This window comes from Oncorhynchus mykiss, chromosome 10 (assembly GCF_057628025.1).
Source record: "Oncorhynchus mykiss isolate SJ-2025 chromosome 10, ASM5762802v1, whole genome shotgun sequence".
Lineage (NCBI taxonomy): Eukaryota > Metazoa > Chordata > Actinopteri > Salmoniformes > Salmonidae > Oncorhynchus > Oncorhynchus mykiss.
In genome coordinates this window covers 2,882,437-2,954,525 of record NC_143031.1, presented here as the reverse complement: position 1 = coordinate 2,954,525, position 72,089 = coordinate 2,882,437, and the positions used below count along the sequence as shown (strand labels likewise).

Below are 72,089 nucleotides of genomic sequence, written 5' to 3'. Positions count from 1 at the left end.
AGGGAGCCCTGTAGACTGGAGGGATTGAGGGAGCCCTGTAGACTGGAGGAATTGAGGGAGCCCTGTAGACTGGAGGGATTGAGGGAGCCCTGTAGACTGGTGGGATTGAGGGAGCCCTGCAGACTGGAGGGATTGAGGGAGCCCTGCAAACTGGTGGGATTGAGGGAGCCCTGCAAACTGGTGGGATTGAGGGAGCCCTGTAGACTGGTGGGATTGAGGGAGCCCTGCAGACTGGAGGGATTGAGGGAGCCCTGCAGTTGGAATGGTAGCAGTTGAAATATCTGGCCTCGCGTACCAAACCTGCCCGTGCGCCTGGGACAACGGGTCCCTGCACAGCGGGTCAACGGGTCCCTGCCAATGGGAGAAGTCGCGCGTCCCTGCCTAAAAGGCAAATGATCCCCACCGATCAACGCTGCTGTGTCACTGGGGAGCCACAAGAGTCAACGGTAATCCCTCCCGGCAATCCTTCCAACGTGGCCTGAACCAGAACCACTGCCCGGAAACATGTATAGGAGGGTCCGAGGCCACTGGCGGGCCAGAAGGTCTGTTCCCATCCAAGCGCATTGCTAGCTAGCACCCAGCGCTGGAACAGCCATATCAATTATAGTCCCAGGGTAACGAACCCTACCATAGAAGACCTCATCCCCAGTAGGTCACATCAATTATAATCCCAGGGGAACGAACCCTACCATAGAAGACCTCATCCCCAGTCGGTCACATCAATTATAGTCCCAGGAGAACGAACCCTACCATAGAAGACCTCATCCCCAGTAGGTCACATCAATTATAGTCCCAGGGGAACGAACCCTACCATAGAAGACCTCATCCCCAGTCGGTCACATCAATTATAGTCCCAGGAGAACGAACCCTACCATAGAAGACCTCATCCCCAGTCGGTCACATCAATTATAGTCCCAGGAGAACGAACCCTACCATAGAAGACCTCATCCCCAGTAGGTCACATCAATTATAGTCCCAGGGGAACGAACCCTACCATAGAAGACATTCCCAGTAGACCCAGGAACTGTCAAAAACATAATGAGTGCACCAACCAGAATTGGGTCAAGCAGAGCTGGAACCCAGACACCTCTCAGAGGATAGAATGTTACCATGTGAATACCCTCCTTATTCCTGGCCATGTGAATACCCTCCTTAATCCTGACCATGTGAATACCCTCCTTAATCCTGGCCATGTGAATACCCTCCTTAATCCTGGCCATGTGAATACCCTCCTTATTCCTGACCATGTTACCATGTGAATACCCTCCTTAATCCTGACCATGTGAATATCCTCCTTAATCCTGGCCATGTGAATACCCTCCTTATTCCTGATCATGTTACCATGTGAATACCCTCCTTAATCCTGACCATGTGAATACCCTCCTTAATCCTGGCCATGTGAATACCCTCCTTACTCCTGACCATGTGAATACCCTCCTTAATCCTGACCATGTGAATACCCTCCTTATTCCTGACCATGTTACCATGTGAATACCCTCCTTATTCCTGACCATGTGAATACCCTCCTTATTCCTGACCATGTGAATACCCTCCTTATTCCTGACCATGTTACCATGTGAATACCCTCCTTATTCCTGACCATGTTACCATGTGAATACCCTCCTTATTCCTGACCATGTTACCATGTGAATACCCTCCTTAATCCTGACCATGTGAATACCCTCCTTAATCCTGGCCATGTGAATACCCTCCTTATTCCTGACCATGTTACCATGTGAATACCCTCCTTAATCCTGACCATGTGAATACCCTCCTTATTCCTGACCATGTGAATACCCTCCTTATTCCTGACCATGTTACCATGTGAATACCCTCCTTATTCCTGACCATGTGAATACCCTCCTTAATCCTGACCATGTGAATACCCTCCTTATTCCTGACCATGTGAATACCCTCCTTATTCCTGACCATGTGAATACCCTCCTTATTCCTGACCATGTTACCATGTGAATACCCTCCTTATTCCTGACCATGTGAATACCCTCCTTATTCCTGACCATGTGAATACCCTCCTTATTCCTGACCATGTGAATACCCTCCTTATTCCTGACCATGTGAATACCCTCCTTATTCCTGACCATGTTACCATGTGAATACCCTCCTTATTCCTGGCCATGTTACCATGTGAATACCCTCCTTATTCCTGACCATGTTACCATGTGAATACCCTCCTTATTCCTGACCATGTTACCATGTGAATACCCTCCTTATTCCTTACCCAGGAACATCATGAGCGTGGTCTTGGCGAAGGCCACCAGGGTCATACCCGCCATGATACTCAGTATCCCTATGAGAATGATGACGATGTTGGGCACGCCGCAGCGAGAGAACACCGTCACACCCACGAAGCTGGTTAGGAACATCGTCATGGACAGCGCAGAGCCGTAGCCAATTAGGATCTCGTTCCAGCACAGCGGCTGGTTGAGCTCGTACAGTGTGATCATGGAGTGCCCGCCCATGTTGGCGAAGGAGAAGGAGCCGAAGAGGAGCAGGAGAAGCATCAGAAGGACGTTACGCCTCCTGCTGGCCGCTGCAAACAGTTGGTAGACCCCGTAGGCCAGCTGATGCATGGCGGTGCGACGCAGGGAGCCGTCCAGGGGGGCGTCTAGGGGTCGTTGAAGCGTCTCCTCCAGGATGAAGACAGCGTAGAGCAGGTTGAAACACAGGAACAGAGCAGAGGTGAAGAAGGGCCAGTTGAAGCCTGCTGCTCGAAGGAAGTATCCCGTAGAGAGAGAGGCCACTCCAGACAGCAGGCCGATCACCATGTCTATCCCGGCCATACGCAGGGTCTTCTGCTGTCCGTCCTCACACAGGTCAGCGATGTAGGAGAAACAGCCACCCAGGAACGTCCCCGAGCCCCCGAACAGGGCGCTGACGAACGACGAGACGATGAGGAGGTAGAGGTTAAGCTCGAAGAAGGAGACTGCCAGGAAGGACAGCGCGTAGAACAGAGAACCAATCAGAGGCAGGATGATGGTGATCTTGCGTCCGCGCTGGTCGCTGTATGCAACGAGGATGAAGGTGACGGCCAGAGAGGGGATAATGGAGATGAGCTCGTTGTAGAGGGAGAAGAGAGACGACGCCTTCTGCACCTCCTGGTGTAAACAGAAAACAACAAGGTAAACAAACACATAACCAACAACGACAAGGGAGGTGTTATGGAGAAGAGGGTGGAGTCATTAACGTTACCTCTGCTGAAAACACAATCAGTTAAACATGAGGTGTAATGGATAATGTCTCTGATGTATAGGGGGAAACACAATCAGTTAAATACGAGGTGTAATGGATAATGTCTCTGATGTATGGGGGGAAACACAATCAGTTAAACACGAGGTGTAATGGATAATGTCTCTGATGTATGGGGGGAAACACAATCAGTTAAACACGAGGTGTAATGGATAATGTCTCTGATGGATGGGGGAAAACACAATCAGTTAAACACGAGGTGTAATGGATAATGTCTCTGATGTATGGGGGAAAGCACAATCAGTTAAACACAGAAGGAACTGTAACATATTGAAGGCAGACAGTTCCACACAGAACACACTCATCACAGGCAAACAGCTCCACACACCCTTCACAGGCAGACAGCTCCACACACCCTTCACAGGCAGACAGCTCCACACACCCTTCACAGGCAGACAGCTCCACACACTCTTCACAGGCAGACAGCTCCACACACTCTTCACAGGCAGACAGCTCCACACACTCTTCACAGGCAGACAGCTCCACACACTCTTCACAGGCAGACAGCTCCACACACTCTTCACAGGCAGACAGCTCCACACACTCTTCACAGGCAGACAGCTCCACACACTCTTCACAGGCAGACAGCTCCACACACTCTTCACAGGCAAACAGCTCCACACACCCTTCACAGGCAGACAACTCCACACACGCTTCACAGGCAGACAGCTCCACACACTCTTCACAGGCAGACAGCTCCACACACACAGACAGCTCCACACACTCTTCATCCACAGAGCTTGACTGCAGCCTGTTATATGGCCATGATGAAAAAGAGGAAGTACACAAAGTGAAAAGGAGAAATGTGGCTCTGCTCTGCTCTGTTCAAGGCCAGTATGACAGCTCTACATGGAAATAGAATGTTATTTATGTCAATCTAGGTTTCAAGCCGGAGGAAGTTAACCCTTGTCTAAACCCACAACAGGTGTAGGCTACAGGTGGTTCTTGCCTTTCAAAAATTGAGAACAAGCAGGCATCTCCTGAACAGGTAATTAATCAGTCTCCTGTCAACCAGCTACTGTAACTGGTGAGACGTGACCTCCTAGTTGGTTACAAAATAAAAATGGAAATTTCATCAGCCGTTGATTGTCAAGCAGATAACAGTCTGTCTCACGGTAATTGACTGTTAATGAACTCATGTATCTCCTGGCTTCCACACAGCCCACAGGCCACTGATGCAGCAGCCCACAGGCCACTGATGCAGCAGCCCACAGGCCACTGATGCAGCAGCCCACAGGCCACTGATGCAGCAGCCCACAGGCCACTGAGGCAGCAGCCCACAGGCCACTGATGCAGCAGCCCACAGGCCACTGATGCAGCAGCCCACAGGCCACTGATGCAGCAGCCCACAGGCCACTGAGGCAGCAGCCCACAGGCCACTGATGCAGCAGCCCACAGGCCACTGATGCAGCAGCCCACAGGCCACTGAGGCAGCAGCCCACAGGCCACTGAGGCAGCAGCCCACAGGACACTGAGGCAGCAGCCCACAGGCCACTGAGGCAGCAGCCCACAGGCCACTGATGCAGCAGCCCACAGGCCACTGATGCAGCAGCCCACAGGCCACTGATGCAGCAGCCCACAGGCCACTGAGGCAGCAGCCCACAGGCCACTGAGGCAGCAGCCCACAGGCCACTGAGGCAGCAGCCCACAGGCCACTGAGGCAGCAGCCCACAGGCCACTGAGGCAGCAGCCCACAGGCCACTGAGGCAGCAGCCCACAGGCCACTGATGCAGCAGCCCACAGGCCACTGATGCAGCAGCCCACAGGCCACTGAGGCAGCAGCCCACAGGCCACTGAGGCAGCAGCCCACAGGCCACTGAGGCAGCAGCCCACAGGCCACTGATGCAGCAGCCCACAGGCCACTGAGGCAGCAGCCCACAGGCCACTGATGCAGCAGCCCACAGGCCACTGATGCAGCAGCCCACAGGCCACTGAGGCAGCAGCCCACAGGCCACTGAGGCAGCAGCCCACAGGCCACTGATGCAGCAGCCCACAGGCCACTGATGCAGCAGCCCACAGGCCACTGATGCAGCAGCCCACAGGCCACTGAGGCAGCAGCCCACAGGCCACTGATGCAGCAGCCCACAGGCCACTGAGGCAGTCCTTTGGAACATCTACATTTTAAAAAGTCTAGTAAATCCATGTAATATAGTCTACACCATCACAATAAATCCATGTAATATAGTCTACCTACACCATCACAATAAATCCATGTAATATAGTCTACACCTTCACAATAAATCTATGTAATATAGTCTACACCATCACAATAAATCCATGTAATATAGTCTACACCATCACAATAAATCCATGTAATATAGTCTACACCATCACAATAAATCCATGTAATATAGTCTACACCATCACAATAAATCCATGTAATATAGTCTACACCATCACAATAAATCCATGTAATATAGTCTACACCATCACAATAAATCCATGTAATATAGTCTACACCATCACAATAAATCCATGTAATATAGTCTACACCATCACAATAAATCCATGTAATATAGTCTACACCATCACAATAAATCCATGTAATATAGTCTACACCATCACAATAAATCCATGTAATATAGTCTACACCATCACAATAAATCCATGTAATATAGTCTACACCATCACAATAAATCCATGTAATATAGTCTACACCATCACAATAAATCCATGTAATATAGTCTACACCATCACAATAAATCCATGTAATATAGTCTACCTACACCGTCACAATAAATCCATGTAATATAGTCTACACCATCACAATAAATCCATGTAATATAGTCTACACCATCACAATAAATCCATGTAATATAGTCTACACCATCACAATAAATCCATGTAATATAGTCTACACCATCACAATAAATCCATGTAATATAGTCTACCTACACCGTCACAATAAATCCATGTAATATAGTCTACACCATCACAATAAATCCATGTAATATAGTCTACACCATCACAATAAATCCATGTAATATAGTCTACCTACACCGTCACAATAAATCCATGTAATATAGTCTACCTACACCATCACAATAAATCCATGTAATATAGTCTACCTACACCATCACAATAAATCCATGTAATATAGTCTACACCATCACAATAAATCCATGTAATATAGTCTACACCTTCACAATAAATCCATGTAATATAGTCTACACCATCACAATAAATCCATGTAATATAGTCTACACCTTCACAATAAATCCATGTAATATAGTCTACACCATCACAATAAATCCATGTAATATAGTCTACACCTTCACAATAAATCCATGTAATATAGTCTACACCATCACAATAAATCCATGTAATATAGTCTACACCATCACAATAAATCCATGTAATATAGTCTACCTACACCATCACAATAAATCCATGTAATATAGTCTACACCATCACAATAAATCCATGTAATATAGTCTACACCATCACAATAAATCCATGTAATATAGTCTACACCTTCACAATAAATCCATGTAATATAGTCTACACCATCACAATAAATCCATGTAATATAGTCTACACCATCACAATAAATCCATGTAATATAGTCTACCTACACCGTCACAATAAATCCATGTAATATAGTCTACCTACACCATCACAATAAATCCATGTAATATAGTCTACCTACACCATCACAATAAATCCATGTAATATAGTCTACCTACACCATCACAATAAATCCATGTAATATAGTCTACCTACACCATCACAATAAATCCATGTAATATAGTCTACACCATCACAATAAATCCATGTAATATAGTCTACCTACACCATCACAATAAATCCATGTAATATAGTCTACCTACACCATCACAATAAATCCATGTAATATAGTCTACACCATCACAATAAATCCATGTAATATAGTCTACACCATCACAATAAATCCATGTAATCTAGTCTACACCATCACAATAAATCCATGTAATATAGTCTACACCATCACAATAAATCCATGTAATATAGTCTACCTACACCATCACAATAAATCCATGTAATATAGTCTACACCATCACAATAAATCCATGTAATATAGTCTACCTACACCATCACAATAAATCCATGTAATATAGTCTACACCATCACAATACATCCATGTAATATAGTCTACCTACACCATCACAATAAATCCATGTAATATAGTCTACACCATCACAATAAATCCATGTAATATAGTCTACACCTTCACAATAAATCCATGTAATATAGTCTACACCATCACAATAAATCCATGTAATATAGTCTACACCATCACAATAAATCCATGTAATATAGTCTACCTACACCGTCACAATAAATCCATGTAATATAGTCTACCTACACCATCACAATAAATCCATGTAATATAGTCTACCTACACCATCACAATAAATCCATGTAATATAGTCTACCTACACCATCACAATAAATCCATGTAATATAGTCTACCTACACCATCACAATAAATCCATGTAATATAGTCTACACCATCACAATAAATCCATGTAATATAGTCTACCTACACCATCACAATAAATCCATGTAATATAGTCTACCTACACCATCACAATAAATCCATGTAATATAGTCTACACCATCACAATAAATCCATGTAATATAGTCTACACCATCACAATAAATCCATGTAATCTAGTCTACACCATCACAATAAATCCATGTAATATAGTCTACACCATCACAATAAATCCATGTAATATAGTCTACCTACACCATCACAATAAATCCATGTAATATAGTCTACACCATCACAATAAATCCATGTAATATAGTCTACCTACACCATCACAATAAATCCATGTAATATAGTCTACACCATCACAATACATCCATGTAATGTAGTCTACCTACACCATCACAATAAATCCATGTAATCTAGTCTACACCATCACAATAAATCCATGTAATATAGTCTACACCATCACAATAAATCCATGTAATATAGTCTACACCATCACAATAAATCCATGTAATATAGTCTACCTACACCATCACAATAAATCCATGTAATATAGTCTACCTACACCTTCACAATAAATCCATGTAATATAGTCTACACCTTCACAATAAATCCATGTAATATAGTCTACACCATCACAATACATCCATGTGATATAGTCTACCTACACCAACACAATAAATCCATGTAATATAGTCTACACCATCACAATAAATCCATGTAATATAGTCTACACCATCACAATAAATCCATGTAATATAGTCTACCTACACCATCACAATAAATCCATGTAATATAGTCTACCTACACCATCACAATAAATCCATGTATTATAGTCTACACCATCACAATAACTCCATGTAATATAGTCTACACCATCACAATAAATCCATGTAATATAGTCTACACCATCACAATACATCCATGTAATATAGTCTACCTACACCAACACAATAAATCCATGTAATATAGTCTACACCATCACAATAAATCCATGTATTATAGTCTACACCATCACAATAAATCCATGTAATATAGTCTACCTACACCATCACAATAAATCCATGTAATATAGTCTACACCATCACAATAAATCCATGTAATATAGTCTACACCATCACAATAAATCCATGTAATATAGTCTACACCATCACAATACATCCATGTGATATAGTCTACCTACACCAACACAATAAATCCATGTAATATAGTCTACCTACACCTTCAAAATAAATCCATGTAATATAGTCTACCTACACCATCACAATAAATCCATGTAATATAGTCTACCTACACCATCACAATAAATCCATGTAATATAGTCTACCTACACCATCACAATAAATCCATGTATTATAGTCTACACCATCACAATAACTCCATGTAATATAGTCTACACCATCACAATAAATCCATGTAATATAGTCTACACCATCACAATACATCCATGTGATATAGTCTACCTACACCAACACAATAAATCCATGTAATATAGTCTACACCATCACAATAAATCCATGTAATATAGTCTACACCATCACAATAAATCCATGTAATATAGTCTACCTACACCATCACAATAAATCCATGTAATATAGTCTACCTACACCATCACAATAAATCCATGTATTATAGTCTACACCATCACAATAACTCCATGTAATATAGTCTACACCATCACAATAAATCCATGTAATATAGTCTACACCATCACAATACATCCATGTAATATAGTCTACCTACACCATCACAATAAATCCATGTAATATAGTCTACACCTTCACAATAAATCCATGTAATATAGTCTACACCATCACAATAAATCCATGTAATATAGTCTACACCATCACAATAAATCCATGTAATATAGTCTACCTACACCGTCACAATAAATCCATGTAATATAGTCTACCTACACCATCACAATAAATCCATGTAATATAGTCTACCTACACCATCACAATAAATCCATGTAATATAGTCTACCTACACCATCACAATAAATCCATGTAATATAGTCTACCTACACCATCACAATAAATCCATGTAATATAGTCTACACCATCACAATAAATCCATGTAATATAGTCTACCTACACCATCACAATAAATCCATGTAATATAGTCTACCTACACCATCACAATAAATCCATGTAATATAGTCTACACCATCACAATAAATCCATGTAATATAGTCTACACCATCACAATAAATCCATGTAATCTAGTCTACACCATCACAATAAATCCATGTAATATAGTCTACACCATCACAATAAATCCATGTAATATAGTCTACCTACACCATCACAATAAATCCATGTAATATAGTCTACACCATCACAATAAATCCATGTAATATAGTCTACCTACACCATCACAATAAATCCATGTAATATAGTCTACACCATCACAATACATCCATGTAATGTAGTCTACCTACACCATCACAATAAATCCATGTAATCTAGTCTACACCATCACAATAAATCCATGTAATATAGTCTACACCATCACAATAAATCCATGTAATATAGTCTACACCATCACAATAAATCCATGTAATATAGTCTACCTACACCATCACAATAAATCCATGTAATATAGTCTACCTACACCTTCACAATAAATCCATGTAATATAGTCTACACCTTCACAATAAATCCATGTAATATAGTCTACACCATCACAATACATCCATGTGATATAGTCTACCTACACCAACACAATAAATCCATGTAATATAGTCTACACCATCACAATAAATCCATGTAATATAGTCTACACCATCACAATAAATCCATGTAATATAGTCTACCTACACCATCACAATAAATCCATGTAATATAGTCTACCTACACCATCACAATAAATCCATGTATTATAGTCTACACCATCACAATAACTCCATGTAATATAGTCTACACCATCACAATAAATCCATGTAATATAGTCTACACCATCACAATACATCCATGTAATATAGTCTACCTACACCAACACAATAAATCCATGTAATATAGTCTACACCATCACAATAAATCCATGTATTATAGTCTACACCATCACAATAAATCCATGTAATATAGTCTACCTACACCATCACAATAAATCCATGTAATATAGTCTACACCATCACAATAAATCCATGTAATATAGTCTACACCATCACAATAAATCCATGTAATATAGTCTACACCATCACAATACATCCATGTGATATAGTCTACCTACACCAACACAATAAATCCATGTAATATAGTCTACCTACACCTTCAAAATAAATCCATGTAATATAGTCTACCTACACCATCACAATAAATCCATGTAATATAGTCTACCTACACCATCACAATAAATCCATGTAATATAGTCTACCTACACCATCACAATAAATCCATGTATTATAGTCTACACCATCACAATAACTCCATGTAATATAGTCTACACCATCACAATAAATCCATGTAATATAGTCTACACCATCACAATACATCCATGTGATATAGTCTACCTACACCAACACAATAAATCCATGTAATATAGTCTACACCATCACAATAAATCCATGTAATATAGTCTACACCATCACAATAAATCCATGTAATATAGTCTACCTACACCATCACAATAAATCCATGTAATATAGTCTACCTACACCATCACAATAAATCCATGTATTATAGTCTACACCATCACAATAACTCCATGTAATATAGTCTACACCATCACAATAAATCCATGTAATATAGTCTACACCATCACAATACATCCATGTAATATAGTCTACCTACACCATCACAATAAATCCATGTAATATAGTCTACACCATCACAATAAATCCATGTAATATAGTCTACACCATCACAATAAATCCATGTATTATAGTCTACACCATCACAATAAATCCATGTAATATAGTCTACACCATCACAATAAATCCATGTAATATAGTCTACACCATCACAATAAATCCATGTAATATAGTCTACCTACACCGTCACAATAAATCCATGTAATATAGTCTACCTACACCATCACAATAAATCCATGTAATATAGTCTACCTACACCATCACAATAAATCCATGTAATATAGTCTACCTACACCATCACAATAAATCCATGTAATATAGTCTACCTACACCATCACAATAAATCCATGTAATATAGTCTACACCATCACAATAAATCCATGTAATATAGTCTACCTACACCATCACAATAAATCCATGTAATATAGTCTACCTACACCATCACAATAAATCCATGTAATATAGTCTACACCATCACAATAAATCCATGTAATATAGTCTACACCATCACAATAAATCCATGTAATCTAGTCTACACCATCACAATAAATCCATGTAATATAGTCTACACCATCACAATAAATCCATGTAATATAGTCTACCTACACCATCACAATAAATCCATGTAATATAGTCTACACCATCACAATAAATCCATGTAATATAGTCTACCTACACCATCACAATAAATCCATGTAATATAGTCTACACCATCACAATACATCCATGTAATATAGTCTACCTACACCATCACAATAAATCCATGTAATCTAGTCTACACCATCACAATAAATCCATGTAATATAGTCTACACCATCACAATAAATCCATGTAATATAGTCTACACCATCACAATAAATCCATGTAATATAGTCTACCTACACCTTCACAATAAATCCATGTAATCTAGTCTACACCATCACAATAAATCCATGTAATATAGTCTACCTACACCATCACAATAAATCCATGTAATATAGTCTACCTACACCATCACAATAAATCCATGTAATATAGTCTACCTACACCATCACAATAAATCCATGTAATATAGTCTACCTACACCTTCAAAATAAATCCATGTAATATAGTCTACCTACACCATCACAATAAATCCATGTAATATAGTCTACACCTTCACAATAAATCCATGTAATATAGTCTACACCATCACAATACATCCATGTAATATAGTCTACACCATCACAATAAATCCATTGTAATATAGTCTACCTACACCAACACAATAAATCCATGTAATATAGTCTACACCATCACAATAAATCCATGTATTATAGTCTACACCATCACAATAAATCCATGTAATATAGTCTACCTACACCATCACAATAAATCCATGTAATATAGTCTACACCATCACAATAAATCCATGTAATATAGTCTACACCATCACAATAAATCCATGTAATATAGTCTACACCATCACAATACATCCATGTGATATAGTCTACCTACACCAACACAATAAATCCATGTAATATAGTCTACCTACACCTTCAAAATAAATCCATGTAATATAGTCTACCTACACCATCACAATAAATCCATGTAATATAGTCTACACCTTCACAATAAATCCATGTAATATAGTCTACACCTTCACAATAAATCCATGTAATATAGTCTACACCATCACAATACATCCATGTGATATAGTCTACCTACACCAACACAATAAATCCATGTAATATAGTCTACACCATCACAATAAATCCATGTAATATAGTCTACACCATCACAATAAATCCATGTAATATAGTCTACCTACACCATCACAATAAATCCATGTAATATAGTCTACCTACACCATCACAATAAATCCATGTATTATAGTCTACACCATCACAATAACTCCATGTAATATAGTCTACACCATCACAATAAATCCATGTAATATAGTCTACACCATCACAATACATCCATGTAATATAGTCTACCTACACCAACACAATAAATCCATGTAATATAGTCTACACCATCACAATAAATCCATGTATTATAGTCTACACCACATATGTCAGAGTCAAGGCCCGCGGGCCACATCCGGCCCGCAAGAAGGTTTTTTACGGCCCCTGGGATGATCTTGATTTATTATTAGAACCGGCCCGCAGCAAGCCGGCAGCCCGCAGATCTTTTACACGCACCAATACTACATTTCCCACAATGCAAAGGTGACGCACCGAGCAGTAGGCTGCTTCATTTCAATATTTATTGGCACAGCAGTCGTCAGCATCACAGTAAAATTAACTTTCAGATACCCATCAAAAATGGCAAAACGGAAGGTGGATACTGAGAACCGGGGGTTTCAAACAAGGTGGGAGTCGGAGTATATGTTCACGAAGGTAGCTGGAAAACCTGTGTGTCTTCTGTGTGGAGAAAGTGTGGCGGTACTGAAAGAGTATAATCTGAGACGACATTATGAAACGAAACACGCGGACAAAAACAAGAATATGGACATGGAACAAAGGCTACAAAAGGCAGAGGAATTAAAACGAGGCCTCAAATCTCGACAGGCTCTGTTCAAAAAAGCCAAATCACAAGGCCAGGCTGCTGTCAAGGCCAGTTTTATTTTGGCAGAAGAGATCGCTAAATCAGCCCGGCCATTTACGGAGGGGGATTTCATCAAAAACTGCATGATTAAAGTTTGTGACGAAGTTTGCCCAGAAAAAAGGCAACTCTTTTTAAATGTGAGTCTGAGCAGAAACACCATTGCCGAGAGAGTAGACCAGTTGTCCATCAATCTAAAAGAGCAGCTTGTGAAAAAGGGAAAAGATTTTATTGCATATTCCTTGGCTGTGGATGAGAGCACCGACATTTCTGACATTGCCCAGTTGTCAATTTTCATCCGCGGAGTGGACTCCAACCTAAGCGTGACAGAGGAGTTTTTGGCTTTACGTCCTATGCATGGCACAACTACGGGGCATGATTTGTATGAAGAGGTGTCAAGATGTGTAAATGAGATGGAGCTGCCTTGGGAAAAACTCGTGGGTTTGACAACCGACGGAGCACCTGCGATGTGTGGACACAGGAGCGGACTGGTGGCGAAGATACGGGAAAAGATGCAAGAGGAAAACGCGACAGGTGAGCTGACAGCTTATCATTGTATCATACACCAGGAAGCGTTGTGCGGTAAAGCCTTGAAAATGGAGCATGTAATGAGCATCATCACGCGCACAGTTAACTTTATCAGAGCCAAAGGTTTGAATCACCGCCAGTTCAAGGCATTTCTGACGGAGTTAGAAACGGAGCATGGTGATTTGCCTTATCACACAGAGGTGCGATGGCTAAGCCAGGGAAAGGTGCTTCAAAGATGTTTCGAGCTTCGTGAGGAGATTTGTCTGTTCTTGGACAGCAAAGGGAAAGACACAACACAACTCCGAGACGAAATGTTTCTGTGTGAAATGGCTTTTCTGTGTGACATTACGAGTCATCTGAATGCAATAAACTTGCAGCTGCAGGGTCGGGATCGTGTCATCTCTGATATGTACAGTACAGTGAAGGCATTTAAAACCAAACTGACTCTGTGGGAGACGCAGATGCGGAAAGAAAATTTGAGCCACTTTCCCAGCTGCCAGACCATGAAAGAGAAGCTCTCTACCAGTGCGTTCCCGAGCACACAGTTGGCTGATAAAATAGGTATGCTTGCCGCTGACTTTCGACGCCGATTTGCTGACTTTGAAGCACAAAAAAGCAGGTTGGAACTGCTCGGTAACCCATTTGCTGTTGACGTGGAAAGCTCACCACCAAACCTCCAAATGGAGTTGATTGACCTCCAATGCAATGATGCACTGAGGGCAAAATATGCGGCAGTGGGTGCTGCGGAGTTCGCCCGTTTCCTCCCCGGCACAATGCCCCAGCTGCGCATCCAGGCTGCTCAAACGTTGTCTATGTTTGGCAGCACATACCTGTGTGAACAACTGTTTTCTTTGATGAACCTGAACAAAACATCACACAGAAGTCGACTTACTGCTGAACACCTCCACTCAATTCTGAGGATTTCTTCAGCTCAGAGCCTTACCCCGAACATTGATGAACTTGTGGAAAAGATGGGACACCACCAAGTATCACCCTCAACCTCAAACAAGTGAACATTACTGTGCAATCACATATTTAGAGTTTTTACTCAGTTCAAGTTTAAAAGTAAAAATTTAATATTTGTTTTCACTGCATGTTACTTCTCCTTAAACAAAGTGTTGTTTTTGATTAATAGATTTTTGCACTTTATTTTTTTGTATTTCAATCCAATTATATTTTAAAAATATTTCAGTTGAGTGGATGATAGAAAATTGCTATTATTGTTTTTTCTTTGAAGTAAATTTAGCCCACTTTTGCTAAAATAGAAAATATAGTCTACTGATGGTGCCTTGAATACCGGTTTCTTTCATTTAATGTTCATGTTATGGGGATATTTATATAAAGGAAATTTGTCTTTTGTGTCTGTTGAAAATTAAAGATTACTGACAGAGCCATAAGAAAATATTGCTTTATTTATCTGATCATATTGTAATATATTTGTTAGGTTTTCAGTAGGTTCAATTAGGTTCACTAGACTATATGCGTCATTTAACATTTTTTCAATGAACATTCGAACAGTCCGGCCCTCGTCTTGTAGCTGATTTTTTTATTTGGCCCTCCGTCCATTTGACTTTGACACCCCTGGTCTACACCATCACAATAAATCCATGTAATATAGTCTACCTACACCATCACAATAAATCCATGTAATATAGTCTACACCATCACAATAAATCCATGTAATATAGTCTACACCATCACAATAAATCCATGTAATCTAGTCTACACCATCACAATAAATCCATGTAATATAGTCTACACCATCACAATAAATCCATGTAATATAGTCTACACCATCACAATAAATCCATGTAATATAGTCTACCTACACCGTCACAATAAATCCATGTAATATAGTCTACCTACACCATCACAATAAATCCATGTAATATAGTCTACCTACACCATCACAATAAATCCATGTAATATAGTCTACCTACACCATCACAATAAATCCATGTATTATAGTCTACACCATCACAATAACTCCATGTAATATAGTCTACACCATCACAATAAATCCATGTAATATAGTCTACACCATCACAATACATCCATGTAATATAGTCTACCTACACCATCACAATAAACCCATGTAATATAGTCTACACCAACACAATAAATCCATGTAATATAGTCTACACCATCACAATAAATCCATGTAATATAGTCTACCTACACCATCACAATAAATCCATGTAATATAGTCTACACCTTCACAATAAATCCATGTAATATAGTCTACCTACACCATCACAATAAATCCATGTAATATAGTCTACACCATCACAATAAATCCATGTAATATAGTCTACACCATCACAATAAATCCATGTAATATAGTCTACACCATCACAATAAATCCATGTAATATAGTATACACCATCACAATAAATCCATGTAATATAGTCTACCTACACCATCACAATAAATCCATGTAATATAGTCTACACCATCACAATAAATCCATGTAATATAGTCTACACCATCACAATAAATCCATGTAATATAGTCTACACCATCACAATAAATCCATGTAATATAGTCTACACCTTCACAATAAATCCATGTAATGTAGTCTACCTACACCATCACAATAAATCCATTGTTTATTTTAGACAGGTCTAAAGAAACATGATATGAAGAAAATGTAGTCAATTTCAGAAGAACAGAACAGCATACTCTGAGTTGTCCTTATGTTAGGTCCTGTCCTTATGTTAGGGTCCTGTCCTTATGTTAGGGTCCTGTCCTTATGTTAGATCCTGTCCTCATGTTAGGGTCCTGTCCTTATGTTAGGGTCCTGTCCTTATGTTAGGGTCCTGTCCTTATGTTAGGGTCCTGTCCTTATGTTAGGGTCCTGTCCTTATGTTAGGGTCCTGTCCTTATGTTAGGGTCCTGTCCTCATGTTAGGTCCTGTCCTCATGTTAGGTCCTGTCCTCATGTTAGGTCCTGTCCTCATGTTAGGTCCTGTCCTCATGTTAGGTCCTGTCCTCATGTTAGGTCCTGTCCTCATGTTAGGTCCTGTCCTCATGTTAGGTCCTGTCCTCATGTTAGGTCCTGTCCTCATGTTAGGTCCTGTCCTCATGTTAGGTCCTGTCCTCATGTTAGGTCCTGATCTGGCTACATCATATGGCTGTGGGCTCCACCAGTTCATATAGCAGACAAAAATTACTTAGAATTCCATGGCATTATTTTATATTATTTAATAGTATGAAGAATACAATTGAACATAGATCAATAACATAGAAAGGATATTTTCCCTCAAACGATGAGGTTATTCTGTGTTGAGGGGTTAACAAAGAAACAGGTCCTCCTACCTGCTTCATTTAGATTATTAATGTGACTAGTTGTTCTACAAACGTTGGGTTATACGTTTGATTTAATACATTGTACGGCTGCATGATGAGACTAATGATGATTTGACTAAAGTCACCTGAAAAAGGCATGAGCTCTGCTTTGTTTGTTTTGCGCCGGCTGTACACACTTCATCATTCTCTCATTCACAATCACTTGATAATTCCTTGAATTTCACGGCAGCATCCCATTTGTGGCTGTAATGAAATCCCTAAAAAAAAATCAATGCCTTTTGAGGCCAGCCTTCTCCGTGAGTGCTGCCTGCGCCGAAGCATCGCTCACTCACACAGCTCTCCATCACGCGATTGTGATGGAGAGCTATTCATTAAAAATCCTACAATGTGATTTTCTGGATTTTTTTCTCATTTTGTCTGTCATAGTTGAATTGTACCTAGGATGAAAATTACAGGCCTCTCATCTTTTTAAGTGGGAGAACTTGCACAATTGGTGGCAGACTAAATACTTTTTTGCCCCACTGTATATGTTGGTTAGGTCTATAACTCCTATATGTAGTTGTGTTGGTTAGGTCTATAACCCCTATATGTAGTTGTATTGGTTAGGTCTATAACCCCTATATGTAGTTGTGTAGGTTAGGTCTATAACCCCTATATGTTGGTTAGGTCTATAACCCCTATATGTAGTTGTGTTGGTTAGGTCTATAACCCCTATATGTAGTTGTATTGGTTAGGTCTATAACCCCTATATGTAGTTGTGTAGGTTAGGTCTATAACCCCTATATGTTGGTTAGGTCTATAACCCCTATATGTAGTTGTGTTGGTTAGGTCTATAACCCCTATATGTAGTTGTATTGGTTAGGTCTATAACCCCTATATGTAGTTGTGTAGGTTAGGTCTATAACCCCTATATGTTGGTTAGGTCTATAACCCCTATATGTAGTTGTGTAGGTTAGGTCTATAACCCCTATATGTTGGTTAGGTCTATAACCCCTATATGTAGTTGTGTTGGTTAGGTCTATAACCCCTATATGTAGTTGTGTTGGTTAGGTCTATAACCCCTATATGTAGTTGTATTGGTTAGGTCTATAACCCCTATATGTAGTTGTATTGGTTAGGTCTATAACCCCTATATGTAGTTGTGTTGGTTAGGTCTATAACCCCTATATGTAGTTGTGTTGGTTAGGTCTATAACCCCTATATGTAGTTGTGTTGGTTAGGTCTATAACCCCTATATGTTGGTTAGGTCTATAACCCCTATATGTAGTTGTGTTGGTTAGGTCTATAACCCCTATATGTAGTTGTGTTTGTTAGGTCTATAACCCCTATATGTAGTTGTGTTTGTTAGGTCTATAACCCCTATATGTTGGTTAGGTCTATAACCCCTATATGTAGTTGTGTTGGTGAGGGTTTATACAGTAACTGACCTCATGGTGGAGACAGGGTAGGTTGTGTTGTCAGAGACAGGGTAGGTTGTGTTGTCAGAGACAGGGTAGGTTGTGTTGTCAGAGACAGGGTAGGTTGTGTTGGTTAGGTCTATAACCCCTATATGTAGTTGTGTTGGTTAGGTCTATAACCCCTATATGTAGTTGTGTTGGTTAGGTCTATAACCCCTATATGTAGTTGTGTTGGTTAGGTCTATAACCCCTATATGTAGTTGTGTTGGTTAGGTCTATAACCCCTATATGTAGTTGTGTTGGTTAGGTCTATAACCCCTATATGTAGTTGTGTTGGTTAGGTCTATAACCCATATATGTAGTTGTATTGGTTAGGTCTATAACCCCTATATGTAGTTGTGTTGGTTAGGTCTATAACCCCTATATGTAGTTGTGTTGGTTAGGTCTATAACCCCTATATGTTGGTTAGGTCTATAACCCCTATATGTAGTTGTGTTGGTTAGGTCTATAACTCCTATATGTTGGTTAGGTCTATAACCCCTATATGTAGTTGTGTTGGTTAGGTATATAACCCCTATATGTAGTTGTGTTTGTTAGGTCTATAACCCCTATATGTAGTTGTGTTGGTTAGGTCTATAACCCCTATATGTAGTTGTGTTTGTTAGGTCTATAACCCCTATATGTAGTTGTGTTTGTTAGGTCTATAACCCCTATATGTTGGTTAGGTCTATAACCCCTATATGTAGTTGTGTTGGTGAGGGTTTATACAGTAACTGACCTCATGGTGGAGACAGGGTAGGTTGTGTTGTCAGAGACAGGGTAGGTTGTGTTGTCAGAGACAGGGTAGGTTGTGTTGTCAGAGACAGGGTAGGTTGTGTTGTCAGAGACAGGGTAGGTTGTGTTGTCAGAGACAGGGTAGGTTGTGTTGTCAGAGACAGGGTAGGTTGTGTTGTCATCAGAACCAGGATAGGTTGTGTTGTCATCAGAACCAGGGTAGGTTGTGTTGTCAGAGACAGGGTAGGTTGTGTTGTCGGAGACAGGGTAGGTTGTGTTGTCGGAGACAGGGTAGGTTGTGTTGTCGGAGACAGGGTAGGTTGTGTTGTCAGAGACAGGGTAGGTTGTGTTGTCGGAGAGACAGGGTAGGTTTCTACAGTAACTAACCTCATGGTGGCTGCTGGTGTTGGAGGGATCGCAGCGTGATGTGTTGTCAGAGACAGGGTAGGTTGTGTTGTCAGAGACAGGGTAGGTTATGTTGTCAGAGACAGGGTAGGTTGTGTTGTCAGATCCAGGGTAGGTTGTGTTGTCAGATCCAGGGTAGGTTGTGTTGTCAGAGACAGGGTAGGTTATGTTGTCAGAGACAGGGTAGGTTGTGTTGTCAGATCCAGGGTAGGTTGTGTTGTCAGATCCAGGGTAGGATGTGTTGTCAGAGACAGGGTAGGTTATGTTGTCAGAGACAGGGTAGGTTGTGTTGTCAGAGACAGGGTAGGTTGTGTTGTCAGAGACAGGGTAGGTTGTGTTGTCAGAGACAGGGTAGGTTGTGTTGTCAGAGACAGGGTAGGTTGTGTCGTCAGAGACAGGGTAGGTTGTGTCGTCAGAGACAGGGTAGGTTTCTACAGTAACTAACCTCATTGTGGCTGCTGGTGTTGGAGGGATCGCAGCGTGATGTGTTGTCAGAGACAGGGTAGGTGTTGTTGGTTATATCCTGCCATAGCCTCCTGTAGACATACTGCGGTACCAGAGGATAGACCAGGAAAGTGGCGAAAGCATAGAAGGCTACCAGTGGCTCTATCAGCAATAACCCCTTCATTCTTACCAGGGGAGATTGGACACAAAGACAGATCCCTGTAAGACAAGGTAGAAGAGTTCAGTGGACACACAGATCCTTGAGAGGACAAACAGACAGATTCCTGGAAGACAAGGTAGGAGAGTTCAGTGGACACACAGATCCTTGAGAGGACAAAGAGACAGATCCCTCAATGATCTGATCTGTCTAGCTATCCACTGAACTCTCCTGTCTTGTCTTCCAGGGGAGTGGACAGAGATCCCTGGGAGGGTAGTGGACAGAGGTCCCTGGGAGTGGACAGAGATCCCTGGGAGTGGAGTGGACAGAGATCTCTGGGATTGGAGTGGACAGAGATCCCTGGGAGTGGACAGAGATCCCTGGGAGTGGACAGAGATCCCTGGGAGTGGACAGAGATCCCTGGGAGGAGAGTGGACAGAGATCCCTGGGAGGAGAGTGGACAGAGATCCCTGGGAGGGAAGTGGACAGAGATCCCTGGGAGGTTAGTGGACAGAGATCCCTGGGAGGGGAGTGGACAGAGATCCCTGGGAGGGGAGTGGACAGAGATCTCTGGGAGGGGAGTGGACAGAGATCTCTGGGAGGGAAGTGGACAGAGATCTCTGGGAGGGAAGTGGACAGAGATCTCTGGGAGGGAAGTGGACAGAGATCCCTGGGAGTGGACAGAGATCCCTAGGAGGGGAGTGGACAGAGATCCCTGGGAGGGGAGTGGACAGAGATCCCTTGGAGGGGAGTGGACAGAGATCTCTGGGAGGGGAGTGGACAGAGATCTCTGGGAGGGGAGTGGACTAGAAGTCGACCCATTAATCGGCATGGCTGATTAATTAGGGCCGATTTCAAGTTGTCATAACAATCGGTAATCAGCATTTTTGGCCGGTGATTATGGACAATTACATTGCACTCCACGAGGAGACTGGGTGGCTGACCACCTGTTACGCGAGTGCAGTAAGGGGCCAAGGTAAGTTGCCTAGCTAGCATTAAACTTATCTTAACATAATCACTATGGATCCCCCCCTGCCAAGGCAGCAGCTACTCTTCCTGGTGTTTGTTATGGATCCCCATTAGTTCCTGCCAAGGCAGAAGCTAATCTTCCTGGGGTTTATTTTGGATCCCCCTCTGCCAAGGCAGCAGCTACTCTTCCTGGGGTTTATTATGGATCCCCATTAATTACTGGCAAGACAGCAGCTACTCTTCCTGGGGTTTATTATGGATCCCCATTAATTCCTGCCAAGACAGCAGCTACTCTTCCTGGGGTTTATTATGGATCCCCATTAGTTCCCGCCAAGGCAGCAGCTACTCTTCCTGGGGTTTATTATGGATCCCCATTAATTCCTGCCAAGGCAGCAGCTACTCTTCCTTGGGTTTATTATGGATCCCCATTAATTCCTGTCAAGGCAGCAGCTACTCTTCCTGGGGTTTATTATGGATCCACCCCTGCCAAGGCAGAAGCTACTCTTCCTGGTGTTTATTATGGATCCCCATTGGTTCCTGCCAAGGCAGCAGCTACTCTTCCTGGGGTTTATTATGGATCCACCCCTGCCAAGGCAGAAGCTACTCTTCCTGGTGTTTATTATGGATCCCCATTGGTTCCTGCCAAGGCAGCAGCTACTCTTCCTGGGGTTTATTATGGATCCACCCCTACCAAGCCAGCAGCTACTCTTCCTGGGTTCCAACCACATCAAGGTACATCACAAAAAAAAAACTAACTAACTCGGTACATCATTACACCACTACATATCTACAACACAAAATGTGTAATACCACTATAAAACAATATGAACATTTACATGTGTGTAGAGTACGTGTGCGAGTGTCTGTCTCTAAACAGTCTGCATTGTTCCATAAAGTGTCGTTTATTGCATGAGCTACCTGATGTGGAATAGAGTTCCATGTCATCATGACTCTGTGTAGAACTGTACGTTTCCCAGACTCTGTTCTGGACTAGGGACTGTAAAGAGATCTCTGGAGGCATGTCTTGTGGGGTGTGCATGGGTGTCTGAGCTGTTTGCTAGTCGTCTGAACAGACAGCTCGGTGCATTCAGCATGTCAATACCGCTAGTTCAGTTATGATGTGTCAAGATTAGCTGACACTGATGAGACTGCTACTATAAAAAGGTGAACAAGGTGTAACCATGCCAACACTTTGCTTACTGACTGACAAAGTTCATAGGATAAAGAACATGCAACAAAAAAAAAAGTAAATTTCTCACCTTTTTAGTTTGTCATTTGGTTCGGAGTAAGTATCATGAAACGTCCTTCCCACTCGTCCTGGATGTTCAGACCATTTCCGCGGACATCTGTTGAGAGTTTCATGTACTTTACCGCAGGCCCATCACTTATGAAAGGTTTAATTTCCCTGTGTTCAGCCCCTTCTGCCCTGTGATTGGATAACACTCAGCGGAGCGTCCTGTCAGTTATAAGAAGGTACAGTGAGGGTTGTTTCCCACACATCAGAACATTTAGAGACAGGCAGACTTTTTCTGGTTTCCTCCGCATAGGTTACCTCAGACATCTCATTTTATTTTTGTATTATTTTTATTAGTATTAAATCCGAATTGTTTAGCCAAAATATGACGTTCAAAGGGAACTAATTTACCTGTATGGAATCTCGTATTGAATTTGTTTATCTTAGAGTTGCTGTATTCACTTTTTCTCCGTCAGTTAACTCACTTTTCCTCTATTCTAATGAGCCATAACTTTATGTAAATGTGATTTAAGGTTAACGTAAGAGAAGGTGTGTCGTCACGTCACGTTGGAACGTACCGCGGGCGGTGGCAGGAGACGTCGTTATTATTATTGAGGACCGAGACGAAAAACCCGGCAGCAAATGTCATTTGTCCACGGTGTACCATTTAAAAAGATGGATAAATACGGGGAAATAGCTCCGGTTTGAATTCCCACCGCGCCAGGTTAGTTAGTCGGGGCGGCAGGTAGTGGTTAGAGAGATGGGTCAGGACCCGAACTCTGTTCTTCTGTTCCCAGGTAGGCAGTCACTGGAAATCATCATTTGTTCTTCACTGACTTGTCTAGTTAAAAACATCAAATGTTGCTCCTGCCATCCTGTATCATCCAAGCCGTTACGTTTTCCTGACAAGCTGTTATTCAACATACCGTTACTGTGTTTTCGAAATAATTGGTAAGATGTTGTCAGTGGTGGAAAAAGTACTCGATGCCTTAATAGAAAAATTACTCAAGGAAAAGTGAACGTCAGTAAAATTATACAAGTATTTAAAAAACAATATATAAACTTAAGTATCAAAGTAAATGTAATTGCTAAAATATACTTAAGTATCAAAAGTATAAATCATTTCAAATTCCTTACATGAAGCAAATTAGATGGCACCATTTAAATAATATATAAATAATACTAATTTGGGTAAACAGGGAAACACAACGCTCAAACATAATTTACAAACTAAGCATTTGTGTTTAGTGAGTCCTCCAGATCAGAGGTCCAATTCAAAGGGGCTTTATTGGCATGTGAAACATATATTTACATTGCCATAGCAAGTGAAATAAACAATCAGAAATGGAACAGTAAACACCACACACAAAGTTTCAAAAGTGACTCTGTGTCCTCTGACAGGGACCATTAGGACAGATCTTATGTATCTGTTGAAAGGGACAGATGCTGAGTTGTGGTAAAGGGGCTTTCTCTCTCTGTTTTTCTGTCTGGTTTCTACAGACCTATAGTTCCTCAGTCAGAAATAAAACTTGGTCCCAAAACAACTCCTAGTCCTTTGGGGCCTGTTTCACGGACACAGATTAGGTCAAACTAATCCTGACCTGGACTAAAACGCTCAATCAAAACATGATGTTTAGTCCAGGATCAGTTTTAATCTGTGTCCTGGAAACCAGCCCTTAGTATCTGCAGTTCTGAGTGAACTAGGGGTGGTAACAATATAGTGGAAGCTCTATGAAAGCCTAGGGGTTGGACTAGGAGTTGATTTCGGACAGGGTTGTAGTCTTAACTCTGTTCACTAATGGTCTAGACTAGGGGTTGATTTCTGAACTGGTTGTAGTCTTAACTCTGTTCGCTAATGGTCTAGACTAGGGGTTGATTTCTGAACTGGTTGTAGTCTTAACTCTGTTCGCTAATGGTCTGGACTAGGGGTTGATGTAGTCTTTACTCTGTTCACTAATGGTCTGGACTAGGGGTTGATGTAGTCTTAACTCTGTTCACTAATGGTCTGGACTAGGGGTAGATGTAGTCTTTACTCTGTTCGCTAATGGTCTGGACTAGGGGTTGATTTCTGAACTGGTTGTAGTCTTAACTCTGTTCACTAATGGTCTAGACTAGGGGTTGATTTCTGAACTGGTTGTAGTCTTAACTCTGTTCGCTAATGGTCTAGACTAGGGGTTGATTTCTGAACTGGTTGTAGTCTTAACTCTGTTCGCTAATGGTCTGGACTAGGGGTTGATGTAGTCTTTACTCTGTTCACTAATGGTCTGGACTAGGGGTTGATGTAGTCTTAACTCTGTTCACTAATGGTCTGGACTAGGGGTAGATGTAGTCTTTACTCTGTTCGCTAATGGTCTGGACTAGGGGTTGATTTCTGAACTGGTTGTAGTCTTAACTCTGTTCACTAATGGTCTAGACTAGGGGTTGATTTCTGAACTGGTTGTAGTCTTAACTCTGTTCGCTAATGGTCTAGACTAGGGGTTGATTTCTGAACTGGTTGTAGTCTTAACTCTGTTCGCTAATGGTCTGGACTAGGGGTTGATGTAGTCTTTACTCTGTTCACTAATGGTCTGGACTAGGGGTTGATGTAGTCTTAACTCTGTTCACTAATGGTCTGGACTAGGGGTAGATGTAGTCTTTACTCTGTTCGCTAATGGTCTGGACTAGGGGTTGATTTCTGAACTGGTTGTAGTCTTAACTCTGTTCGCTAATGGTCTGGACTAGGGGTTGATGTAGTCTTTACTCTGTTCGCTAATGATCTGGACTAGGGGTTGATGTAGTCTTAACTCTGTTCGCTAAAAGGTTATTCAAAGAAAGTAATGAAAAGCACTATACAAAATAAATGTATTATTTATTATGGTCTGACGTGTCAGCGGAAATTTTGCATTTATGTAAAGTGTTTTGTTTGGTCAAATGTTTTGTAAATAGGAATTCACATGTGTTGTGCCACCAAATAAACAATTCATTATTTAAATCAATATTGTCAATGTTATTATTAAGATATATTTTACAATGGAGGGACAGGGATTTAAAAAATAAACCCCAAAAGGTTCTATGAGGAACCATTATAAGGGGTTCTTCAAATATCCTTTTTCAAGGGTTCTTCAAATTATTTATAGGGGTTCCTTCACAGTTTCAATTTGAAGAACCCTTAAAGGATGCTCCACCCACCTTTACTTTTTAGAGTGTTGTGGTTGATTACTGACAGGGTTGTAGTCTGGGTTGACTTCTGACAGAGTTGTAGTCTTTACTCTGTTCGCTAATGGTCTAGACTAGGGGTTGATGTCTGACAGGGTTGTAGTCTGGGTTGACTTCTGACAGAGTTGTAGTCTTTACTCTGTTCGCTGATGGTCTGGACTAGGGGTTGATGTAGTCTTTACTCTGTTCGCTAATGGTCTGGACTAGGGGTTGATGTAGTCTTAACTCTGTTCACTCATGGTCTGGACTAGGGGTTGATGTAGTCTTAACTCTGTTCGCTAATGGTCTGGACTAGGGGTTGACTTCTGACAGAGTTGTAGTCTTTACTCTGTTCGCTAATGGTCTGGATGGACTAGTCTTTACTCTGTTCGCTAATGATCTGGACTAGGGGTTGACTTTACGACAGGGTTGTAGTCTTAACTCTGTTCACTCATGGTCTGGACTAGGGGTTGATGTAGTCTTTACTCTGTTCACTAATGATCTGGACTAGGGGTTGACTTTACGACAGGGTTGTAGTCTTAACTCTGTTCACTAATGGTCTGGACTAGGGGTTGATGTAGTCTTTTCTCTGTTCACTGATGGTCTGGACTAGGGGTTGATGTAGTCTTAACTCTGTTCGCTAATGGTCTGGACTAGGGGTTGATGTAGTCTTAACTCTGTTCACTAATGGTCTGGACTAGGGGTTGATGTAGTCTTAACTCTGTTCACTAATGGTCTGGACTAGGGGTTGATGTCTGACAGGGTTGTAGTCTGGGTTGACTTCTGACAGAGTTGTACTCTTTTCGCTAATGATCTGGACTAGTGGTTGATTACTGACAGGGTTGTAATTCTTAACTCTGTTCACTAATTGGCTGGACTAGGGGTTGACTTTACGACAGGGTTGTAGTCTTTGCTTTTCTGTTTGTCTTTATTCTTATTAATGCTACTGAGATCAATATACAGTGGGGAGAACAAGTATTTGATACACTGCCGATTTTGCAGGTTTTCCTACTTACAAAGCATGTAGAGAGGTCTGTCATTTTTATCATAGTTACACTACAACTGTGAGAGACGAAATCTAAAACTAAAATCCAGAAAAATCACATTTTATGATTTTTAAGTAATTAATTTTCATTTCATCCCATTTTCTCAGAGACATATTTTATGGTATAGTCCTATAGTTTACCAGTAATGAGTATTTACTTAGCTATATTGTGCTATATTTTTATTAGTGTTTCCACATAGGATTTTAGTTTTAGTGTTGTTTAGTTAAACCCTGCCTGGCCTCCAACCTAATAAGACCTTTATATGAGGGGGAGACTAGAGGAATTTTGAACACTTACAGTTGAAGTCGGATGTTTACATACACCTTAGCCAAAGACATTTAAACTCAGTTTTTCACAATTCCTGACATTTAATCCTAGTAAAAAATTCCCTGTCTTAGGTCAGTTAGGATCACCACTTTATTTTAAGAATGTGAAATGTCAGAATAATAGTAGAGAGAATGATTTATTTCAGCTTTTATTTCTTTCATCATATTCCCAGTGCGTCAGAAGTTTACATACACTCAATTAATATTTGGGAGCATTGCCTTTAAATGGTTTAACTTGGGTCAAACATTTCGGGTAGCCTTCCACAAGCTTCCCACAATAAGTTGGGTGAATTTTGGCCCATTCCTCCTGACAGAGCTGGTGTAACTGAGTCAGGTTTGTAGGCCTCCTTGCTCGCACATGCTTTTGCAGTTTTGCCCACACAATTTCAATAGGATTGAGGTCAGGGCTTTGTGATGGCCACTCCAATACCTTGACTTTGTTGTCCTTAAGCCATTTTGCCACAACTTTGGAAGTATGCTTGGGGTCATTGTCCATTTGGAAGACTCATTTGCGACCAAGCTTTAACTTCCTGACTGATGTCTTGAGATGTTGCTTCAATATATCCACATAATATTCCTCCCTCATGAAGCCATCTATTTTGTGAAGTGCACCAGTCCCTCCTGCAGCCAAGCACCCCCACAACATGATGCTGCCACCCCCGTGCTTCACAGTTGGGATGGTGTTCTTCGGTGTTCTTCTTTTCCTCCAAACATAATGATGGTCATTATGGCCAAACAGTTCTATTTTTGTTTAATCAGACCAGAGAACATTTCTCCAAAAAGTACGATCTTGTCCCCATGTGCAGTTGCAAACTGTAGTCTGGCTTTTTTATGGTGGTTTTGGAGCAGTGGCTTCTTCCTTGCTGAGCGGCTTTTCAGGTTATGTCAATATAGGACTCATTTTACTGTGGCTATAGATACTTTTGTACCCATTTCCTCCCGCAAGGTCCTTTGCTGTTGTTCTGGGATTGATTTGCACTTTTCCACCACTTTTCCACCAAAGTACTTCAGCTCTAGGATACAGAATGCGTCTCCTTCCTGAGCAGTAAGACTGAACGGTATGATGGCTGCGTGGTCCCATGGTGTTTATACTTGTGTACTATTGTTTGTACAGAATGTGGTACCTTCAGGAGTTTGGAAATTGCTCCCAAGGATGAACCAGACTTGTGGAGGTCTACACATTTTTTTCTGAGGTCTTGGCTGATTTCTTTTGATTTTCCCATGACGTCAAGCAAGCAAAGAGACACTGAGTTTGAAAGTAGACCTTGAAATACATCCACAGGTACACCTCCAATTGACTCAGAACATGTCAATTGGAGGTGTAAAAAAAAAACATGTTAATTAGCCTATCCGAAGCTTCTAAAGCCATGACATAATTTTCTGGAATTTTTAAAGCTTGGAAATTCCTTCATCTTGTATGGCTAATTCTTGTGGCTTTGTCGTGCTTAAATTGTTCCACCTGTCCCAGATCTGATTTTGTTCAATTGCGGTTTTCAATTTCAGCACTTTTGTGACAGTGTCTTTTTGGTATAATTCAACTTATTGCGTTTAAGTTTGTTTCTACTGTTTCCGAGTTTCAAAGTATTCTTATCGTAGCTCTGGGTTGTTTTGCTACTTGTGTTTTATATTTGACATTTTGTCTTAGGTGTTTCCAAATTGTTTAACATTAATTATCAAAAACTATATTACATTTTTTTGTTTGTTGCATTTCTTTGGTTTTCTCAGATTTGCTTTTGATGCTGCTTTTTGGAATATGCAGTTGATGTTTCTAGGAGCTGAATTGACACCATCTTTATTGTTTTGGTATTGTGAGTTATTGAAAAACTGTATAGAGTTCATCATTTCATTTGAGTTTAATGTTTCAATGAATTTCTCTGCACTGTTTGGAGCCCGTCTGTACGATTGGTTCATGTTGTAGAGTTTATTGGGCTGTTTTGTTTGAATGAATATTGCCGGTTAATTTCTTCCGAAACTCGTTGATCTGACAAAGGTGTCTGTGGTCTGACAGTGAATGCACTAATGGAGGAGGGGTCAATATCAGTGATGGCATAATCGACTACACTTGTCCCAAGATCTGAGCAGTAAGTAAACCGACCTAAAGAGTCCCCTCTGATTCTACCATGAAGCATGTACAGGCCTAAGTAAACCGACCTACAGAGTCCCCTTTGATTTTACCATGAAGCATGTACAGGCCTAAGGCTCGACAGAGATGTACTAACCCCTTCCCATTCTTGCTCAGTATTTGGTCGGGACTGTTTCTATTATTTATAATAGGGCTGCTGTACAAGGAGGGGTGTCCAAATATGTGGTGGTTATCTCCCTCGTCAGTGTAGTCAGGCTCGGAACCTGTTCTCGCACTGAAATCTCCACAGCGAACCACTTTACCCTCTGCCTGAAATTGAAGGATTTCTGTCTGGAGACACAAAAACCCTGATCATCTTAATATGCTGAATCTGAAGGAGGAGCACAAGCTGCACGTTTGTCACAATAGATTGTACCTTTTTGTTTAAGTTTCATCCAGTCCTGCTTTATGCGAAATGACTTGAGTCCCCGTTTCAACATGTTGTATGTTTGATTGATGGTAGTAAACTCTCTCTATAGCCTGAGTGACACTGACTATCTATGTCTCCACGACACCATGTTTCCAGTAGGGTTAGGATGTCCTGTCCCCTGATGTTTTTAATCCATTCTGGATTTGTTGTTTTATAACCAAAATGTGAAGAGTTTAGGCCCTGGATATTCCAAGAGCTGATAGTTAATGATCTCATTTTTAATATATATATATATTTTTTTTTAAGAACAAGAAATACAAAAATATGTACATAAAATAAAAAAAATATATGATATTATTATAATACCAGTGGCAATAAAATAAAGAATAGTTGTAAACAAACAACAATTCCTATTAAGATTACACTTAAAATAATTACAGTGGAATCTCCAACCCCTTGTAGGAGAAGTATGTATGTGTTTATTTTGTAAGTGTGTGTGTGATTTAAAGGGTCTGTCTATCCCAGTATAATCTGCATATTAGATGCAGTAGTTGGTGCACCTGTCCAATCACTGATAGTTCTAGGGGTCTTTTGCCAGAGGTTATCTCAGCATATAATAGGCTGATTCTCTGAATGATACATGGTGTGGACTGCCTCATGTGCTGCACTTCTCAGAAGGCCGACCCTGGAGTAGTGGTCAATGCTGTGTTGTGATGGGCTGGGTCTAGTAGAGCTGTGTTGTGATGGGCTGGGTCTAGTAGAGCTGTGTTGTGATGGGCTGGGTCTAGTAGAGCTGTGTTGTGATGGGCTGGGTCTAGTAGAGCTGTGTTGTGATGGGGTCTAGTAGAGCTTTGTTGTGATGGGCTGGGTCTAGTAGAGCTGTGTTGTGATGGGGTCCATTAGGGCTGTGTTGGGCCTGGTCTAGTAGAGCTGTGTTGTGATGGGGTCTAGTAGAGCTGTGCTGTAATAAGCCGTGTCTGGCTCTTCCCTCCTGAGGATGGTGGAGGTACTGTTGTTTCAGAAGGTGGGGCGGGGGGTCTCTGTTGCTGGGGTGTTTGGGTCCCTGCCAAGTGTTGCATCTTTTAGGTCCTTGGCAAAGGTTCTGATACTGTCCTGATCGAGATGTATATTATCATATAAGTGTTGACATGTCAGAGTGGGGTGGGGAGCCGTTCTGACGTTGAGCAGTGAGGCACAGTCCACGGTGATCTGTTGATTTATGTTGTGCATACTGTCCTGGGAAGTCTTTTCAATATTGGTTGTTGGGAACATAGCCTGTACCCATTCTGCCACACTTCTCACTGCCCCAGATACATTTTCACCTTTGGCATGAAGGTTGTTTGTGCCAGTGTGGATGATGATGTTATCAGGGGTGTCAATCCTGGTCTGACTGAGTAGCTGCATTGCACTGTCAGTTGTAGGACACCAGAACTTATACACCTGGTGTCTAGGGAATCATCTTTCCTGGACTAAGAACTTCCTATTTGAATCAATAAGGATTGTATTTGTGGGTGGTTGTCTGTTCTGGAGAAGACTGGAAGGCTGGCAGGTTGACCTGGGCTGGAGCAGACTAGGGGGCTGGTAGTCTGACCTGGGCTGGAGCAGACTGGGAGGCTGGTTGGTTGACCTGGGATGGAGCAGACTGGGAGGTTGGTAGGTTGACCTGGGCTGGAGCAGACTGGGAGGCTGGTTGGTTGACCTGGGCTGGAGCAGACTGGGAGGCTGGTAGGTTGACCTGAGCTGGAGCAGACTGAGAGGCTGGTAGGTTGACCTGGGCTGGAGCAGACTGGGAGGCTGGTAGGTTGACCTGGGCTGGAGCAGACTGGGGGGCTGATAGGTTGACCTGGGCTGGAGCAGACTGGGAGGCTGATAGGTTGACCTGGGCTGGAGCAGACTGGGAGGCTGGTTGGTTGACCTGGGCTGGAGGAGACTGGGAGTCTGGAGCTGACTGGGAGGCTGGTATTCTGACCTGGGCTGGAGCAGACTGGAAGGCTGGTATTCTGACCTGGGCTGGAGCAGACTGGGAGTCTGGAGCAGACTGGGAGGCTGGTAGGTTGACCTAGGCTGCAGCAGACTGGGAGGCTGGTAGGTTGACCTAGGCTGCAGCAGACTAGGAGGCTGGTAGGTTGACCTAGGCTGCAGCAGACTGGGAGGCTGGTGCAGTGTCATCAGGCTGTGTGGTGGAGGTCATGCTGGTTATGCTGGTCTCAGGTTCTGCTTGTGTTGTACCAAACTGGTGGACATGTTCTCTAGATGCAGATGACATAATGACTCGCTGCTGGTTGAGGGTATCAATGTATCTCTCTCTCTGCTCTAGCTCCTCTCTCGTTGTGCTCAGATGGTCTCTGAGGTCATCAAGTGTCCTCCTCTTGAAGCTTGTTCTCTCTGAGTTCTATGACCTCTGCTTCGACTCGACAGAGGGTGTTGTGGAACCGTTGCATAGCAGGTGTTCTTGGTGTTGTAGACATGTCCTTGGCTCTGTCTGCTGCAGGTGAGGTAGGTAGAGGGACACTGAGTGCTTCTTGCTGGGTCACAGAGACCGTTGGGGCCTGCTTTTCACAGTCATCACCCTCTACTTTCTCCTCAGTTTCTGAGATGAGTTCAGCTTCTGCTTTTAGGGTAGCAAACATATTCTCTAAAGCCTGGCGGCTTGAATCCTTGCCTTGTGTCAACACAGTTCCATTATTGTAGAAGTTTACTGTTTGATACGTGTTGCTCTGGTCAGCTTCTTCAAAAATGCTGATCTGACAGACTTGGTTAATGCCTCTCTTTTTTTTGAGAAAGAGAAATGGCTGTAAATAACCCTTTTCCATGTGTGCCCTCATGTGGTATTAAATATGACATTTGCTCTTGTTTTGCAACTGGTAAGATGTACAAACAGGCATTCGTGGTTCTGTCCCATCAACAAACCATGGTTCTGTCCCATCATCAAACCATGGTTCTGTCCCATCATCAAACCATGGTTCTGTCCCATCAACAAACCATGGTTCTGTCCCATCAACAAACCATGGTTCTGTCCCATCATCAAACCATGGTTCTGTCCCATCAACAAACCATGGTTCTGTCCCATCAACAAACCATGGTTCTGTCCCATCATCAAACCATGGTTCTGTCCCATCAACAAACCATGGTTCTGTCCCATCATCAAACCATGGTTCTGTCCCATCAACAAACCATGGTTCTGTCCCATCAACAAACCTTTGACAGCTTTCTCCCTTTGGATGTCTGGCGGGTAAACGATTTCCATAGCAACGCTGGTGATGTTGGCTACAGTGTTGCAAAATGGAGTCCTACCGTTTCCAAAACATGGTTGTGTCTTGTGTTGTATCTAGTGTCTTCAGAGAACAGCATGGCTGTGTTTATACACCTGTCAGCTACGGGTGTGGCTGAAACAGCCAAATCCACTCATTTGAAGGGGTGTCCACATACTTTTGTATATATAGTTAAGCTTTTTTTAGGAACTTATTTTAGCAACTGGTAAACAATCCAACTAGCTAAGCTAATTGAACAAGTCTATCTTCATTTGTTGCTTGTTTTGTCTCCCATTCAGTCTTGCATTTATTTATTTAAAAAATATATATATTTCACTCAACATTCACATTTTATTATTTGTAGGGCCTATTTTATTTTAGCAGCTGCTGCTCAATTTGGAACTTTCTCCCTCTCGCCCCCCGTGAGGGTACGAGGCCAACGCACCGGCTTTTGAGAGGTAATTAGTCTGTTCACTATGTAAACCTACAGTAGTGTGACGAAACGAGACAAGTCCTTCCTGTGGAGGATGAGCTCATAGTGAAACAGTTAGTTAGAAGGACATGGGTCCCCACGTTGGAGAGACTTGTTTCGTCCCAACACCTGGAAATCAGGTGAAAGCCTCGTCTGGCAGCGAAACACTTCATTCAGCCTCATTTACTGCCTTTTAAAAAAAAACAAAGCGGAAATGGCTGACTTGCTTAAATAAATATGGTTTCTACTGACTCCTTGTGGATTTGTGTAACTCGATAGAAACGGGCATTCTTCAATAATAACAAATGCTGACATGCTGAATTTAGACTTTTGAACCTTATGAACGTTATTACATTTATGTTCAGAAAAATCATAATGTTTGTTCTTAAGTGATATTCAGATACATTCAGCATGACGTCGGAGGCCTTAACTCTTCTTTAAGTCAGCACACAGAGAGCCAGATAGACGCGGTTACCATTTTATTTTCATTAGCCTATGTGGTCATAAAAAGAAGTGCAAGACGCAATGCAACGAGGATCCACTTCTAAAGACAATATAGCGATGCACAGACAGCACATTTCGCAAACAAAAACAACCCTCGCACTATAAACTGTAATTACATGGGTCTATTAATGAACTTGGTGTTGATTTTTTTTACATTTTTAAATGGGAAGAGACTTGTCACGAGGCAACCATGGTTACAGACCAAACAACATATAGTATCCACTCCTTGTGGAGAAAAGCCCATGAGATAATTATAATACTCAAAGTAAGAAAAACAAAGAAATACATAACTCCAACAATGCCTTAAATGATAACTAATATACTAATGAGATATACCTAGATACACCTAGATAAGATATATATATATATATATACCTAGATAAGATATATATATATATACACACACACACACACCTAGATAAGATATATATATATATATATACCTAGATACACCTAGATAAGATATATATATATATATATACCTAGATACACCTAGATAAGATATATATATATACACACACACACACACCTAGATAAGATATATACCTAGATACACCTAGATAAGATATATATATATATATATACCTAGATAAGATATATATATAGATATACCTAGATAAGATATATATATATACACACACACCTAGATAAGATATATATAGATATACCTAGATAAGATATATATATATAGATATACCTAGATAAGATATATATAGATATACCTAGATAAGATATATATATATAGATATACCTAGATAAGATAATAATAGATATACCTAGATAAGATATATGTAGATATACCTAGATAAGATATATAGATATATATATATAGATATACCTAGATAAGATAAATGTAGATATACCTAGATAAGATATATATATATAGATATATACCTAGATAAGATGTGTATATATATATATATATACCTAGATAAGATATATATATATATATATACCTAGATAAGATATATATATATATACCTAGATAAGATATGTATATATATACCTAGATAAAGATATATATATATACCTAGATAAGATATATATATATATACCTAGATAAGATATATATATATATATACCTAGATAAGATATGTATATATATACCTAGATAAAGATATATATATATACCTAGATAAGATATATATATAGATATATACACACACACACACACACCTAGATAAGATATATATAGATATACCTAGATAAGATATATATATATATATATATATATATATATATATACACCTAGATAAGATATATATATATATATATATATATACACACACACCTAGATAAGATATATATAGATATATATAGATATACCTAGATAAGATATATGTAGATATACCCAGATAAGATATACCTAGATAAGATATATGTAGATATACCCAGATAAGATATACCTAGATATACCTAGATAAGATATATATATACCTAGATAAGATATATATATACCTAGATAATATATATATACCTAGATAAGAGATATATATACCTAGATAAGATATATATATGTATATATAGATATATACCTAGATAAGATATATAGATATATACACACACACACACACACCTAGATAAGATATATATAGATATATATAGATATACCTAGATAAGATATATGTAGATATACCTAGATAAGATATATGTAGATATACCTAGATAAGATATATATAGATATACCTAGATAAGATATATGTAGATATACCTAGATAAGATATATGTAGATATACCTAGATAAGATATATGTAGATATACCTAGATAAGATTTTTATTTTTATTTAACCAGGTAGGCAAGTTGAGAACAAGTTCTCATTTACAATTGCGACCTGGCCAAGATAAAGCAAAGCAGTTCGACAGATACAACGACACAGAGTTACACATGGAGTAAAACAAACATACAGTCAATAATACAGTAGAAACAAGTCTATATACGATGTGAGCAAATGAGGTGAGAAGGGAGGTAAAGGCAAAAAAGGCCATGGTGGCAAAGTAAATACAATATAGCAAGTAAAACACTGGAATGGTAGATTTGCAATGGAAGAATGTGCAAAGTACAAATAAAAATAATGGGGTGCAAAGGAGCAAAATTAATTAATTAATTAAATAAAGTAGGGAAAGAGGTAGTTGTTTGGGCTAAATTATACAGTGCCTTGCGAAAGTATTCGGCCCCCTTGAACTTTGCGACCTTTTGCCACATTTCAGGCTTCAAACAAAGATATAAAACTGTATTTTTTGTGAAGAATCAACAACAAGTGGGACACAATCATGAAGTGGAACGACATTTATTGGATATTTCAAACTTTTTTAACAAATCAAAAACTGAAAAATTGGGCGTGCAAAATTATTCAGCCCCCTTAAGTTAATACTTTGTAGCGCCACCTTTTGCTGCGATTACAGCTGTAAGTCGCTTGGGGTATGTCTCTATCAGTTTTGCACATCGAGAGACTGAAAATTTTCCCATTCCTCCTTGCAAAACAGCTCGAGCTCAGTGAGGTTGGATGGAGAGCATTTGTGAACAGCAGTTTTCAGTTCTTTCCACAGATTCTCGATTGGATTCAGGTCTGGACTTTGACTTGGCCATTCTAACACCTGGATATGTTTATTTTTGAACCAATCCATTGTAGATTTTGCTTTATGTTTTGGATCATTGTCTTGTTGGAAGACAAATCTCCGTCCCAGTCTCAGGTCTTTTGCAGACTCCATCAGGTTTTCTTCCAGAATGGTCCTGTATTTGGCTCCATCCATCTTCCCACCAATTTTAACCATCTTCCCTGTCCCTGCTGAAGAAAAGCAGGCCCAAACCATGATGCTGCCACCACCATGTTTGACAGTGGGGATGGTGTGTTCAGCTGTGTTGCTTTTAAAACAAACATAACGTTTTGCATTGTTGCCAAAAAGTTCAATTTTGGTTTCATCTGACCAGAGCACCTTCTTCCACATGTTTGGTGTGTCTCCCAGGTGGCTTGTGGCAAACTTTAAACGACACTTTTTATGGATATCTTTAAGAAATGGCTTTCTTCTTGCCACTCTTCCATAAAGGCCAGATTTGTGCAATATACGACTGATTGTTGTCCTATGGACAGAGTCTCCCACCTCAGCTGTAGATCTGTAGTTCATCCAGAGTGATCATGGGAATCTTGGCTGCATCTCTGATCGGTCTTCTCCTTGTATGAGCTGAAAATTTAGAGGGACGGTCAGGTCTTGGTAGATTTGCAGTGGTCTGATACTCCTTCCATTTCAATATTATCGCTTGCACAGTGCTCCTTGGGATGTTTAAAGCTTGGGAAATATTTTTGTATCCAAATCCGGCTTTAAACTTCTTCACAACAGTATCTCGGACCTGCCTGGTGTGTTCCTTGTTCTTCATGATGCTCTCTGCGCTTTTAACGGACCTCTGAGACTATCACAGTGCAGGTGCATTTATACGGAGACTTGATTACACACAGGTGGATTGTATTTATCATCATTAGTCATTTAGGTCAACATTGGATCATTCAGAGATCCTCACTGAACTTCTGGAGAGAGTTTTCTGCACTGAAAGTAAAGGGGCTGAATAATTTTGCACGCCCAATTTTTCAGTTTTTGATTTGTTAAAAAAGTTTGAAATATCCAATAAATGTCGTTCCACTTCATGATTGTGTCCCACTTGTTGTTGATTCTTCACAAAAAAATACAGTTTTATATCTTTATGTTTGAAGCCTGAAATGTGGCAAAAGGTCGCAAAGTTCAAGGGGGCCGAATACTTTCGCAAGGCACTGTAGGTGGGCTATGTACAGGTGCAGTAATCTGTGAGCTGCTCTGACAGTTGGTGCTTAAAGCTAGTGAGGGAGATAAGTGTTTCCAGTTTCAGAGATTTTTGTAGTTCGTTCCAGTCATTGGCAGCAGAGAACTGGAAGGAGAGGCGGCCAAAGAAACAATTGGTTTTGGGGTGACTAGAGAGATATACCTGCTGGAGCGTGTGCTACAGGTTGGAGATGCTATGGTGACCAGCGAGCTGAGATAAGGGGGGACTTTACCTAGCAGGGTCTTGTAGATGACATGGAACCAGTGGGTTTGGCGACAAGTATGAAGCGAGGGCCAGCCAACGAGAGCGTACAGGTCGCAATGGTGGGTAGTATATGGGGCTTTGATGACAAAACGGATTGCACTGTGATAGACTGCATCCAATTTGTTGAGTAGGGTATTGGAGGCTATTTTGTAAATGACATCGCCAAAGTCGATATTGGATTGGAGATGTTTGATATGAGTCTGGAAGGAGAGTATTTGTAGTTGTTCACGTATTCTAAGTCAGAGCCGTCCAGAGTAGTAATGTTGGACAGGCGGGTAGGTGCAGGTAGCGATCGGTTGAAGAGCATGCATTTAGTTTTACTTGTATTTAAGAGCAATTGGAGGCCACGGAAGGAGAGTTGTATGGCATTGAAGCTTGCCTGGAGGGTTGTTAACACAGTTTCCAAAGAAGGGCCAGAAGTATACAGAATGGTGTCGTCTGCGTAGAGGTGGATCAGAGACTCACCAGCAGCAAGAGCGACCTCATTGATGTATACAGAGAAGAGAGTCGGTCCAAGAATTGAACCCTGTGGCACCCCCATAGAGACTGCCAGAGGTCCGGACAGCAGACCCTCCGATTTGACACACTGAACTCTATCAGAGAAGTAGTTGGTGAACCAGGCGAGGCAATCATTTGAGAAACCAAGGCTGTCGAGTCGATGAGGATGTGGTGATTGACAGAGTCGAAAGCCTTGGCCAGATCAATGAATACGGCTGCACAGTAATGTTTCTTATCGATGGCGGTTAAGATATCGTTTAGGACCTTGAGCGTGGCTGAGGTGCACCCATGACCAGCTCTGAAACCAGATTGCATAGCAGAGAAGGTATGGTGAGATTCGAAATGGTCGGTAATCTGTTTGTTGACTTGGCTTTCGAAGACCTTAGAAAGGCATGGTAGGATAGATATAGGTCTGTAGCAGTTTGGGTCGAGAGTGTCCCCCCCTTTGAAGAGGGGGATGACCGCAGCTGCTTTCCAATCTTTGGGAATCTCAGACGACACGAAAGAGAGGTTGAACAGGCTAGTAATAGAGGTGGCAACAATTTCGGCAGATAATTTTAGAAAGAGAGGGTCCAGATTGTCTAGCCCGGCTGATTTGTAGGGGTCCAGATTTTGCCGCTCTTTCAGAACATCAGCTGACTGGATTTGGGAGAAGGAGAAATGGGGAAGGCTTGGGCGAGTTGCTGTGGGGGGTGCAGTGCTGTTGACCGGGGTAGGAGTAGCCAGGTGGAAAGCATGGCCAGCCGTAGAAAAATGCTTATTGAAATTCTCAATTATGGTGGATTTATCAGTGGTGACAGTGTTTCCTATCTTCAGTGCAGTGGGCAGCTGGGAGGAGGTGTTCTCCATGGACTTTACAGAGTGCCAGAACTTTTTTGAGTTAGTGTTGCAGGAAGAAAATTTCTGCTTGAAAAAGCTAGCCTTGGCTTTTCTAACTGCCTGTGTATATTGGTTTCTAGCTTCCCTGAAAAGCTGCATATCACGGGGGCTGTTCGATGCTAATGCAGAACACCATAGGATGTTTTTGTGTTGGTTAAGGGTAGTCAGGTCTGGGGAGGGCTGTTCCTGGTTCTACATTTCTTGAATGGAGCATGCTTATTTAAGTTAGGAAGGCCTTTAAAAAAAATAACCAGGCATCCTCTACTGACGGATGAGATCAATATCCTTCCAGGATACCCCGGCCAGGTCGATTAGAAAGGCCTGCTCGCTGAAGTGTTTCAGTCACTGGCTTTATCAATAAGTGCATCGATGATGTCGTCCCCACAGTGAAAAACCCTAGACCCACTCCAATTTGCATACCGCACCAACAGATCCACAGATGATGCAATCTCTATTGCATCTCTAATCTCTATTTTCCCACCTGGACAAAAGGAACACCTATGTGGGAATGCTGTTCATTGACTACAGCTCAGTATTCAACACCATAGTGCCCTCCAAGGTCATCACCAAGCTAAGGACCCTGGGACTAAACACCTCCCTCTGCAACTGGATCCTGTACTTCCTGACGGGCCACCCACATGTGGTAAGGGTAGGTAACTACGCATCCGCCACGCTGATCCTCAACACGGGGGCCCCTCAGGGGTGCGTGTTCAGACCCCACTGTAGAACCTGTTCACTCATGACTGCACCAACGCCATTAAGTTTGCTGATGACACAACAGTGGTATGGCCTGATCACCGACAACGATGAGACAGCCTATAGAGAGGAGGTCAGAGACCTGACCATGTGGTGCAAGGACAACAACCTCTCCCTCAACGTGATTAAGACAAAGGAGATGATTGTGGACTACAGGAAAAAGAAGACCGAGCACGCCTCCATTCTCATCGACGGGACTGTAGTGGAGCAGGTTGAGAGCTTCAAGTTCCTTGGTGTCCACATCACCAACAAACTATAACATGGGTCCTCAGATCCTCAAAAGGTTTTACAGCTGCACCATCGAGAGCATCCAGATGGTATGGCAGGCAGTGATGAATCTATTCATTCAAAGACACAATCACGGACACTCTTACTGACAGTTTTGGCTGCTTTGTGTGATGTATTGTTCTCTCTACCTTCTTGCCCTTTGTGCTGTTGTCTGGGCCCAATAATGTTTGTACCCTGTTTTGTGTTGCTACCATGTTGTGCTCCTGACATGTTGTGTTCTTACCATGTTGTGTTGCTGCCATGTTGTGTTGTTGTCTTAAGTCTCTCTTTATGTAGTGTTGTCTCTCTTGTCGTGATGTGTGTTTTGTCCTATATTTTTTATTTAAAAACATATTTTCATCTCAGCCCCCGCAGGATTTTGGCCTTTTGGTAGTCCATCATTGTAAATAAGAATTTGTTCTTAACTGACTTGCCTAGTTAAATAAAGGTGAAATTAAAAAAAACTGCACGGCCTCCGACAGTAAGGCTACAGAGGGTAGTGTGTACGACCCAGTGCATCACTGGGGCCAAGCTTCCTGCCATCCAGGACCTCTATACCAGGTGGTGTCAGAGGAAGGCCCTAAAAATTGCCAAAGACTCCATCCACCCTAGTCGTAGACTGTTCTCTCTGTTACCGCACAGCAAGCGGTACCGGAGCGCCAAGTCTAGATCCAAAAGACTTCTTAACAGCTTCTTCCGCAAGCCATAAGACTCCTGAAAAAAAAATTTGGCATGGGTCCTCAGGTTCTAAAAGGCTTCTACCTCCAAGCCATAAGACTCCTGAAAAAAAGATTCGGCATGGGTCCTCAGGTTCTAAAAGGCTTCTACCTCCAAGCCGTAAGACTCCTGAGCATCTAATTAAAGGGCTACCCAGAACCCCTCTTTTACGCTGCTGCTACTCTCTGTTTATTATCTATGCATAGTCACTTTAACTCTACCTACATATTACCACAATTATCTCGACTAACCGGTGCCCCCACACATTGACCCCCTGTATATAGCCTCATTATTGTATTTTTTTTTGTTGCTTTAGTTAATTTATTAAATATTTTCTTAAAATTGCATTGTTGTTTGAGGGCTTGTATGTAAGCATTTCACAGTACATTTCACGACTACAACACCTGTTGTATTCGGCGCATGTGACAAATACAATTCGATTTGATTCGATTTTTGGCGGTAAATGCAACATTTTTTTTTTATTTTTTACATTTTTTATTATTATATATTTTTTTTATTGACAGTAACATGCAAAACATAAACATAACAGCCAAAGGGAACACAAAGAAATTAGAAAAAAAATAAGAAAATTAAACTAATCCACATTTACAAGGACAATGTTCAAACTTCATGAACATTGTCCATCGTTTGGGATCAAGACAAGAGACCGAGTACAACCATCATCCGGTTCACCAACAGATCTACACGGGATCTCCTCTGGAGGCGAGTGAAGAACAGATCTACACGGGATCTTCTCTGGAGGCGAGTGAAGAACAGATCTACACGGGATCTTCTCTGGAGGCGAGTGAAGAACAGATCTACGCGGGATCTTCTCTGGAGGCGAGTGAAGAACAGATCTACGCGGGATCTTCTCTGGAGGCGAGTGAAGAACAGATCTACACGGGATCTTCTCTGGAGGCGAGCGAGGAACAGATCTACACGGGATCTTCTCTGGAGGCGAGCGAGGAACAGATCTACACGGGATCTTCTCTGGAGGCGAGCGAGGAACAGATCTACACGGGATCTTCTCTGGAGGCGAGCGAGGAACAGATCTACACGGGATCTTCTCTGGAGGCGAGCGAGGAACAGATCTACACGGGATCTTCTCTGGAGGCGAGCGAAGAACTGTGAATTCCTCATCAAGCAAAAATGTAGGTTTACGGAGGATCTGACCTCAGCAGACAAACTGAATTGGTCCACAAACTGAATTGGTCCACCCACACAGACAGCATCGTGAAGAAGGCGCAGCAGCGCCTCTTCAACCTCAGGAGGCTGAAGAAATTTGGCTTGTCACCAAAAGCACTCACAAACTTCTACAGATGCACAATCGAGAGCATCCTGTCGGGTTGTATCACCGCCTGGTACGGCAACTGCTCCGCCCACAACCGTAAGGCTCTCCAGAGGGTAGTGAGGTCTGCACAACGCATCACCGGGGACAAACTACCTGCCCTCCAGGACACCTACACCACCCGATGTCACAGGAAGGCCATAAAGATCATCAAGGACAACAACCACCCGAGCCACTGCCTGTTCACCCCGCTATCCTCCAGAAGGCGAGGTCAGTACAGGTCCATCAAAGCTGGGACCGAGAGACTGAAAAACAGCTTCTATCTCAAGGCCATCAGACTGTTAAACAGCCACCACTAACATTGAGTGGCTGCTGCCAACACACTGACTCAACTCCAGCCACTTTAATAATGGGAATTGATGGGAAATGTAAAATATATCACTAGCCACTTTAAACAATGCTACCTAATATAATGTTTACATACCCTATATTATTCATCTCATATGTATACGTATATACTGTACTCTATATCATCTACTGTATCCTTATGTAATACATGCATCACTAGCCACTTTAACTATGCCACTTTGTTTACATACTCATCTCATATGTATATACTGCACTCAATATCCATCTACTGTATCTTGCCTATGCCGCTCTGTACCATCACTCATTCATATATCTTTATGTACATATTCTTTATCCCCTTACACTTGTGTCTGTCTATAAGGTAGTAGTTTTGGAATTGTTAGTTAGATTACTTGTTATTACTGCATTGTCGGAACTAGAAGCACAAGCATTTCGCTACACTCGCATTAACATCTGCTAACCATGTGTATGTGACAAATAAAATTTGATTTGATTTGACAAGAGAGAAACTGTGGCCGATGGTGGCTGAAAGACAGGGAAAACTGCATTTATTTATCTGTGCAAGAGTGATCATCAATGGGAAAGAAATGCGGTCAAATCAGAACATTTGAGTGAGAGGCGGAGTCTATCTCGGACAGAACTGTCAGGCCAAAAAACTGATTACCAGGTCCAGGTATTATAAAATGTACACAAACACTTGAATGAGAAAAGGCTGACCTGAGAACTGGTAAACTCAACACTAACTATAGGTGAATAATGAGAAAAGGCTGACCTGAGAACTGGTAAACTCAACACTAACTATAGGTGAATAATGAGAAAAGGCTGACCTGAGAACTGGTAAACTCAACACTAACTATAGGTGAATAATGAGAAAAGGCTGACCTGAGAACTGGTAAACTCAACACTAACTATAGGTGAATAATGAGAAAAGGCTGACCTGAGAACTGGTAAACTCAACACTAAATATAGGTGAATAATGAGAAAAGGCTGACCTGAGAACTGGTAAACTCAACACTAACTATAGGTGAATAATGAGAAAAGGCTGACCTGAGAACTGGTAAACTCAACACTAACTATAGGTGAATAATGAGAAAAGGCTGACCTGAGAACTGGTAAACTCAACACTAACTATAGGTGAATAATGAGAAAAGGCTGACCTGAGAACTGGTAAACTCAACACTAACTATAGGTGAATAATGAGAAAAGGCTGACCTGAGAACTGGTAAACTCAACACTAACTATAGGTGAATAATGAGAAAAGGCTGACCTGAGAACTGGTAAACTCAACACTAACTATAGGTGAATAACTGCTTATTGTAAAGTCTACACAATGTCTCCCCCTTGTGGGAGTAACAATACTTTGGTAACTTTATGACCAATATTTTATTTATTTTTTGTTGGAGAGGATAATAATGGGATGGAAATCCTTTTGAGTTACATGTCCTTAGGAAAAGCTTATATTCGCATAACAAGGTTGTTGGTTGAAGTTTATGCCTTTATCTCATTGTTCAATCAATGTCGGGGGTATTCGTAATTTACTCAAACGTAAGGCTATTTTCCTATAATGCAGACTTTTACTTTCTACAAGAGACTCATGCTTGTCCTTCCGATCTATCTTTTTGGAAAAATCAATGGGGTAACAATATCTGGTTATCATATGGCAACAACCACTCTGCAGGTGTAGCAGTTTGAATAGGTGCATTTAAAGGGAATGGCATCAGTAGTAAGAATCACCACTCTGCAGGTGTAGCAGTTTTAAGAGATGCATTTAAAGGGAAGGTCATCAGTAGTAAGACTCCCCACTCTGCAGGTGTAGCAGTTTTAAGAGGTGCATTTAAAGGGAAGGTCATCAGTAGAATGAAATAAAAAATAAGGTTTTATTTGTATTATTTCTCCTTTCTTATTTTTATTGGTCACACAAGTTATGGCACTTCATATAAATAAGGATAGTTTTAGGGGTATTCAGATACAAGACAAAGAGATAAAATGTTCACAATTGGCTGACGACACCACCATTTTATTGAAAGATCATGCCTTCTCACGTGTATCAGGTTTATCTCCGAATATTAGGTGCTGTTCTTCTCTTAGGAGAAATATAACAATACTCCAAGTGAAACTGTTGAGGATTTTGTAGCCTCAATAAAACTAGAAGGAATTTACATTTTAAACTATAAATGTAATAACATGTATATAAGGAAACTATGTCAATATGTTACTATTCCCACTGCTAAAATGTACTGGAATGCAGCCCTAGGACAAGGTAACTGGAACAACGTTTCGTTGTTGTCTGGTAAATATTGTATATCTAATAAGGTGAAAGAAGTATCAAACTCAATAATAGAATCTACCCTGTAAAGACCTTTATCATACACACATTCTAATTAGCTGTTGATAACAAATGTGTTGTGGTTGTGACCCAGAGACTCTTCACCATTTATTTAGGGACTGCTCTTATGTCAGAAGATTTTGGAGTTAGAAGATTTTATTTTAAAAGAAACGACTATTAATGTTAATTTGAAAGACTGATATTATGTTTTATTTTGAACCAAATGATATGGACCCTGATTGAACTTTCATTGTTCATTTGTTTATTTTTCCTGGAAGATTCTTTGTCCATAAAATGAAGTGGGCAGAGAACAAACCCCTTTTCACATTATTTAAGCTTGATTTGAAAATAATATTTAAATTCTTCACTTAAATGTAAAAACTAAAAAGCAATACGCACCATAAAAGTATTTGACAAATTGAAAATGAATCTCGATATGTAATACCCGTCTGTTAGGTTTATGTACTCTTGTTTGTATATTTCTGAGGGGTTTTGTATTTGTTGTGTTCATAATAAAAAATGTATAATTAAAACAAATAAATAATAATATATATTTTTTTTTATTAAAAAATTATGACATGAAACTTCCGCTTTTCTTTTTTATGACGTATTTCCTGTATTGTCTGCGACTGTCTGTCGCCGAACCCGCCCAAGTTCGAAAAAAAGAAACATGTCGGGGAGAAGAGCACTTTGCAAAGATTCAAACGTGACATATGAAGTCACCGTCAACGATGGAGTTTATGCTGACTCAACCATCATTAAGGACAGCTCTAAACAAGGGAAGTTCGTAGAAGACGATGATAGCGACCCACCGGTCGTCTTTTTCTGCGGGAGTTGCAAGTTGCCTGTCGGTGACTCGCTGTCTTGGGCTGGGAGTGAGGACGAAAAAAATCAAATACTGCTGAAACGTAAGTGGATAGCGGACTACATTGTAGATTTGGTTAGTGTGATAGCCTTGGTTGTGTCAGCATACAATGCAATACTCATTGTCGTGTCTGTTTTGACACTGAACAATGGCATTGAAGTCCCCCGCTGCAGCGCCCGGCTTTCCCAGATGGCGAAACGAGGTTCAAATTGTATTTGTCATCTGCGCCGAATACAACAGATGTAGACTTGACGGTGAAGTATTTAACTTTACAGTGGGAGTCCTTTCCCAACAATGCAGAGTTAATTAAAGATGCAAAATGCAGACATCGCTCCGTCCGACATTTCCTGGTTACAACAGTTTTTAGAAGTTGTCCTAATTTCATTTCTGTGACAAAACGAACAAGGATAGTGTGTAGAGGAGAATCATTTGTACCTTCTTAACTACTGTGAAATATATTTTCCTTCGTCCAAAATAATGTATTTTCAGCTGTTTTGAAACAAAACCAAAAAGTAAAAGACGCTAAAAACGGAAGCTAATCGCGGGAAGCATAGAAATAGTGCAGAACAGATCTACCGCTTCTTAGACTTGCTTTCAATGACACATCTGTAACTCACACTTTTTTATGTGAATTTGTTCTGGTCTCCTTAAAGAAAAATGACTTTGCAGATTAGAAATAACATGATTCGTTAGAATCAGAGCGGTTTGTTTGTTCTACATAATACGTTTTTGGACCCCGAAGAAATGATGTCGGACGAGCCGGGCTGCGTTCAGAAGGGCTGTCTAACTTCCAGGTACAAATTTATTTCTTAAGAATCCTCATTCGCTGCTGCCGCAGGAGGAACATTGTCCGATGTTGAGATGTGTCTGTTACTTGAACCCTGTGAAGCATTTATTTGGGTTGCAATTTCTGAGGCTGGTAGCTCTAATGAATTTATCCTCTGCAGCAGAGGTAACTCTGGGTCTTTCTTTCCTGTGGCGGTCCTCACGAGAGACTGTTTCATCATAGAGCTTGATGGTTTTTTGTGACTGCACTTGTAGGATCTTTCAAAGTTGTTTACATTTTCAGGATTAATTGACCGTGTCAAATTTGTCCTTCCTCCTGCTGAATGCAGCCCGGCTTGTCCGACGTCATCGGTCCCTACCCATATGAAAGTAGCCACAACGGTGGAATTTGCTGTTTCCTTCAAAATAAAAGTCCCTCCTCCACTTTGATTAGTCACAGAATGCCACGGGTGTGGATTTAAGCATCAAATGCTTGCTTACGAGCCCATCCCAAGGATGCAACGTTAGAGAAATATTAACATAGAATACACTAGAATGGAGCTATGTACAGGGAGTACCAAATTAACTAGTGGAATTATGCCATATTTGGACTAAGTACGGCTAAACAAGGTTGCAATGTTGCATCATTTAAAATGACTATAATTCGTTTGACAACAAACCAAACTGTTAATCCCACAGTGGATGTATTGGACTGTATTTGCATCGAGGGCGTACTTGGTGCCTTTTGAAAGTATTCAGACCCCTTCACTTTATTCCACATTTTGTTACTTTACAGCCTTAATTTAAAATAGATTTAAATTAAAAAAATACTCTGCAATCTACACACACTACCCCATAAGGACAAAGCGAAAACAAGTTTTTGGAAATGTTTGCAGATGTATTACGAATAAACAACAGATACCTTATTTATATACTCTAAATTGAGCTCAGGTGCATCCTGTTTCCATTGATCATCCTTGATGTTTCTATAACTTGGAGTCCACCTGTGGTAAATTCAATTGATTGGACATGATTTGGAAAGGCACACACCTGTCTATATAAGGTCCCACAGTTGACAGTACATGTCAGAGCAAAAACCTGGTTCCATCCTTACGGTGAAGCATGGTGGTGGCGGCATCATGCTGTGGGGATGTTTTTCAGCGACAGGGACTGGGAGACTAGTCAGGATTGAGGCAAAGATTAACAGAGAAAAGTACAGAGATAGCCTTGATGAAAACCTGCTCCAGAGTGCTCAGGACCTCAGACTGGGGTGAAGGTTCAACTTCCAACAAGACATCGACCCTAAGCACACAGCCAAGACAACACAGGAGTGGCTACAGGACAAGTCTCTGAATGTCCTTGAGTGGCCCAGCAAGAGCCCGGACTTGAACCTGATCTAACATCTCTGGAGAGACCTGAAAATAGCTGTGCAGCGATGCTCCCCATCCAATCTGACAGAGCTTGAGAGGATCTGCAGAGAAGAACGGGAGAAACTCCCCAAATAAAGGTGTGCCAAGCTTGTAGCGTCATACCCAAGAAGACTTCACGTAGTCGGTGTCAATACTTATGTACATGTGATATTTTAATAAATTAACACAATTCTAAACCTGTTTTTGCTTTGTCATTATTGGGTATTGTGTGTAGATTGAAGAGAAACATATTTATTAACATTTTGGTACAAGGCTTTAACCTAAACAAAATGTGGAAAAAGTCAAGAGGTCTGAATCCTTTCCGAAGGCTGTGTTTATGAACTGTACAGCCTTAACCCATTTCATGGGTAAAATCCATAGGTAAACACCCACAGTACACTACTATGTAGAGTTCACACACACATATTACTGTCTTCGTTCTATTGCAGGTCTCTGAAACTACTGTGAAATTATCCTTATTAGCTCTGAATGATCAATACACGTAATAAATTGACTTGTGAGCTAATGCAGTGGGTTAGTTAATCTACTTGGTGACCCCTGCCCTAATGCAGTGGGTTAGTTAATCTACTTGGTGACGCCTGCCCTACTCAGGGGGTTAGTTAATCTACTTGGTGACCCTTGTCCTACTCAGTGGGTTAGTTAATCTACTTGGTGACGCCTGCCCTACTCAGCGTATGTGAATTGACACTAATCTCGCACGCAAAGTTCGACTCCGTTTTGGGATTTCAGTTTGAATCATTTATAGAAAAGATTTTACAGTGATACCCGGGTCCATGTGCCACCCGGTTCCATGTGCCACCCGGTTCCATGTGCCACAGCGAGGGGTACATGATGGAATTGGCAAGACCACAAACACATCTTTGATCAGGCTTATGTCTAAGGACAAGACAGATTGATTTCCTAATTAGATATTGTTCTCCCAATTTCCCAAAGAGACTGAACAATTCCCTCTTTTTATATTGCAGGTGTCAGTGACAATGTTTTGGTTGGCAAAGAAACTCACTTCTCCGGTACCTGTAAGAAGGATCTAGGCTGGTAAGCGAGCGTATGTCTGTTAGCGTATGTCTGTTTGTCTAGCTAGCTGCTAATAACCTCTGCCAAATTCCTCACTGTTTACCTTCGTAAAGTACTAACTGTGTCACATTGTGATGGACTATAGGGTTAGATTTAGAGGTCGACCGATTAATCGGAATGGCCGATTTCAAGTTTTCATAACAATCGGAAATCTGTATTTTTGGACACCGATTTGGCCGTAAAAAAAAAAGAAGCTAGGCAAGTCAGTTAAGAACATTCTTATTTTCAATGACGGCCTAGGAACAGTGGGTTAACTGCCTCGTTCACGGGCAGAACGACAGATTGTCAGCTCGGGGATCCAATCTTGCAACCTTACAGTTAACTAGTCCAACGCTATAACCACCTGCCTCTCGTTGCACTCCACAAGGAGACTGACTGCCTGTTACGCGAATGCAGTAAGCCTAGGTAAGTTGCTATCTAGCATTAAACTTATCTTGTAAAAAAACAATCAATCATAATCACTAGTTATTAACTACACATGGTTGATGATATTACTAGTTTATCTAGCGTGTCCTGCGTTGCATATAATCTGATTGAGCGGTGGTAGGCAGAAGCAGGCTCGTAAGCATTCATTCAAACAGCACTTTCGTGCGTTTTGCCAGCAGCTCTTCATTGTGCGTCAAGCATTGCGCTGTTTATGACTTCAAGCCTATCAACTCCCGTGATGAGGTTGGTGTAACCGATGTGAAATAGCTAGCTGTTAGCGGGGTGCGCGCTAATAGCGTTTCAAACGTCACTCCCTCTGAGACTAGGAGTGGTTGTTCCCCTTGCTCTGCATGGGTAACGCTGCTTCGAGGGTGGCTGTTGTCGATGTGTTCCTGGTTCGAGCCCAAGAAGGAGCGTGGAGAGGGACGGAAGCTATATTGTTACACAATACTAAAGTGTGTATATGTATATATGAACATCCAATAGTCAAAGGTTAATGAAATACAAATGGTATAGAGGGAAATAGTCCTATAATAACTACAACCTAAAACTTCCTACCTGGGAATATTGAAGATTCCTGTTAAAAGGAACCACCAGCTTTCATATGTTCTCATGTTCTGAGCAAGGAACTGAAACGTTAGCTTTCTTACATGGCACATATTGCACTTTTACTTTCTTCTCCAACACTTTGTTTTTGCATTATTTAAACCAAATTGAACATGTTTCATTATTTATTTGAGGCTAAATAGATTTTTATTGATGTATTATATTAAGTGTTCGTTCAGTATTGTTGTTAATTGTCATTATTACAAATGCATTTTAAAAATCGTCAGATCGGTATTGGCTTTTTTGGTCCTCCAATAATCGGTATCGGCGTTGAAAAATCATAATCGGTCGACCTCTAGTTAGAATGGTGGAACCCGGTCCTATAGGGTTAGAATGGTGGAACCCGGTCCTATAGGGTTAGAATGGTGGAACCCGGTCCTATAGGGTTAGAATGGTGGAACCCGGTCCCGCGGTGGTTAGAAGGGTGGAACCTGGTCCCGCGGTGGTTAGAATAGTGGAACCCGGACCCGCGGGTGATAATCTGAAAACAAGACTCCCTAAATTCTATCAGCATATCGAATGTGCTACCAGGGCTGGTAAAACCCTGGATCATTGTTATTCTAACTTCTGCGACGCATATAAGGCCCTCCCCCGCCCTCCTTTTGGAAAAGCTGACTACGACTAAAACAGGAAGCTCCCGCGCCCAGGTCTGTTCAACGCTGCTCCGACCAATCTAATTCCACGCTTCAAGATTGCTTCGATCATGTGGATTGGGATGTGTTCGGCATTGCGTCAAACAACATTGATGAATACGCTGATTCGGTGAGCGAGTTTATTAGCAAGTGCATCGGCGATGTCGTACCCACAGCAACTATTAAAACATTCCCAAACCAGAAACCGTGGGTTGATGGCAGCATTCGCGCGAAACTGAAAGCGCAAACCACTGCTTTTAACCAGGGCAAGGTGACCAGAAACATGACCGAATACAAACAGTGTAGCTATTCCCTCCGCAAGGCAATCAAACAAGCTAAGCGTCAGTACAGAGACAAAGTAGTCGCAATTCAACGGCTTAGACACGAGGTATGTGCCAGGGTCGACAGTCAATCACGGATTACAAAAAGAAAACCAGCCCAGTCACGGACCAGGATGTCTTGCTCCCAGACAAACTAAACAACTTCTTTGCTTGCTTTGAGGACAATACACTGCCACTGACACGGCCCGCAACCAAAACATGCGGGGCTCTCCTTCGCTGCAGCCGATGTGAGTAAAACTTTTAAACGTGTCAACCCTCGCAAGGCTGCCGGCCCAGACGGCATCCCCAGCCGCGTCCTCAGAGCATGCGCAGACCAGCTGGCTGGTGTGTTTACGGACATATTCAATCAATCCTTATCCCAGTCTGCTGTTCCCACATGCTTCAAGAGGGCCACCATTGTTCCTGTTCCCAAGAAAGCTAAGGTAACTGAGCTAAACGACTACTGCCCCGTAGCACTCACTTCCGTCATCATGAAGTGCATTGAGAGACTAGTCAAGGACCATATCACCTCCACCCTACCTGACACCCTAGACCCACTCCAATTTGCTTACCGCCCCAATAGGTCCACAGACGACGCAATCGCAACCACACTGCCCTAACCCATCTGGGCATGAGGAATACCTATGTGAGAATGCTGTTCATCGACTACAGGTCAGCATTTAACACCATTGTGCCCTCCAAACTCGTCATTAAGCTCGAGACCCACCCCGCCCTCTGCAACTGGATCCTGGACTTCCTGACATTCAAAACAACAGAAATCCCATAATTAAAATTCCTCAAACATACAAGTATTTTACACCATTTTAAAGATAAACTTCTCGTTAATCCAACCACAGTGTCCGATTTCAAAAAGGCTTTACTGCGAAAGCACACCAAACGATTGTTAGGTCAGAGCCAAGTCACAGAAAAACACAGCCATTTTTCCAGGCAAAGAGAGGAGTCACAAAAAGCAGAAATAGAGAAAATTAATCACTAACCTTTGATCTTCATCAGATAACACTCATAGGACTTCATGTTACACAATACATGTATGTTTTGTTCTGTAAAGTTCATATTTATATCCAAAAATCTGAGTTTACATTGGCGCGTTATGTTCAGTAGTTCCAAAAACATCCGGTGATTTTGCAGAGAGCCACAACAATTTACAGAAATACTCATAATAAACATTGCTAAAAGATACAACTGTTATGCATGTAATTATAGATACACTTCTTCTTAATGCTCTGTGTCAGATTTCAAAAAAACTTTACGGAAAAAGCACACCATGCTTTTTCTGAGCTCAGAGACCAAAACGGCCAACAAGATATCCGCCATGTTGTGTAGTCAACAGAAGTCAGAAATGGCATTATAAATATTCACTTACCTTTGATCTTCATCAGAATGCACTCCCAGGAATCCCAGTTCCACGATAAATGTTTGATTTGTTCGATAAAATTCATCATTTATGTTCAAATATCTTCTTTTTGTTCGGCGTTTAGCCCAGTAATCCATATTCATGACTAGGTGCAGACAGTCAAAAGTTCCGTTACTGTCCGTAGAAACATGTCAAACGATGTATAGAATCAATCTTTTGGATGTTTTTATCATAAATCTTCAATAATGTTCCAACCGGAGAATTCCTTTTGTCTTAAGAATTGCAATGGAACGCAAGCTAACTCACGTGAACGTGCGTCACGAGCTCGTGGCTTTCTGGCAGTCCTCTGACTCATTCCCCTTTCATTCGCCCCTCCTTCACAGTAGAAGCATCAAACAAGGTTCTAAAGACTGTTGACATCTAGTGGAAGCCTTAGGAAGTGCAATATGACGCCATAGACACACTGTATTCGATAGGAAAAGAGTTGAAAAACTAACAACCTCAGATTTCCCACTTCGTGGTTGGATTTTTTTTCTCAGGCTTTTGCCTGCCATAGGAGGTCTGTTATACTCAGACATCATTCAAACAGAAACTTCAGTGTTTTCTATCCAAATCTACTAATATCCTATGGGGAGGCAGGGTAGCCTAGTGGTTAGAGCGTTGGACTAGTAATCAAAAGCTTGCAAGTTCAAATCCCCGAGCTGACAAGGTAAAAATCTGTCGTTCTGCCCCTGAACAGGCAGTTAACCCACTGTTCCACTTGCCTCGTTAAATAAAGGTTAAAAAAATATATCCTATCTTCTGGGCCTTGAGTATCAGGCAGTTTAATTTGGGCACGCTTTTCATCCAAAATTCTCAATGCCCTCAATTCCCTACCCTAGAGAAGTTAAGCGCTCAACACATTTCTGTTCAATTGTATTCTTCACACTATAAAACGATGCCACGGAATTCTTACCAATTCTTACCAAGTCTTGTCAGCCAGATCAGGACCAGGATCAGGATAAGGACATTTTCTACATATCATGTTTCTTTAGACCTGTCTAAAATAAACAATGGATTTATTGTGTAGGTATATTCCCCCCCATGGACATGGATTTATTATACTTTTTAAAATGTAGATGTTCAGGTCTGCATCAGTGGCTTGTGGGCTGTGTGGAAGAGGAGATGATAAATGTGTTTATTCACCGTCAATTTCCCGAGAGACAATGCTTGAAAATCACCGGCTGACAAAATTTGTGACGCCACAGCCCTACCCCGACCTACTGACCATTCTGTCATTCCCCTGTTACAGTCTGATATTCCCCCTGACCTGCCGTGTGATATTCCCCCTGACCTGCCGTGTGATATTCCCCCTGACCTGCCGTGTGATATTCCCCCCCCCCCCTTGACCTGCCGTGTGATATTCCCCCCCTGACCTGCCGTGTGATATTCCCCCCCTGACCTGCCGTGTGATATTCCCCCCCTGATCTGTCGTGTGATATTCCCCCCCTGACCTGTCGTGTGATATTCCCCCCCTGACCTGCCGTGTGATATTCCCCCCCTGATCTGTCGTGTGATATTCCCCCCCTGATCTGTCGTGTGATATTCCCCCCCTGACCTGCCGTGTGATATTCCCCCCCTGATCTGTCGTGTGATATTCCCCCCCTGACCTGTCGTGTGATATTCCCCCCTGACCTGTCGTGTGATATTCCCCCCCTGACCTGTCGTGTGATATTCCCCCCCTTGACCTGCCGTGTGATATTCCCCCCCCTGACCTGCCGTGTGATATTCCCCCCCCTGACCTGCCGTGTGATTTCCCCCCCCCCTGACCTGCCGTGTGATTTTCCCCCCCCCTGACCTGCCGTGTGATATTCCCCCCCTGACCTGCCGTGTGAGATTCCCCCCCCTGACCTGCCGTTTGATTCCCCCCCCTGACTTGCCGTGTGATTCCCCCCCCCCCCCCCCCCTGACCTGCCGTGTGATATTCCCCCTGACCTGCCGTGTGATATTCCCCCTGACCTGTCGTGTGATATTCCCCCCCCTGACCTGTCGTGTGATATTCCCCCCCCTGACCTGTCGTGTGATATTCCCCCCCCTGACCTGTCGTGTGATATTCCCCCCCCCTGACCTGTCGTGTGATATTCCCCCCCCTGACCTGCCGTGTGATATTCCCCCCCCCTGACCTGTCGTGTGATATTCCCCCCCCCTGACCTGTCGTGTGATATTCCCCCCCCTGACCTGTCGTGTGATATTCCCCCCCCTGACCTGTCGTGTGATATTCCCCCCCCTGACCTGTCGTGTGATATTCCTCCCCCTGACCTGTCGTGTGATATTCCCCCCCCCCTGACCTGCCGTGTGATATTCCCCCCCCTGACCTGCCGTGTGATATTCCCCCCCCTGACCTGCCGTGTGATATTCCCCCTGACCTGCTGTGTGATATTCCCCCCCCCCTGACCTGTTGCGTGATATACCCCCTGACCTGCCGTGTGATATTCCCCCCCCCTGACCTGTCGCGTGATATTCCCCCCCCCCCCCGACCTGTCGTGTGATATCCCCCCCCCCCCCCGACCTGTCGTGTGATATCCCCCCCCTGACCTGCCGTGTGATATTCCCCCTGACCTGTCGCGTGATATTCCCCCCCCCCCCTGACCTGTCGCGTGATATTCCCCCTGTTACAGCCTGAAAGTCCATCTGACCTGTCGTGGCTGCAGCTCTCTGCTTGGCATCGTCTACATCTCTACACCCAGGAAACTGGACCACATCAGGTCTCTGTTCTGCCTCAATGTGTCTGCCATAGAGAGGTGAGCCATGTAGCGATGTGGGGGGGGGGGGAGTCTGAGCAGGACTTAAACCAGTGACTGATAAAGTTGTAGTAAACATTGGCTGTTAAATATTGGTGATTTTCACACTGTTTATGCAGCACTGGTTGTCCTGTTTTCATGGCAACGGTCCGCAAATTTGGCTGCTGTGATTTGGTATTTCACCTAACAGAAATGGGAGTTTATCAATGTTTTTTTTATTTTTATTGTGCATATTCTTTGTAGATCTGTGTGGAAATATGTATCTCTTAGTGTGGTCTCTCTCACACCGGGACACCATCACACAGCATCTCTGACACTCAAGATGATAAATCATGTTGCCAGTAGTAACAGCCCCGCTATAATATTTTAGATGCATTTACGAGACAATAGTTTGTCTATTCTGTTGGCTTTAAAAAAAATAATTTAAAAGTAATTTGTATTGATGTAAAATCATTCTGTGGTCCGTGCAGCTATGTCCTGGGGTCTTCCAGTCAGCAGGTGGCAGCAGTGAGCCCCAAGCAGCAGCCGGTCACTCTGGAGTACAGACAGGCTGTAGAGCGACAACTGGATGAGGTAACCCTCTTTGAACTGTGATGCTTCCCATTAGTTCACTACTGTTGATCAGGGCTCTGTCATGTGTATTTGAAGAAGGTATTACTTGCAATGATCTCGTGGGAGTGGATTGGTTAAGACACACCCACATCAAACCACTCCTCTCAACACCCACCCACATCAAACCACGCCTCTCAAAACACCCACCCATCTCAAACCACGCCGCTCAACACCCACCCACATCAAACCACGCCTCCCTCACTACCCACCCACATTAAACCACGCCTCCCTCACTACCCACCCACATCAAACCACGCCTCCCTCACTACCCACCCACATCAAACCACGCCTCCCTCACTACCCACCCACATTAAACTACCCCTCTTTACTAAAGTAATTTCATGCCATACATTTATATTGAAGTAAAACTTCAGAGTTGTGCCCATTGATGAGGACATCTGGTCTGGTGGAGAGACATGCCAAACTGGGTCTTCGTTAGCCAATAGAGAGAGACCCGGGACATTGGCCTTAATCTACGAACCAATCATCTCCCACAGCAACTTCCTCCTAACCTTCCCCGTGCCTCGCAGTCCCCGTGCCTCGCAGTAGTGTGATTCGCCAAAAAATGAAATGACAAGTACTTTACTCAGTATGTCAGTCCTATAGAATTCTATGGTCACTGTGGAGATCCCAGGCTTATAGGCTGGAGACGAGGTTATTGACAAGCCAATCGTAGACACGAGGCATGAGGGCACACTGGTGGCACACTGGTACTCAGGCTTGTTCTTTGTCTGCTTAGTACCTGTGTTTGCCTTGGAGAGAAACACACACTAGATGGTGGTGTTGCTCAGGAACGGCATTCAGACACTCCTCGACACTGCACCAGCAGGAACAATAGAATGTCCTTCTCCATTTATTTATTTGTGTGTGTGGGGGGGGGGGTCTGACTTAAGGTGCCTCCCAGCTGAAACAGTTTGGCAGCGTTTGTGCATATATTATGTTTTGGACTCTGGCCGGGGCTACGGACTCTGGCCGGGGCTACGGACTCTGGCCGGGGCTACGGACTCGGGGCGGGGCTACGGACTCTGGCCGGGGCTACGGACTCTGGCCGGGGCTACGGACTCTGGCCGGGGCTACGGACTCTGGCCGGGGCTACGGACTCTGGCCGGGGCTACGGACTCTGGCCGGGGCTACGGACTCGGGGCTAACTCTTTCATAGAAAAATACTTCACCAGTCGTCTTAGTTCGATGTCAAATTGTGTCGCCTAAGATCTCTTCAGCAAAAATGTCAATTAATGGCCAATTTTCTCGAGGTACAGGATCTTTGATTTAATTCTATTTTGAAGAAGTGTATACCGACTACGCCGACTCAAATGGACAAACTACTATTGCCGCTTTTTCAAGCCAAGGTGTTTTAATGCGAACAAAGTCGTTAGACTCGACGCCAGCTGAACTGTGACGTGCTCAGACACTTGTTTCTTAATGTAGTCTGTCTGAGAGGCAGAGACCATGTTTGGGTTTCCTTTACTCAGACACTTGTTTCTTAATGTAGTCTGTCTGAGAGGCAGAGACCATGTTTGGGTTTCCTTTACTCAGATTTGTTTCTTAATGTATTCTGTCTGAGAGGCAGAGACCATGTTTGGGTTTCCTTTACTCACACTTGTTTCTTAATGTATTCTGTCTGAGAGGCAGAGAGACCATGTTTGGGTTTCCTTTACTCAGACTTGTTTCTTAATGTATTCTGTCTGAGAGGCAGAGAGACCATGTTTGGGTTTCCTTTACTCAGACTTGTTTCTTAATGTATTCTGTCTGAGAGGCAGAGACCATGTTTGGGTTTCCTTTACTCAGACTTGTTTCTTAATGTATTCTGTCTGAGAGGCAGAGACCATGTTTGGGTTTCCTTTACTCAGACACATGTTTCTTAATGTATTCTGTCTGAGAGGCAGAGACCATGTTTGGGTTTTCCACCTTGTAAATTTAATGACTTCTCATCCTCTCCTTCCCTCCCTCTCTCCCTCCGTTCTCTATCCCCATCTGTCTCTCCTCCCTCTCCTCTGTCCCTCCCTCCTTCCTTTCTTCCCCCTCCTCCCTTCCTTCTCTCATCTCCCTCCCCTCTCTAGATTAAGGCGGTGACTCTGTCTATGGGGCAGAGGTTGTTGGTGCTGGAGGGTGACCAGCAGAGTAAAAGTCAGATGTGATGATGCATCTTGACAGTGATGGACCACACTACGTCATGGGGGGGGACCCTGTGAGGTCTCACACACACACACACACACACACACACACACACACACACACACACACACACACACACACACACACACAGTACTAAGTAACTCAACCCTCCCTCCCCATTTCTACCTAAATCCCACTTTGCCCCCCCCCCCCCCCGGCGCTTCACCCTCTACCCCCCCCCTTTGTTAGTTCTGATGGGGAACAAACAGCCACAACCTGTTTGTTCCACAAGGTTTAAACACCTCTAGCACAATAAATGGCGCCCTATTCCTTATATAGTGCACTACTTTAGACCAGAGCCCTATGGGACCCTATTCCCTATATAGTGCACTACTTTAGACCAGAGCCCTATGGGACCCTATTCCCTACATAGTGCACTACTTTAGACCAGAGCCCTATGGGACCCTATTCCCTACATAGTGCACTACTTTAGACCAGAGCCCTATTGGGTTAATTATTGAAATAGGGTGCCATTTGTGATGAAGCCATTGTTCCCTCCAAGCGGTTTGTGGTTTATGTCAAGTTGAGACTGTTCTGTGTGTTAGAACTCATAGTTTGGATACTGTTAACTGTTCTCTGTGTGTTAGAACTCATAGTTTGGATACTGTTAACTGTTCTCTGTGTGTTAGAACTCATAGTTTGGATACTGTTAACTGTTCTCTGTGTGTTAGAACTCATAGTTTGGATACTGTTAAGTGTTCTCTGTGTGTTAGAACTCATAGTTTGGATACTGTTAACTGTTCTCTGTGTGTTAGAACTCATAGTTTGGATACTGTTAAGTGTTCTCATAGATCATGTGACTCTAAACAAAACATTCATAAATAGAAACATGTCCTGTTGTCTTAAAGTTATGCTTCCATTCTCTTTGTCTATGATGGAATTGTATTCAACGTGGCAGTTTCCAGGACACAGATTTAACCTAGTCCTGGAATTAAAAGCATTTTCTGTTTAGTCTGTTTGAGAAACTGCCCCAAAATGTTGAACCTAATTCCATCATAAATAGTTGGCTAACTCCTTGATCCTGCTTTGTAGTTTCCCCTACTGGACTAGGCTTGTGTCTGGGGGAAACTAGGCCTTTATATCCCCTACTGGACTAGGCTTGTGTCTGGGGGAAACTAGGCCTTTATATCCCCTACTGGACTAGGCTTGTGTCTGTGGGGAACCCAGGCCTTTATATCCCCTACTGGACTAGGCTTGTGTCTGTGGGGAAACCAGGCCTTTATATCCCCTACTGGACTAGGCTTGTGTCTGTGGGGAACCCAGGCCTTTATATCCCCTACTGGACTAGGCTTGTCTGTGGGGAACCCAGGCCTTTATATCCCCCTACTGGACTAGGCTTGTGTCTGGGGGGAACCAGGCCTTTATATCCCCTACTGGACTAGGCTTGTGTCTGTGGGGAACCCAGGCCTTTATATCCCCTACTGGACTAGGCTTGTGTCTGTGGGGAACCAGGCCTTTATATCCCCTACTGGACTAGGCTTGTGTCTGTGGGGAACCCAGGCCTTTATATCCCCTACTGGACTAGGCTTGTGTCTGGGGGAAACCAGGCCTTTATATACCCCTACTGGACTAGGCTTGTGTCTGGGGGAAACCAGGCCTTTATATCCCCTACTGGACTAGGCTTGTGTCTGGGGGAAACCAGGCCTTTATATACCCCTACTGGACTAGGCTTGTGTCTGGGGGAAACCAGGCCTTTATATCCCCTACTGGACTAGGCTTGTGTCTGTGGGGAACCAGGCCTTTATATCCCCTACTGGACTAGGCTTGTGTCTGGGGGAAACCAGGCCTTTATATCCCCTACTGGACTAGGCTTGTGTCTGTGGGGAACCCAGGCCTTTATATCCCCTACTGGACTAGGCTTGTGTCTGTGGGGAACCCAGGCCTTTATATCCCCTACTGGACTAGGCTTGTGTCTGTGGGAAACCAGGCCTTCAATTCAGACATCATTCAAGCTGTTATTTTTCACTTTTATCAGTTCTTTGTTGTTCAAAGTGATTTATATAAATAAAGTTATATAAAATATGATTCCTTTTTGTTTTTGGTATTTTTATTTTATTTTTATAGTTGACATTAGAAAGCAGTTTCTCAGGGACAGAAGCACGTGGGTAAGGGGGAGGGGCCGGGGACGTCTGGTGTTTACATGTTTGCTGTCTATTTACCAACAACAGTCTAATGTGCCTCCCTACACAACAGCCCTTGGAGCTGACCTCCCTCGTCACCCTCCCCTCATGTTCCCTCCCCCACCACGCGGTTTCAGTGTGCTGCCATAACAACCGCTAGGTTCTAGAGGATGACGTGGTAGTCCAACCAGCTGTATCCGCCCGTATCCAGGGGCAGGTTGCTATGGTAATAAAAAAGGGAGCGCGTGCTGTGTTTTGCTGAGCGCCTGTTACCATCTCACCAGTGATTTCCAAGGTGAAAAAAAGCCAGCCAGCTTGCTGGCCTGCAAGACAACACACACTCAGGGTGTAGGGGAGGAGTCTGGTCCGTCTCACCAAGCCTGACGGGCCTAATCCCTGTGGGTGTGTGAGATGGTGTTTTTAACCCCTCCCTGACTCCCCTCTCCATTCCTCAGGCTCTCATCACTCTATCGGCGGGTAAAAACACATTATCTGTCCGGACGCGTGGTCTTTGTTCCCAGCAGGAGATATTTTTCTGCTCCCCCAGTAGAGGCTGAGCTGTCTGGGGAGAGGCCAGCCGGTGGAGAGGCCAGCCGGTGGAGAGGCCAGCCGGTGGAGAGGTGGTATTTTTTTTTACCTCCTGTTTCAGGAAGTGATGTCACTGAGTACTGCCCATATATATATATATATATATATATATATATATATGACCTTCCACCCCCACCTGGGATATGGATGCCTGATGAAGACCATATATATACATACCCCCACCTGGGATATAGATGCCTGATGAAGACCATATATATATATATATATATATACATACCCCCACCTGGGATATGGATGCCTGATGAAGACCATATATATACATACCCCCACCTGGGATATGGATGCCTGATGAAGACCATATATATACATACCCCCACCTGGGATATGGATGCCTGATGAAGACCATATATATACATACCCCCACCTGGGATATAGATGCCTGATGAAGACCATATATATACATATATATATATATATACATACCCCACCTGGGATATAGATGCCTGATGAAGACCATATATATACATACCCCACCTGGGATATAGATGCCTGATGAAGACCATATATATATATATATATATATACATACCCCCACCTGGGATATAGATGCCTGATGAAGACCATATATATACATACCCCCACCTGGGATATAGATGCCTGATGAAGACCATATATATACATACCCCCACCTGGGATATGGATGCCTGATGAAGACCATATATATACATACCCCCACCTGGGATATAGATGCCTGATGAAGACCATATATATACATACCCCCACCTGGGATATGGATGCCTGATGAAGACCATATATATACATACCCCACCTGGGATATAGATGCCTGATGAAGACCATATATATACATACCCCCACCTGTGATATAGATGCCTGATGAAGACCATATATATACATACCCCCACCTGGGATATAGATGCCTGATGAAGACCATATATATATATATATATACCCCCACCTGGGATATAGATGCCTGATGAAGACCATATATATATACATACCCCCACCTGGGATATAGATGCCTGATGAAGACCATATATATACATACCCCACCTGGGATATAGATGCCTGATGAAGACGTAAGGGTCAAAACATCGTTAATAAATATCACCTGGGAGCACGAACAGCAGTGTGGCGTTCTCCTTTCTGTTTTCCTGTTTTGTTTGTCATGATTTGAGGGCCCATTAATCTTTGTGTGAGAGAGACACGTCAACAGCAACCTAAAGGAAAATCCTCTGCATTATCATTAACAGCAGACTCATATATTTCCTCAGCGAAAACAATGTACTGAGCAAACGTCAAACTGGGTTTTTACCAAACTGCTGTACGACAGACCACGTATTCACCCTGCACACCCTAATTGAAAAACAAACCAAAACGAAGACAGTCTTCTCATGCTTGACTTCAAAAAAATATTTTGACTCAATTTGGAATGAGGGTTACCTATACAGATTGATGCAATGTGGTGTTTGGAAGGAGAAACATGACATAAAATCCATGTACACAAACAAGTGCGGTTAAAATTGTCAAACACATTTCTTTCCACGGGGTCGTGGGGTGAGACAGGGATGCAGCTTGAGTCCCACTCTCTTCAACATCGCTACACTCGCATTAACATCTGCTAACCATGTGTATGTGACAAATACATTTGATTTGATTTATATCAGTGAATTGGCGAGTCTCTCACTCACTCACTCAAAGTCTGCTGCACCCGGCCTCATCCTACTAGAATCTGAAGTCAAATGTCTACCTGTTAGGAATAAATGACTAAACAATATCCCCATTATAAATAGAACTGTAACTAAGTAAATTTATACTCTGCTTTATTATATCTGATTAATAAGGAAGGGATTGTGAAGCATGAGAAGGGTGGTAATTAAATACCATTCCAGCCAGGTTAGAGAAGACTGGAATTGTGGGGTTTTAAGTAAGCAAAAGGGGTCGTTAACCAAGGGTTGAACCGACTCAACTTAGCTCTGGGATGTTTAGATAGGGCAGAGAGTGTTTTCCTGGGTTTTCCATTATCTGGAACTGTCTTCTAAATAGTGATGGATGAAGGTGAAGATTCCAGAAGTTATTTGTCTGGAGTGAGCGAGCTAGTGGGTTGGAATGAACTTTTCAACTTGTTGGGTCTTGGTTGATGGGGGGAAAGACGTTTGTATATACACTGTTGTTCGTGGTTACATGGCAGCGCGCTCCGAGAATAAATACTATTATCTAAATTTGATAAGACTGGTCTCTGTCTATTTTATGCAAATAAGAATCTTACAAATTCTCATAAAATAGACTAAGTGAATTAAATGAATGAAAACATATTGGAATTATGAAATTACATGAACACTACATTTTGCTGATGATCTGGTGTTTGTCACTAACCAAGGGGCCAACAGCAGCAACTAGTTCAACAACGGCTCAGCCGCGAAGTGTCAGACCACAAGCTCACAGAACAAGACTGCAGAGTGATTAACTATGTTAAAACATTATTTTTTTTAATTGTCCTCGGTTGCAACTCACTACCGAGTTCCAAACTGCCTCTGGAAGCAACGTCAGCACAAGAACTGTTAGTCGGGAGGTTCATTAAATGGCCGAGCAGCCGCACACAAGCCTAAGATCACCATGCGCAATGCCAAGCGTCGGTTGGAGTGCTGTAGAGCTCACCGCCATTGAACTCTGGAGCAGTGGAAACACGTTCTCTGGAGTGATGAATCACGCTTCACCATCTGGCCGTCCGACAGATGAATCTGGGTTTGGCAGATGCCAGGAGAACACTGCCTGCCCCAATGCATAGTGCCAACTGTAAAGTTTGGTGGAGGAGGAATAATAGTCTGTGGCTGTTTTTCATGGTTCAGGCCCCTTAGTTCCAGTGAAGGGAAATCTTAATCCTGCAGCATACAATGACATTCTAGATGATTCTGTACTTCCAATTTTGTGGCAAAAGTTTGGGGAAGGACCTTTCCTGTTTCAGCATGACAACGCCCCCGTGCACAAAGCGAGGTCCATACAGAAGTGGTTTGTCGATCGGTGTGGAAGAACTTGACTGGTCTGCACAGAGCCCTAACCTCAACCCCATCGAACACCTTTGGATTTAATTGAAACCCTGACTGCGAGCCAGGACTAATCGCCCAACATCAGTGCCCAAAGTCACTAATGCTCTTATGGCTGAATGGAAGCAAGTCCCAGCAGCAATGTTCCAACATCTAGTGGAAAGCCTTCCCAGAAGAGTGGAGGCTGTTATAGCAGCAATGTTCCAACATCTAGTGGAAAGCCTTCCCAGAAGAGTGGAGGCTGTTATAGCAGCAATGTTCCAACATCTAGTGGAAAGCCTTCCCAGAAGAGTGGAGGCTGTTATAGCAGCAATGTTCCAACATCTAGTGGAAAGCCTTCCCAGAAGAGTGGAGGCTGTTATAGCAGCAATGTACCAACATCTAGTGGAAAGCCTTCCCAGAAGAGTGGAGGCTGTTATAGCAGAAAAGGGGGGACCAACTCCATACTAAAGCCTGTGATTTTGGAATGAGATGTTCCATGAACAGGTGTCCACATACTCTAGGTAATGTGTATTTCCCTCAGATTACAAAAACCACACCATGTTGATAAACTCCCATATCTACTGGGTGAAATACCACAGTGTGACATCACAGCAGCAAGATCTGTGACCTGTTGCCACGAGAAAAGGGCAACCAGTGAAGAACAAACACCATTGTAAATACAACTCATATTTATGCTTATTTATTTTTGTACTTTAACTATTTGCACATCGTTACAACACTGTATATAGACATAATATGACATTTTAAAATGTCTTTTATTTTGGAACTTCTGTGAGTGTAATGTTTACTGTTCATTTTTTGTTTATTTCACTTTTGTATATTATCTACTTCACTTGCTTAGGCAATGTTAACATATGTTTCCCATGCCAATAAAGCCCTTTGAATTAGAAATGGAGAGAAAGAGCTGTTTGGCTGGTTGAATTGCACTGTGAGATGCAATTATTGCTGTTCCCTCACCCCAGCCTGCCAGTCAACACACTGACTCTCTCTCTCTCCAAGTCCTCGGGGACTCCGGTTGAATAATGCAGAGGTGGTGTCTGAGTGAAACGAGCAGCCTCTCTTTCCATCCCTCCATCCATTCACCTTCTGAAGCTATGTTGCCATGGAGCTTCTGAAGCAACAGCTCCCAGGCAGCCAATCACAGCCTTTCCTGCCTGTAACACCTGGCCAATCACAACCAGGCCCAATGCTACAGTTACCACAGACGCTGAGCAGCCATTGGCTGAGAGAGCTGCCTTCTGATTGGTTTTCCTTCTGGCGTTATTGAGGGATAGTGTCTGAGGGAGTGCCACCTGTGAGCTAACAGACCGGTTTGCTTCCAAAATGGCTCCCGAGTCACCATACGGCCCTGGTCAAAAGCAGGACTACATAGGGAATAGGGCTGTAGTATAAAGTAGTGCCCTTTATAGGGAATAGGGCTGTAGTATAAAGTAGTGCACTATATAGGGAATAGGGCTGTAGTATAAAGTAGTACCCTATATAGGGAATAGGGCTGTAGTATAAAGTAGTGCACTATATAGGGAATAGGGCTGTAGTATAAAGTAGTGCACTATATAGGGAATAGGGCTGTAGTATAAAGTAGTGTCCTATATAGGGAATAGGGCTGTAGTATAAAGTAGTGCACTATATAGGGAATAGGGCTGTAGTATAAAGTAGTGCACTATATAGGGAATAGGGCTGTAGTATAAAGTAGTGTCCTATATAGGGAATAGGGCTGTAGTATAAAGTAGTGCACTATATAGGGAATAGGGCTGTAGTATAAAGTAGTGCACTATATAGGGAATAGGGCTGTAGTATAAAGTAGTGCACTATATAGGGAATAGGGCTGTAGTATAAAGTAGTGCACTATATAGGGAATAGGGCTGTAGTATAGAGTAGTGCACTATATAGGGAATAGGGCTGTAGTATAAAGTAGTGCCCTATATAGGGAATAGGGCTGTAGTATAAAGTAGTGCCCTATATAGGGAATAGGGCTGTAGTATAAAGTAGTGTACTATATAGGGAATAGGGCTGTAGTATAAAGTAGTGTACTATATAGGGAATAGGGCTGTAGTATAAAGTAGTGCACTATATAGGGAATAGGGCTGTAGTATAAAGTAATGCCCTATATAGGGAATAGGGCTGTAGTATAAAGTAGTGCACTATATAGGGAATAGGGCTGTAGTATAAAGTAGTGCCCTTTATAGGGAATAGGGCTGTAGTATAAAACCAAGTGCCATCTGGTTTTAACATTATCCACAACACTTATTATATACTGGTTTCTTGACATATCTCACTATCTACTGCTGTACATATCGTTCTAGTATATCTACTGCTGTACATATCATTCTAGTATATCTACTCTGTACATATCATTCTAGTATATCTACTCTGTACATATCATTCTAGTATATCTACTCTGTACATATCATTCTAGTATATCTACTGCTGTACATATCATTCTAGTATATCTACTGCTGTACATATCGTTCTAGTATATCTACTGCTGTACATATCATTCTAGTATATCTACTCTGTACATATCATTCTAGTATATCTACTCTGTACATATCATTCTAGTATATCTACTGCTGTACATATCATTCTAGTATATCTACTGCTGTACATATCATTCTAGTATATCTACTGCTGAACATTTCATTCTAGTATATCTACTCTGTACATATCATTCTAGTATATCTACTCTGTACATATCATTCTAGTATATCTACTGCTGTACATATCATTCTAGTATATCTACTCTGTACATATCATTCCTAGTACCTGTTTAGGTTGTTTATCGGTTTAATCATTTGTGTACTTTGTTTGACATTTTACTTGATTGTTACAGCTAGTAACAAACATTTTCGCTGCACTGTGTGTGCGCTAAATGTTTATCATGTTTTGATTTTATTGACTAGTTCATGAGTGTCTGCCCCTATCCTCTCTCTGCGTTTGCAAGAGTGTGTCAGCGTACAGTAGGTTGATCGTCTGTTTTTCTCAGACACAAAGGCAGTTCCAGACCCTATGCCACCACCCTGCGTAGTGTGTGTGTGTGTGTGTGTGAGAGAGAGAAAGACGGACAGAGAGGCAGACAGAGAGAGAGCAAGAGGCAGGCGGAAACATAGGGAGTGAGAGAAAGACAGAGCCAGGGAGGGGTAGAGGGAGAAGGAGACAGCCAGGGAGGGGTAGAGGGAGAAGGAGACAGCCAGGGAGGGGTAGAGGGAGAAGGAGACAGCCAGGGAGGGGTAGAGGGAGGAGGAGACAGCCAGGGAGGGGTAGAGGGAGAAGGAGACAGCCAGGGAGGGGTAGAGGGAGGAGGAGGCAGGGTGTAGAGGGATGAGGAGGCAGGGGGTAGAGGGAGGAGGAGACAGCCAAGGAGGGGTAGAGGGAGAAAGAGACAGCCAGGGAGGGGTAGAGGGAGAAAGAGACAGCCAGGGAGGGGTAGAGGGAGAAGGAGACAGCCAGGGAGGGGTAGAGGGAGAAGGAGACAGCCAGGGAGGGGTAGAGGGAGAAGGAGACAGCCAGGGAGGGGTAGAGGGAGAAGGAGACAGCCAGGGAGGGGTAGAGGGAGAAGGAGACAGCCAGGGAGGGGTAGAGGGAGAAGGAGACAGCCAGGGAGGGGTAGAGGGAGAAGGAGACAGCCAGGGAGGGGTAGAGGGAGAAGGAGACAGCCAGGGAGGGGTAGAGGGAGAAGGAGACAGCCAGGGAGGGGTAGAGGGAGAAGGAGACAGCCAGGGAGGGGTAGAGGGAGAAGGAGACAGCCAGGGAGGGGTAGAGGGAGAAGGAGACAGCCAGGGAGGGGTAGAGGGAGAAGGAGACAGCCAGGGAGGGGTAGAGGGAGAAGGAGACAGCCAGGGAGGGGTAGAGGGAGGAGGAGACAGCCAGGGAGGGGTTGAGGGAGAAGGTGTAGGGGTAGAGGGAGAAGGAGACAGCCAGGGAGGGGTAGAGGGAGAAGGAGACAGCCAGGGAGGGGTAGAGGGAGAAGGAGACAGCCAGGGAGGGGTAGAGGGAGAAGGTGTAGGGGTAGAGGGAGAAGGAGACAGCCAGGGAGGGGTAGAGGGAGAAGGAGACAGCCAGGGAGGGGTAGAGGGAGAATGAGACAGACAGGGAGGGGTAGAGGGAGAAGGAGACAGCCAGGGAGGGGTTGAGGGAGAAAGAGACAGCCAGGGAGGGGTATAGGGAGAAAGAGACAGCCAGGGAGGGGTAGAGGGAGAAGGAGACAGCCAGGGAGGGGTAGAGGGAGAAGGAGACAGCCAAGGAGAGGTAGAGGGAGAAGGAGACAGCCAGGGAGGGGTTGAGGGAGAAAGAGACAGCCAGGGAGGGGTATAGGGAGAAAGAGACAGCCAGGGAGGGGTAGAGGGAGAAGGAGACAGCCAGGGAGGGGTAGAGGGAGAAGGAGACAGCCAAGGAGAGGTAGAGGGAGAAGGAGACAGCCAGGGAGGGGTAGAGGGAGGAGGAGACAGCCAGGGAGGGGTTGAGGGAGAAGGAGACAGCCAGGGAGGGGTAGAGGGAGAAGGAGACAGCCAGGGAGGGGTAGAGGGAGAAGGAGACAGCCAGGGAGGGGTAGAGGGAGAAGGTGTAGGGTTAGAGGGAGAAGGATACAGCCAGGGAGGGGTAGAGGGAGAAGAAGACAGCCAGGGAGGGGTAGAGGGAGAAGGTGTAGGGGTAGAGGGAGAAGGAGACAGCCAGGGAGTTGTAGAGGGAGAAGGAGACAGCCAGGGAGGGGTAGAGGGAGAAGGAGACAGCCAGGGAGGGGTAGAGGGAGAAGGAGACAGCCAGGGATGTGTAGAGGGAGAAGGAGACAGACAGGGAGGGGTAGAGGGAGAAAGAGACAGCCAGGGAGGGGTAGAGGGAGAAAGAGACAGCCAGGGAGGGGTAGAGGGAGAAGGAGACAGCCAGGGAGGGGTAGAGGGAGAAGGAGACAGCCAGGGAGGGGTAGAGGGAGGAGGAGACAGCCAGGGAGGGGTTGAGGGAGAAGGTGTAGGGGTAGAGGGAGAAGGAGACAGCCAGGGAGGGGTAGAGGGAGAAGGAGACAGCCAGGGAGGGGTAGAGGGAGAAGGAGACAGCCAGGGAGGGGTAGAGGGAGAAGGAGACAGCCAGGGAGGGGTAGAGGGAGAAGGAGACAGCCAGGGAGGGGTAGAGGGAGAAGGAGACAGCCAGGGAGGGGTAGAGGGAGAAGGAGACAGCCAAGGAGGGGTAGAGGGAGGAGGAGACAGCCAGGGAGGGGTTGAGGGAGAAGGAGACAGCCAGGGAGGGGTAGAGGGAGAAGGTGTAGGGGTAGAGGGAGAAGGAGACAGCCAGGGAGGGGTAGAGGGAGAAGGAGACAGCCACGGAGGGGTAGAGGGAGAAGGAGACAGCCAGGGAGGGGTAGAGGGAGAAGGTGTAGGGGTAGAGGGAGAAGGAGACAGCGAGGGAGGGGTAGAGGGAGAAGGAGACAGCCAGGGAGGGGTAGAGGGAGAATGAGACAGACAGGGAGGGGTAGAGGGAGAATGAGACAGACAGGGAGGGGTAGAGGGAGAAGGAGACAGCCAGGGAGGGGTTGAGGGAGAAAGAGACAGCCAGGGAGGGGTAGAGGGAGAAGGAGACAGCCAAGGAGGGGTAGAGGGAGAAGGAGACAGCCAGGGAGGGGTAGAGGGAGGAGGAGACAGCCAGGGAGGGGTTGAGGGAGAAGGAGACAGCCAGGGAGGGGTAGAGGGAGAAGGAGACAGCCAGGGAGGGGTAGAGGGAGAAGGTGTAGGGGTAGAGGGAGAAGGAGACAGCCAGGGAGGGGTAGAGGGAGAAGGAGACAGCCAGGGAGGGGTTGAGGGAGAAGGAGACAGCCAGGGAGGGGTAGAGGGAGAAGGTGTAGGGGTAGAGGGAGAAGGAGACAGCCAGGGAGGGGTAGAGGGAGAAGGAGACAGCCAGGGAGGGGTAGAGGGAGAAGGAGACAGCCAGGGAGGGGTAGAGGGAGAAGGAGACAGCCAGGGAGGGGTAGAGGGAGAAGGAGACAGCCAGGGAGGTGTAGAAGGAGACAGGGGGTAGAGAGAGAAGGAGACAGCCAGGGAGTTGTAGAGGGAGAAGGAGACAGCCAGGGAGGGGTAGAGGGAGAAGGAGACAGCCAGGGATGTGTAGAGGGAGAAGGAGACAGACAGGGAGGGGTAGAGGGAGAAGGAGACAGCCAGGGAGGGGTAGAGGGAGAAAGAGACAGCCAGGGAGGGGTAGAGGGAGAAGGAGACAGCCAGGGGGGGTAGAGGGAGAAGGAGACAGCCAGGGAGGGGTAGAGGGAGAAGGAGACAGCCTGGGAGGGGTAGAGGGAGGAGGAGACAGCCAGGGAGGGGTAGAGGGAGAAGGAGACAGCCAGGGAGGGGTAGAGGGAGAAGGAGACAGCCAGGGAGGGGTAGAGGGAGAAGGTGTAGGGGTAGAGGGAGAAGGAGACAGCCAGGGAGGGGTAGAGGGAGAAGGAGACAGCCAGGGAGGGGTAGAGGGAGAAGGAGACAGCCAGGGAGGTGTAGAAGTAGAATGAGACAGACAGGGAGGGGTAGAGGGAGAATGAGACAGACAGGGAGGGGTTGAGGGAGAATGAGACAGCCAGGGAGGGGTAGAGGGAGAAGGAGACAGCCAGGGAGGGGTAGAGGGAGAAGGAGACAGCCAGGGAGGGGTAGAGGGAGAAGGAGACAGCCAGGGAGGGGTAGAGGGAGAAGGAGACAGCCAGGGAGGGGTAGAGGGAGGAGGAGACAGCCAGGGAGGGGTTGAGGGAGAAGGTGTAGGGGTAGAGGGAGAAGGAGACAGCCAGGGAGGGGTAGAGGGAGAAGGAGACAGCCAGGGAGGGGTAGAGGGAGAAGGAGACAGCCAGGGAGGGGTAGAGGGAGAAGGAGACAGCCAGGGAGGGGTAGAGGGAGAAGGAGACAGCCAGGGAGGGGTAGAGGGAGAAGGAGACAGCCAGGGAGGGGTAGAGGGAGAAGGAGACAGCCAAGGAGGGGTAGAGGGAGGAGGAGACAGCCAGGGAGGGGTTGAGGGAGAAGGAGACAGCCAGGGAGGGGTAGAGGGAGAAGGTGTAGGGGTAGAGGGAGAAGGAGACAGCCAGGGAGGGGTAGAGGGAGAAGGAGACAGCCACGGAGGGGTAGAGGGAGAAGGAGACAGCCAGGGAGGGGTAGAGGGAGAAGGTGTAGGGGTAGAGGGAGAAGGAGACAGCGAGGGAGGGGTTGAGGGAGAAGGAGACAGCCAGGGAGGGGTAGAGGGAGAAGGTGTAGGGGTAGAGGGAGAAGGAGACAGCCAGGGAGGGGTAGAGGGAGAAGGAGACAGCCACGGAGGGGTAGAGGGAGAAGGAGACAGCCAGGGAGGGGTAGAGGGAGAAGGTGTAGGGGTAGAGGGAGAAGGAGACAGCGAGGGAGGGGTAGAGGGAGAAGGAGACAGCCAGGGAGGGGTAGAGGGAGAATGAGACAGACAGGGAGGGGTAGAGGGAGAATGAGACAGACAGGGAGGGGTAGAGGGAGAAGGAGACAGCCAGGGAGGGGTTGAGGGAGAAAGAGACAGCCAGGGAGGGGTAGAGGGAGAAGGAGACAGCCAAGGA

General features: G+C 43.4%; 1 protein-coding gene across 1 annotated transcript; it reads left to right on the top strand.

The window, feature by feature from the left end:
- Nucleotides 1-46,374: 46,374 nt before the first annotated feature.
- On the top strand, nucleotides 46,375-59,671 carry mis18a (MIS18 kinetochore protein A). The gene is made up of 5 exons (XM_036989439.2): nucleotides 46,375-46,672; nucleotides 49,790-49,859; nucleotides 55,915-56,037; nucleotides 56,508-56,610; nucleotides 58,710-59,671. Exons 1-5 carry the CDS (start codon nucleotides 46,435-46,437, stop codon nucleotides 58,785-58,787), a joined length of 612 nt encoding a protein of 203 aa, XP_036845334.2. The 5' UTR covers nucleotides 46,375-46,434; the 3' UTR covers nucleotides 58,788-59,671.
- The last annotated feature ends 12,418 nt before the right edge of the window (nucleotides 59,672-72,089 follow it).

Bases quoted from the DNA above. Each gene is read 5' to 3' on its own strand.
- mis18a (XM_036989439.2), top strand. From the start codon at position 46,435: ATGTCGGGGAGAAGAGCACTTTGCAAAGATTCAAACGTGACATATGAA. The intron at 46,673-49,789 runs GTAAGTGGATAG...TTTATATTGCAG, and splicing joins AAATCAAATACTGCTGAAAC to GTGTCAGTGACAATGTTTTG. The intron at 56,038-56,507 runs GTGAGCCATGTA...TGGTCCGTGCAG, and splicing joins AATGTGTCTGCCATAGAGAG to CTATGTCCTGGGGTCTTCCA.